This window comes from Xenopus tropicalis, chromosome 5 (genome assembly GCF_000004195.4).
Source record: "Xenopus tropicalis strain Nigerian chromosome 5, UCB_Xtro_10.0, whole genome shotgun sequence".
Classification (NCBI taxonomy): domain Eukaryota; kingdom Metazoa; phylum Chordata; class Amphibia; order Anura; family Pipidae; genus Xenopus; species Xenopus tropicalis.
The window spans coordinates 48,434,815-48,491,137 of NC_030681.2; the positions used below are offsets into that span (position 1 = coordinate 48,434,815).

Consider the following 56,323-nt stretch of genomic DNA (forward strand, 5'->3'; position numbering starts at 1 on the left):
CTTGCTTTATATTACTGTCCCTGTTGTTGCATGGATCTTCCTGGCCTTTGCTAGGCTAGGATTCGTAAATCCCTGCACTGCAATGGTACTTCCAGCCTTTGCCAGGCTTAGATATGTAACTGTCTCTAGGCTGCAATGATTTCCAGCCTTTTCTGGCTTTAGATATGTAAATGTCCCTGCACTGCAATAGTATCTTCAGCCTTTTCCTGGCTGAGATAAGTACTGTCCCTGCACTGCAATGGTATCTTCCAGCCTTTGACTAGGCTGAGATATGTAATCCTGCACTGCAATGGTATCTTCCAGCCTTTGACCAGGCTGGAATATGTAACTGTCTCCTGGCTGCAATGGTATCTTCCACCTTGCCAGTTAGTATGTACTGTCTGTAGACTGCAATGGTATCTTCCAGCTTTCCTAGGCTGAAATATGTAATGTCTTGCACTGCAATGGTATCTTCCAGCCTTTTGCCAGGCTGAGATATGTAATCCCTGCACTGCAATTGTATCTTCGCCTTGTCCGGCTGAGAATGTAACTGTCCCTGTGCTGCAATGGTATCTTCCAGCCTTTGCCTAGGCTAGATATGTAACTGTCCCTGCACTGCAATGGTATCTTCCAGCCTTTGCTCAGGCTGAGATATGTAACTGTCTTAGTAATGGTATCTTCACTTGCCAGTGGATATGTAACTCCTTGCAGCAATGGTATCTTCCAGCCTTGCTAGCTGCAGATATGTAACGTTCCCTAGACTGCAATGGTACTTTCCAGCTTGCTCAGGCTGAGATATGTAACTGTCCTTGGAATGTATCTTCCAGCCTGTCAGGCTGAGATATGTCACTCTCTCTAGACTGCAATGGTATCTTCCAGCCTTTGCTAGGCTGAGATATGAACTGTCCCTGACTGCAATGGTATTTCCGCTTTCCTAGGCTGAATAGAACTGTCCCTGCACTGCAATGGTATCTTCCAGACTTTGCCTAGGCTTTGATATGTAACTGTCCCTGTGTTGATGGTATCTTCCAGCCTTTGCCTAGGCTGAGATATGTACTTCCCTGCACTGCAATGGTATCTTCCAGCCTTTGACCAGACTGAGATATGTAACTGTCTCTAGGCTGCAATGTATCTTCACCCTTTGCCCATCTGAGATATGTAAATTCCTGCACTGCACTGGTATCTTCCAGCCTTTGCCAGGCTTGATATGTAATTGCCCTGCGCTGCAATGGTATTTCCAGCTTTGCCTAGGCTGAGATATGTAACTGTCCCATGCCACGTGGCATCGTATTTTCCAGCCTTTTCCAGGCTGAGAATTATTACTGTCCTGCACTGCAATGGTATCTTCCAGCCTTTGCCTAGGCTGAGATATGTAACTTCCCTGCACTGCAATGGTATCTTCCAGCCTTTGACCAGGCTGAGATATATAACTATCTCTAGGCTGCCAATGGTATCTTCCAGCCTTTGCCCAGGCTTAGATATGTAACTGTCTCTAGGCTGCAATGGTATCTTCCAGCCTTTGTCTAGGCTGAGATATGTAAATGTCCCTGCACTGCAATAGTATCTTCCAGCCTTTTCCTAGGCTGAGATAGGTAACTGTCCCTGCACTGCAATGGTATCTTCCAGCCTTTGCCTAGGCTGAGATATGTAACTATCCCTGCACTGCAATGGTATCTTCCAGCTTTGACCAGGCTGAGATATGTAACTGTCTCTAGGCTGCAATGGTATCTTCCAGCCATTGCCCAGGCTGAGATATGTAACTGTCTATAGACTGCAATGTATCTTTCCAGCTTTTCCCTAGGCTGAGATATGTAACTGTCTCTGCACTGCAATGGTATCTTCCAGCCTTTGCCTAGGCTGAGAATGTAACTTCCCTGCACTGCAATGGTACTTCCAAGCCCCCTTTGTCCCAGGGCTGAGATATGTAACTGTCCCTGTGCTGCAATGGTATCTTCCAGCCTTGCTTAGGCTGAGATATGTAACTGTCCTGCACTGCAATGGTATCTTCCAGCCTTTGCTCAGGCTGGATATGTAACTGTCTCTAGGCTTAAATGGTATCTTCCAGCCTTTGCCTAGGCTGAGATATTGTAACTTCCCTGCACTGCAATGTATCTTCCAGCTTTGCCTAGGCTGAGATATGTAACTGTTCCTGCGCTTGCAATGGTATCTCCAGCCTTTTGCTAGGCTGAGATATGTAACTGTCCCTGCTCTGCAATGGTATCTTCCAGCCTTTGACCAGACCGAGATATGTAACTGTCTCTAGGCTGCAATGGTATCTTCCAGCTTTGCCTAGGCTGAGATATGTTAAATGTCCCTGCACTGCAATGTATCATCCTGCCTTTGCCAGGCTGAGATATGTAACTGTCTCTAGGCTGCAATGGTATCTTCCAGCCTTTGCCTAGGCTGAGATATGTAACTGTCCCTGCTCTGCAATGGTATCTTCCAGCCTTTAACCAGACTGAGATAATGTAACTGTCTCTAGGCTGCAATGGTATCTTCCAGCCTTTGCCTAGGCTGAGATATGTAAATGTCCCTGCACTGCAATGGTATCATCCTGCCTTTGCCCAGGCTGTGATATGTAACTGTCTCTAGGCTTAAATGATATCTTCCAGCTTTGACCAGGCTGAGATATGTAACTGTCCTCTAGGCTGCAATGGTATCTTCCAGCCTTTGCCCAGTCTGAGATATGTCACTGTCCCTGCGCCTGCAATGGAATCTTCCAGCCTTTTCCCAGGCTGAGATATGTAAACTGTCTCAAGGCTGCAATGGTATCTTCCACCCTTTGCCCATCTGAGATATGTAAATGTTCCTGTGCTGCAATGGTATCTTCCAAGCCTTTGTCCAGGCTGAGATATGTAACTGTCCCTGCGCTGCAATGGTATCTTCCAGCCTTTGGCCTAAGCTGAGATATGTAACTGTCCCTGCACTGCAATGGTATCTTCCAGCCTTTTACCAGGCTTGAGATATGTTACCTGTCCCTGCACTGCAATGGTATCTTCCAGCCTTTGCCTAGGCTGAGATATGTAACTTCCCTGCACTGCAATGGTATCTTCCAGCCTTTGTCTAGGCTGAGATATGTAAATGTCCCTGCACTGCAATAGTATCTTCCAGACTTTTCCTAGGCTGAGATAGGTAACTGTCCCTGCACTGCAAAGGTATCTTCCAGCCTTTGCCTAGGCTGAGATATGTAACTATCCCTGCACTGCAATGGTATCTTCCAGCCTTTAACCAGGCTGAGATATGTAACCGTCTCTAGGCTGCAATGGTATCTTCCAGCCATTGCCCAGGCTTAGATTACGTAAATGTCCCTGCACTGCAATTGGTATCATCCTGCCTTTGCCCAGGCTGTGATATGTAACTTGTCTCTAGGCTTAAATTGATATCTTCCAGCTTTTGACCAGGCTGAGATATGTAACTGTCTAGGCTGCAATTGGTATCTTCCAGCCTTTGCCCAGTCTGAGATATGTAACTGTCCCTGTGCTGCAATGGTATCTTCCAGCCTTTGCCTAGCTGCGATATGTAATGTCCCTGCACTGCAATGGTATCTTCCAGCCTTTGCTCAGGCTGAGATATGTAACTGTCTCTAGGCTTAAATGGTATCTTCCAGCCTTTGCCCAATCTGAGATATGTAAATATTCCTGCGCTGCACTGGTATCTTCCAGCCTTTGTCCAGGCTGAGATATGTAACTGTCCCTGCACGGCAATGGTATCTTCCAGCCTTTTACCAGGCTGAGACATGTTACTGTCCCTGCACTGCAATGGTATCTTCCAGCCTTTGCCTAGGCTGAGATATGTAACTTCCCTTGCACTGCAATGGTATCTTCCAGCCTTTGACCAGGCTGAGATATATAAACTATCTCTAGGCTGCAATGGTATCTTCCAGCCTTTGCCCAGGCTTAGATATGTAACTGTCTCTAGGCTGCAATGGTATCTTCCAGCCTTTTCCTAGGCTGAGATAGGTAACTGTCCCTGCACTGCAATGGTATCTTCCAGCCTTTGCCTAGGCTGAGATATGTAACTATCCCTGCACTGCAATGGTATCTTCCAGCCTTTTACCAGGCTGAGATATGTAACTGTCTCTAGGCTGCAATGGTATCTTCCAGCCTTTTCCTAGGCTGAGATAGATAACTGTCCCTGCACTGCAATGGTATCTTCCAGCCTTTGCCTAGGCTGAGATATGTAACTGTCCCTGCACGGCAATGGTATCTTCCAGCCTTTTACCAGGCTGAGACATGTTACTGTCCCTGCACTGCAATGGTATCTTCCAGCCTTTGCCTAGGCTGAGATATGTAACTTCCCTGCACTGCAATGGTATCTTCCAGCCTTTGACCAGGCTGAGATATATAACTATCTCTAGGCTGCAATGGTATCTTCCAGCCTTTGCCCAGGCTTAGATATGTAACTGTCTCTAGGCTGCAATGGTATCTTCCAGCCTTTTCCTAGGCTGAGATAGGTAACTGTCCCTGCACTGCAATGGTATCTTCCAGCCTTTGCCTAGGCTGAGATATGTAACTATCCCTGCACTGCAATGGTATCTTCCAGCCTTTTACCAGGCTGAGATATGTAACTGTCTCTAGGCTGCAATGGTATCTTCCAGCCATTGCCCAGGCTTAGATATGTAACTGTCTATAGACTGCAATGGTATCTTCCAGCTTTTCCCTAGGCAGAGATATGTAACTGTCCCTGCACTGCAATGGTATCTTCCAGCCTTTGCCTAGGCTGAGATATGTAACTTCCCTGCACTGCAATGGTATCTTCCAGCCTTTGTCCAGGCTGAGATATGTAACTGTCCCTGTGCTGCAATGGTATCTTCCAGCCTTTGCCTAGGCTGAGATATGTAACTGTCCCTGCACTGCAATGGTATCTTCCAGCCTTTGCTCAGGCTGAGATATGTAACTGTCTCTAGGCTTAAATGGTATCTTCCAGCCTTTGCCTAGGCTGAGATATGTAACTTCCCTGCACTGCAATGGTATCTTCCAGCCTTTGCTCAGGCTGAGATATGTAACTGTCTCTAGGCTTAAATGGTATCTTCCAGCCCGTGTCAAGGCTGAGATATGTCACTCTCTCTAGACGGCAATGGTATCTTCCAGCCTTTGGCTAGGCTGAGATATGTAACTGTCCCTGCACTGCAATGGTATCTTCCAGCCTTTGCCTAGGCTTTGATATGTAACTGTCCCTGTGTTGCAATGGTATCTTCCAGCCTTTGCCTAGGCTGAGATATGTAACTGTCCCTTCACTGCAATGGTATCTTCCAGCCTTTGACCAGACTGAGATATGTAACTGTCTCTAGGCTGCAATGGTCAGGGCACAGCGGGGACAGCTGTACCGGGCCCGGGCAATTTTTACTTTTAAAGGGGGCCCGGCGGCGCTACAGTTTTCTTAGTCGCTCAGGCCCCCTTTAATAAAATCCGGGCCCTGTCATTGGCTATCTGGATGGTTGCGCCCCGTGTGTACATGTGACGTCAGTACGCACGGGGCGCAACCTTATAAAAGGGCCTGTCTTCATTCGCGTGGGGATGTAAGTGCAGAGGCGTCGCCTGTGAAGGATCGGAAGATGCCGCTCGCTGAAGATGAACTGCTGCAGGTCGCCAATGTGTTAGGGGGGGGCTGTGGGGCACACTGACCACCAATGTATATGGGGGCACTGCTGCTGGCACCAATGTATATGGGGGCATTGCTGCTGGGCATCAATGTATATGGGGCACTGCTGCTGGGCATCAATGTATATGGGGGCACTGCTGCTGGGCATCAATGTATATGGGGGCACTGCTGCTGGGCACCAATGTATATGGGGGCACTGCTGCTGGCACCAAAGTATTATGGGGGCACTGCTGCTGGCACCAATGTATATGGGGCACTGCTGCTGGGCATCAATGTATATGGGGCACTGCTGCTGGGCATCAATGTATATGGGGGCACTGCTGCTGGGCATCAATGTATATGGGGGCACTGCTGCTGGGCATCAATGTATATGGGGGCACTGCTGCTGGGCATCAATGTATATGGGGGCACTGCTGCTGGCACCAATGTATTATGGGGGCACAGCTGCTGGGCATCAATGTATATGGGGGCACTGCTGCTGGGCATCAATGTATATGGGGGCACTGCTGCTGGGCATCAATGTATATGGGGGGCACTGCTGCTGGGCATCAATGTATATGGGGGCACTGCTGCTGGGCATCAATGTATATGGGGGCACTGCTGCTGGGCATCAATGTATATGGGGGCACTGCTGCTGGGCACCAATGTATATGGGGGCACTGCTGCTGGGCACCAATGTATTATGGGGGCACTGCTGCTGAGCACCAATGTATTATGGGGGCACTGCTGCTGGGCACCAATGTATTATGGGGGCACTGCTGCTGGGCACCAATGTATATGGGGCACTGCTGCTGGGCACCAATGTATTATGGGGGCACTGCTGCTGGGCACCAATGTATTATGGGGGGCACTGCTGCTGGGCACCAATGTATTAGGGGGGCACTGCTGCTGGGCACCAATGTATTAGGGGGGCACTGCTGCTGGGCACCAATGTATTAGGGGGGCACTGCTGCTGGGCACCAATGTATTAGGGGGGCACTGCTGCTGGGCATCAATGTATTAGGGGGGCACTGCTCTTGGCACCAATGTATTAGGGAGGCCCTAGCTACCAATGTTTGTGTGTCCTTTGTACTGATGGGAGGGGTCACTGGGGGAGGGGCCATTGGGGGCAGGGCGTGGGAGGAGGAGGGCCCAGAAATTTTTGTTGTGAGGGGCCCCGTGATTTCTGATGGCGGCCCTGGCAATGGTATCTTCCACCCTTTGACCAATCTGAGATATGTAAATGTTCCTGCGCTGCACTGGTATCTTCCAGCCATTGTCCATGCTGAGATATGTAACTGTCCCTGCGCTGCAATGGTATCTTCCAGCCTTTGCCTAGGCTGAGATATGTAACTGTCCCTGCACGGCAATGGTATCTTCCAGCCTTTTACCAGGCTGAGACATGTTACTGTCCCTGCACTGCAATGGTATTTTCCAGCCTTTGCCTAGGCTGAGATATGTAACTTCCCTGCACTGCAATTGTATCTTCCAGCCTTTGACCAGGCTGAGATATATAACTATCTCTAGGCTGCAATGGTATCTTCCAGCCTTTGCCCAGGCTTAGATATGTAACTGTCTCTAGGCTGCAATGGTATCTTCCAGCCTTTGTCTAGGCTGAGATATGTAAATGTCCCTGCACTGCAATAGTATCTTCCAGCCTTTTCCTAGGCTGAGATAGGTAACTGTCCCTGCACTGCAATGGTATCTTCCAGCCTTTGCCTAGGCTGAGATATGTAACTATCCCTGCACTGCAATGGTATCTTCAAGCCTTTGACCATGCTGAGATATGTAACTGTCTCTAGGCTGCAATGGTATCTTCCAGCCATTGCCCAGGCTTAGATATGTAACTGTCTATAGACTGCAATGGTATCTTCCAGCTTTTCCCTAGGCTGAGATATGTAACTGTCCCTGCACTGCAATGGTATCTTCCAGCCTTTGTCCAGGCTGAGATATGTAACTGTCCCTGTGCTGCAATGGTATCTTCCAGCCTTTGCCTAGGCTGAGATATGTAACTGTCCCTGCACTGCAATGGTATCATCCAGACTTTGCTCAGGCTGAGATATGTAACTGTCTCTAGGCTTAAATGGTATCTTCCAGCCTTTGCCTAGGCTGAGATATGTAACTTCCCTGCACTGCAATGGTATCTTCCAGCCTTTGACCAGACTGAGATATATAACTGTCTCTAGGCTGCAATGGTATCTTCCAGCCTTTGCCTAGGCTGAGATATGTAAATGTCCCTGCACTGCAATGGTATCATCCTGCCTTTGCCCAGGCTGTGATATGTAACTGTCTCTAGGCTTAAATGGTATCTTCCAGCTTTTGACCAGGCTGAGATATGTAACTGTCTCTAGGCTGCAATGGTATATTCCAGCCTTTGCCCAGTCTGAGATATGTCACTGTCCCTGCGCTGCAATGGTATCTTCCAGCCTTTTCCCAGGCTGAGATATGTAACTGTCTCTAGGCTGAAATGGTATCTTCCAGCCTTTGCCTAGGCTTTGATATGTAACTGTCCCTGTGTTGCAATGGTATCTTCCAGCATTTGCCTATGCTGAGATATGTAACTCTCCCTGCACTGCAATGGTATCTTCAAGCCTTTGCCTAGGCTTTGATATGTAACTGTCCCTGTGTTGCAATGGTATCTTCCAGCCTTTGCCTAGGCTGAGATATGTGACTGTCCCTGCGCTGCACTGGTATCTTCCAGCCTTTTCCAAGGCTGAGATATGTAACTGTCTCTAGGCTGAAATGGTATCTTCCAGCCTTTGCCTAGGCTTTGATATGTAACTGTCCCTGTGTTGCAATGGTATCTTCCAGCCTTTGCCTAGGCTGAGATATGTAACTGTCCCTGCACTGCAATGGTATCTTCCAGCATTTGTCCAGGATGAGATATGTAACTGTCCCTGTGCTGCAATGGTATCTTCCAGCCTTTGCCTAGGCTGAGATATGTAACTGTCCCTGCACTGCAATGGTATCTTCCAGCCTTTTCCTAGGCTGAGATAGGTAACTGTCCCTGCACTCCAATGGTATCTTCCAGCCTTTGCCTAGGCTTTGATATGTAACTGTCCCTGTGTTGCAATGGTATCTTCCAGCTTTTGCCTAGGCTGAGATATGTAACTGTCCCTGCACTGCAATGGTATCTTCCAGCCTTTGACCAGACTGAGATATGTAACTGTCTCTAGGCTGCAATGGTATCTTCCACCCTTTGCCCAATCTGAGATATGTAAATGTTCCTGCGCTGCACTGGTATCTTCCAGCCTTTGTCCAGGCTGAGATATGTAACTGTCCCTGCATGGCAATGGTATCTTCCAGCCTTTGCCTAGGCTGAGATATGTAACTGTCCCTGCACCGCAATGGTATCTTCCAGCCTTTTACAAGGCTGAGACATGTTACTGTCCCTGCACTGCAATGGTATCTTCCAGCCTTTGACCAGGCTGAGATATATAACTATCTCTAAGCTGCAATGGTATCTTCCAGCCTTTGCCCAGGCTTGGATATGTAACTGTCTCTAGGCTGCAATGGTATCTTCCAGCCTTTGTCTAGGCTGAGATATGTAAATGTCCCTGCACTGCAATAGTATCTTCCAGCCTTTTCCTAGGTTGAGATAGGTAACTGTCCCTGCACTGCAATGGTATCTTCCAGCCTTTGACCAGGCTGAGATATGTAACTGTCTCTAGGCTGCAATGGTATCTTCCAGCCTTTGCCCAGTCTGAGATATGTCACTGTCCCTGCGCTGCAATAGTATCTTCCAGCCTTTTCCCAGGCTGATATATGTAACTGTCTCTAGGCTGAAATGGTATCTTCCAGCCTTTGCGTAGGCTTTGATATGTAACTGTCCCTGTGTTGCAATGGTATCTTCCAGTCTTTGCCTAGGCTGAGATATGTAACTCTCCCTACACTGCAATGGTATCTTCAAGCCTTTGCCTAGGCTTTGATATGTAACTGTCCCTGTGTTGCAATGGTATCTTCCAGCCTTTGCCTAGGCTGAGATATGTGACTGTCCCTGCGCTGCACTGGTATCTTCCAGCCTTTTCCAAGGCTGAGATATGTAACTGTCTCTAGGCTGAAATGGTATCTTCCAGCCTTTGCCTAGGCTTTGATATGTAACTGTCCCTGTGTTGCAATGGTATCTTCCAGCCTTTGCCTAGGCTGAGATATGTAACTTCCCTGCACTGCAATGGTGTCTTCCAGCTTTTGACCAGGCTGAGATATATAACTATCTCTAGGCTGCAATGGTATCTTCCAGCCTTTGCCCAGGCTTAGATATGTAACTGTCTCTAGGCTGCAATGGTATCTTCCAGCCTTTGTCTAGGCTGAGATATGTAAATGTCCCTGCACTGCAATTGTATCTTCCAGCCTTTTCCTAGGCTGAGATAGGTAACTGTCCCTGCACTGCAATGGTATCTTCCAGCCTTTGCCTAGGCTGAGATATGTAACTATCCCTGCACTGCAATGGTATCTTCCAGCCTTTGACCAGGCTGAGATATGTAACTGTCTCTAGGCTGCAATGGTATCTTCCAGCCATTGCCCAGGCTTAGATATGTAACTGTCTATAGACTGCAATGGTATCTTCCAGCTTTTCCCTAGGCTGAGATATGTAACTGTCCCTGCACTGCAATGGTATCTTCCAGCCTTTGCCTAGGCTGAGATATGTAACTTCCCTGCACTGCAATGGTATCTTCCAGCCTTTGTCCAGGCTGAGATATGTAACTGTCCCTGTGCTGCAATGGTATCTTCCAGCCTTTGCCTAGGCTGAGATATGTAACTGTCCCTGCACTGCAATGGTATCTTCCAGCCTTTGCTCAGGCTGAGATATGTAACTGTCTCTAGGCTTAAATGGTATCTTCCAGCCTTTGCATAGGCTGAGATATGTAACTTCCCTGCACTGCAATGGTATCTTCCAGCCTTTGCCTAGGCTGAGATATGTAACTGTTCCTGCGCTGCAATGGTATCTTCCAGCCTTTGCCTAGGCTGAGATATGTAACTGTCCCTGCTCTGCAATGGTATCTTCCAGCCTTTGACCAGACTGAGATATGTTACTGTCTCTAGGCTGCAATGGTATCTTCCAGCCTTTGCCTAGGCTTAGATATGTAAATGTCCCTGCACTGCAATGGTATCATACTGCCTTTGCCCAGGCTGAGATATGTAACTGTCTCTAGGCTGCAATGGCATCTTCCAGCCTTTGCCTAGGCTGAGATATGTAACTGTCCCTGCTCTGCAATGGTATCTTCCAGCCTTTAACCAGACTGAGATATGTAACTGTCTCTAGGCTGCAATTGTATCTTCCAGCCTTTGCCTAGGCTGAGATATGTAAATGTCCCTGCACTGCAATGGTATCATCCTGCCTTTGCCCAGGCTGTGATATGTAACTGTCTCTAGGCTTAAATGATATCTTCCAGCTTTTGACCAGGCTGAGATATGTAACTGTCTCTAGGCTGCAATGGTATCTTCCAGCCTTTGCCCAGTCTGAGATATGTCACTGTCCCTGCGCTGCAATGGTATCTTCCAGCCTTTTCCCAGGCTGAGATATGTAACTGTCTCAAGGCTGCAATGGTATCTTCCACCCTTTGCCCAATCTGAGATATGTAAATGTTCCTGTGCTGCAATGGTATCTTCCAGCCTTTGTCCAGGCTGAGATATGTAACTGTCCCTGCGCTGCAATGGTATCTTCCAGCCTTTGCCTAGGCTGAGATATGTAACTGTCCCTGCACTGCAATGGTATCTTCCAGCCTTTTACCAGGCTGAGATATGTTACTGTCCCTTCACTGCAATGGTATCTTCCAGCCTTTGCCTAGGCTGAGATATATAACTTCCCTGCACTGCAATGGTATCTTCCAGCCTTTGTCTAGGCTGAGATATGTAAATGTCCCTGCACTGCAATAGTATCTTCCAGCCTTTTCCTAGGCTGAGATAGGTAACTGTCCCTGCACTGCAATGGTATCTTCCAGCCTTTGCCTAGGCTGAGATATGTAACTATCCCTGCACTGCAATGGTATTTTCCAGCTTTTGACCAGGCTGAGATATGTAACCGTCTCTAGGCTGCAATGGTATCTTCCAGCCTTTGCCTAGGCTGAGATATGTAACTTCCCTGCACTGCAATGGTATCTTCCAGCCTTTGTCAAGGCTGAGATATGTAACTGTCCCTGTGCTGCAATGGTATCTTCCAGCCTTTGCCTAGGCTGCGATATGTAACTGTCCCTGCACTGCAATGGTATCTTCCAGCCTTTGCTCAGGCTGAGATATGTAACTGTCTCTAGGCTTAAATGGTATCTTCCAGCCCGTGTCAAGGCTGAGATATGTCACTCTCTCTAGTGGGCAATGGTATCTTCCAGCCTTTGGCTAGGCTGAGATATGTAACTGTCCCTGCACTGCAATGGTATCTTCCAGCCTTTTCCTAGGCTGAGATAGGTAACTGTCCCTGCACTGCAATGGTATCTTCCAGCCTTTGCCTAGGCTTTGATATGTAACTGTCCCTGTGTTGCAATGGTATCTTCCAGCCTTTGCCTCGGCTGAGATATGTAACTGTCCCTGCACTGCAATGGTATCTTCCAGCCTTTGACCAGACTGAGATATGTAACTGTCTCTAGGCTGCAATGGTATCTTCCACCCTTTGCCCAATCTGAGATATGTAAATGTTCCTGCGCTGCACTGGTATCTTCCAGCCTTTGTCCAGGCTGAGATATGTAACTGTCCCTGCGCTGCAATGGTATCTTCCAGCCTTTGCCTAGGCTGAGATATGTAACTGTCCCTGCACGGCAATGGTATCTTCCAGCCTTTTACCAGGCTGAGACATGTTACTGTCCCTGCACTGCAATGGTATCTTCCAGCCTTTGCCTAGGCTGAGATATGTAACTGTCTCTAGGCTGCAATTGTATCTTCCAGCCTTTGCCTAGGCTGAGATATGTAAATGTCCCTGCACTGCAATGGTATCATCCTGCCTTTGCCCAGGCTGTGATATGTAACTGTCTCTAGGCTTAAATGATATCTTCCAGCTTTTGACCAGGCTGAGATATGTAACTGTCTCTAGGCTGCAATGGTATCTTCCAGCCTTTGCCCAGTCTGAGATATGTCACTGTCCCTGCGCTGCAATGGTATCTTCCAGCCTTTTCCCAGGCTGAGATATGTAACTGTCTCAAGGCTGCAATGGTATCTTCCACCCTTTGCCCAATCTGAGATATGTAAATGTTCCTGTGCTGCAATGGTATCTTCCAGCCTTTGTCCAGGCTGAGATATGTAACTGTCCCTGCGCTGCAATGGTATCTTCCAGCCTTTGCCTAGGCTGAGATATGTAACTGTCCCTGCACTGCAATGGTATCTTCCAGCCTTTTACCAGGCTGAGATATGTTACTGTCCCTTCACTGCAATGGTATCTTCCAGCCTTTGCCTAGGCTGAGATATATAACTTCCCTGCACTGCAATGGTATCTTCCAGCCTTTGTCTAGGCTGAGATATGTAAATGTCCCTGCACTGCAATAGTATCTTCCAGCCTTTTCCTAGGCTGAGATAGGTAACTGTCCCTGCACTGCAATGGTATCTTCCAGCCTTTGCCTAGGCTGAGATATGTAACTATCCCTGCACTGCAATGGTATTTTCCAGCTTTTGACCAGGCTGAGATATGTAACCGTCTCTAGGCTGCAATGGTATCTTCCAGCCTTTGCCTAGGCTGAGATATGTAACTTCCCTGCACTGCAATGGTATCTTCCAGCCTTTGTCAAGGCTGAGATATGTAACTGTCCCTGTGCTGCAATGGTATCTTCCAGCCTTTGCCTAGGCTGCGATATGTAACTGTCCCTGCACTGCAATGGTATCTTCCAGCCTTTGCTCAGGCTGAGATATGTAACTGTCTCTAGGCTTAAATGGTATCTTCCAGCCCGTGTCAAGGCTGAGATATGTCACTCTCTCTAGTGGGCAATGGTATCTTCCAGCCTTTGGCTAGGCTGAGATATGTAACTGTCCCTGCACTGCAATGGTATCTTCCAGCCTTTTCCTAGGCTGAGATAGGTAACTGTCCCTGCACTGCAATGGTATCTTCCAGCCTTTGCCTAGGCTTTGATATGTAACTGTCCCTGTGTTGCAATGGTATCTTCCAGCCTTTGCCTCGGCTGAGATATGTAACTGTCCCTGCACTGCAATGGTATCTTCCAGCCTTTGACCAGACTGAGATATGTAACTGTCTCTAGGCTGCAATGGTATCTTCCACCCTTTGCCCAATCTGAGATATGTAAATGTTCCTGCGCTGCACTGGTATCTTCCAGCCTTTGTCCAGGCTGAGATATGTAACTGTCCCTGCGCTGCAATGGTATCTTCCAGCCTTTGCCTAGGCTGAGATATGTAACTGTCCCTGCACGGCAATGGTATCTTCCAGCCTTTTACCAGGCTGAGACATGTTACTGTCCCTGCACTGCAATGGTATCTTCCAGCCTTTGCCTAGGCTGAGATATGTAACTTCCCTGCACTGCAATGGTATCTTCCAGCCTTTGACCAGGCTGAGATATATAACTATCTCTAGGCTGCAATGGTATCTTCCAGCCTTTGCCCAGGCTTAGATATGTAACTGTCTCTAGGCTGCAATGGTATCTTCCAGCCTTTGTCTAGGCTGAGTTATGTAAATGTCCCTGCACTGCAATAGTATCTTCCAGCCTTTTCCTAGGCTGAGATAGGTAACTGTCCCTGCACTGCAATGGTATCTTCCAGCCTTTGCCTAGGCTGAGATATGTAACTATCCCTGCACTGCAATGGTATCTTCCAGCCTTTGACCAGGCTGAGATATGTAACTGTCTCTAGGCTGCAATGGTATCTTCCAGCCATTGCCCAGGCTTAGATATGTAACTGTCTATAGACTGCAATGGTATCTTCCAGCTTTTCCCTAGGCTGAGATATGTAACTGTCCCTGCACTGTAATGGTATCTTCCAGCCTTTGCCTAGGCTGAAATATGTAACTTCCCTGCACTGCAATGGTATCTTCCAGCCTTTGTCCAGGCTGAGATATGTAACTGTCCCTGTGCTGCAATGGTATCTTCCAGCCTTTGCCTAGGCTGAGATATGTAACTGTCCCTGCACTGCAATGGTATCTTCCAGCCTTTGCTCAGGCTGAGATATGTAACTGTCTCTAGGCTTGAATGGTATCTTCCAGCCTTTGCCTAGGCTGAGATATGTAACTTCCCTGCACTGCAATGGTATCTTCCAGCCTTTGACCAGACTGAGATATGTAACTGTCTCTAGGCTGCAATGGTATCTTCCAGCCTTTGCCTAGGCTGAGATATGTAAATGTCCCTGCACTGCAATGGTATCATCCTGCCTTTGCCCAGGCTGTGATATGTAACTGTCTCTAGGCTTAAATGGTATCTTCCAGCTTTTGACCAGGCTGAGATATGTAACTGTCTCTAGGCTGCAATGGTATATTCCAGCCTTTGCCCAGTCTGAGATATGTCACTGTCCCTGCGCTGCAATGGTATCTTCCAGCCTTTTCCCAGGCTGAGATATGTAACTGTCTCTAGGTTGAAATGGTATCTTCCAGCCTTTGCCTAGGCTTTGATATGTAACTGTCCCTGTGTTGCAATGGTATCTTCCAGCATTTGCCTATGCTGAGATATGTAACTCTCCCTGCACTGCAATGGTATCTTCAAGCCTTTGCCTAGGCTTTGATATGTAACTGTCCCTGTGTTGCAATGGTATCTTCCAGCCTTTGCCTAGGCTGAGATATGTGACTGTCCCTGCGCTGCACTGGTATCTTCCAGCCTTTTCCAAGGCTGAGATATGTTACTGTCTCTAGGCTGAAATGGTATCTTCCAGCCTTTGCCTAGGCTTTGATATGTAACTGTCCCTGTGTTGCAATGGTATCTTCCAGCTTTTCCCTAGGCTGAGATATGTAACTGTCCCTGCACTGCAATGGTATCTTCCAGCATTTGTCCAGGCTGAGATATGTAACTGTCCCTGTGCTGCAATGGTATCTTCCAGCCTTTGCCTAGGCTGAGATATGTAACTGTCCCTGCACTGCAATGGTATCTTCCAGCCTTTTCCTAGGCTGAGATAGGTAACTGTCCCTGCACTCCAATGGTATCTTCCAGCCTTTGCCTAGGCTTTGATATGTAACTGTCCCTGTGTTGCAATGGTATCTTCCAGCTTTTGCCTAGGCTGAGATATGTAACTGTCCCTGCACTGCAATGGTATCTTACAGCCTTTGACCAGACTGAGATATGTAACTGTCTCTAGGCTGCAATGGTATCTTCCACCCTTTGCCCAATCTGAGATATGTAAATGTTCCTGTGCTGCACTGGTATCTTCCAGCCTTTGTCCAGGCTGAGATATGTAACTGTCCCTGCGCTGCAATGGTATCTTCCAGCCTTTGCCTAGGCTGAGATATGTAACTGTCCCTGCACTGCAATGGTATCTTCCAGCCTTTTACAAGGCTGAGACATGTTACTGTCCCTGCACTGCAATGGTATCTTCCAGCCTTTGACCAGTCTGAGATATATAACTATCTCTAAGCTGCAATGGTATCTTCCAGCCTTTGTCTAGGCTGAGATATGTAAATGTCCCTGCACTGCAATAGTATCTTCCAGCCTTTTCCTAGGTTGAGATAGGTAACTGTCCCTGCACTGCAATGGTATCTTCCAGCCTTTGACCAGGCTGAGATATGTAACTGTCTCTAGGCTGCAATGGTATCTTCCAGCCTTTGCCCAGTCCTTCCTCTGATGAAGCACCTAATGGTGCGAAACGCGTTAGGAAGGAGAGTGGGTACCATGAGGCACTTTGTTTTCCTTTCCACTGTGGTATAGTATGGTTTATGTTTTTTTGAATTTGTGTTAAATCTTCTGAGCCAATAAATGTTTGTTCTTTTCACTAAAAAACTTATGTGTTGATTTATATTATTTAACATTCAGGACCTTTTAGTGAATTTAACTTAAGTTTTTCTGCTCAATTTATTTTTTCTTGATTACTAATGGTATCTTCCAGCCTTTGCCCAGGCTTAGATATGTAACTGTCTCTAGGCTGCAATGGTATCTTCCAGCCTTTGTCTAGGCTGAGATATGTAAATGTCCCTGCACTGCAATAGTATCTTCCAGCCTTTTCCTAGGTTGAGATAGGTAACTGTCCCTGCTCTGCAATGGTATCTTCCAGCCTTTGACCAGGCTGAGATATGTAACTGTCTCTAGGCTGCAATGGTATCTTCCAGCCTTTGCCCAGTCTGAGATATGTCACTGTCCCTGCGCTGCAATGGTATCTTCCAGCCTTTTCCCAGGCTGATATATGTAACTGTCTCTAGGCTGAAATGGTATCTTCCAGCCTTTGCCTAGGCTTTGATATGTTACTGTCCCTGTGTTGCAATGGTATCTTCCAGCCTTTGCCTAGGCTGAGATATGTAACTCTCCCTGCACTGCAATGGTATCTTCAAGCCTTTGCCTAGGCTTTGATATGTAACTGTCCCTGTGCTGCAATGGTATCTTCCAGCCTTTGCCTAGGCTGAGATATGTGACTGTCCCTGCGCTGCACTGGTATCTTCCAGCCTTTTCCAAGGCTGAGATATGTAACTGTCTCTAGGCTGAAATGGTATCTTCCAGCCTTTGCCTAGGCTTTGATATGTAACTGTCCCTGTGTTGCAATGGTATCTTCCAGCCTTTGCCTAGGCTGAGATATGTACAGTGGAGGAAATAATTATTTGACCCCTCACTGATTTTGTAAGTTTGTCCAATGACAAAGAAATGAAAAGTCTCAGAACAGTATCATTTCAATGGTAGGTTTATTTTAACAGTGGCAGATAGCACATCAAAAGGAAAATCGAAAAAATAACTTTAAATAAAAGATAGCAACTGATTTGCATTTCATTGAGTGTAATAAGTTTTTGAACCCCTACCAACCATTAAGAGTTCTGGCTCCCACAGAGTGGTTAGACACTTCTACTCAATTAGTCAACCTCATTAAGGACACCTGTCTTAACTAGTCACCTGTATAAAAGACACCTGTCCACAGAATCAATCAATCAAGCAGACTCCAAACTCTCCAACATGGGAAAGACCAAAGAGCTGTCCAAGGATGTCAGAGACAAAATTGTAGACCTGCACAAGGCTGGAATGGGCTACAAAACTATTAGCAAGAAGTTGGGAGAGAAGGTGACAACTGTTGGTGCGATTGTTCGAAAATGGAAGGAGCACAAAATGACCATCAATCGACCTCGCTCTGGGGCTCCACGCAAGATCTCACCTCGTGGGGTGTCAATGATTCTGAGAAAGGTGAAAAAGCATCCTAGAACTACACGGGAGGAGTTAGTTAATGACCTCAAATTAGCAGGGACCACAGTCACCAAGAAAACCATTGGAAACACATTACACCGCAATGGATTAAAATCCTGCAGGGCTCGCAAGGTCCCCCTGCTCAAGAAGGCACATGTGCAGGCCCGTCTGAAGTTTGCCAATGAACACCTGAATGATTCTGTGAGTGACTGGGAGAAGGCGCTGTGGTCTGATGAGACCAAAATAGAGCTCTTTGGCATTAACTCAACTCGCTGTGTTTGGAGGAAGAAAAATGCTGCCTATGACCCCCAAAACACCGTCCCCGCCGTCAAGCATGGGGGTGAAAACATTTTGCTTTGGGGGTGTTTTTCTGCTAAGGGCACAGGACAACTTATTCGCATTAACGGGAAAATGGACGGAGCCATGTATCATGAAATCCTGAACGACAACCTCCTTCCCTCTGCCAGGAAACTGAAAATGGGTCGTGGATGGGTGTTCCAGCACGACAATGACCCAAAACATACAGCAAAGGCAACAAAGGAGTGGCTCAAGAAGAAGCACATTAAGGTCATGGAGTGGCCTAGTCAGTCTCCGGACCTTAATCCAATAGAAAACCTATGGAGGGAGCTCAAGCTCAGAGTTGCACAGAGACAGCCTCGAAACCTTAGGGATTTAGAGATGATCTGCAAAGAGGAGTGGACCAACATTCCTCCTAAAATGTGCGCAAACTTGGTCATCAATTACAAGAAACGTTTGACCTCTGTGCTTGCAAACAAGGGTTTTTCCACTAAGTATTAAGTCTTTTTTTGTTAGAGGGTTCAAAAACTTATTTCACTCAATGAAATGCAAATCAGTTGCTATCTTTTATTTAAAGTTATTTTTTCGATTTTCCTTTTGATGTGCTATCTGCCACTGTTAAAATAAACCTACCATTGAAATGATACTGTTCTGAGACTTTTCATTTCTTTGTCATTGGACAAACTTACAAAATCAGTGAGGGGTCAAATAATTATTTCCTCCACTGTAACTGTCCCTGCACTGCAATGGTATCTTCCAGCCTTTGTCCAGGCTGAGATATGTAACTGTCCCTGTGCTGCAATGGTATCTTCCAGCCTTTGCCTAGGCTGAGATATGTAACTGTCCCTGCACTGCAATGGTATCTTCCAGCCTTTTCCTACGCTGAAATAGGTAACTGTCCCTGCACTGCAATGGTATCTTCCAGCCTTTGCCTAGGTTTTGATATGTAACTGTCCCTGTGTTGCAATGGTATCTTCCAGCCTTTGCCTAGGCTGAGATATGTAACTGTCCCTGCACTGCAATGGTATCTTCCAGCCTTTGACCAGACTGAGATATGTAACTGTCTCTAGGCTGCAATGGTATCTTCCAGCCTTTGACTAGGCTGAGATATGTAACTGTCTCTAGGCTGCAATGGTATCTTCCAGCCATTGCCCAGGCTTAGATATGTAACTGTCTATAGACTGCAATGGTATCTTCCAGCTTTTCCCTAGGCTGAGATATGTAACTGTCCCTGCACTGCAATGGTATCTTCCAGCTTTTGCCTAGGCTGAGATATGTAACTTCCCTGCACTGCAATGGTATCTTCCAGCCTTTGTCCAGGCTGAGATATGTAACTGTCCCTGTGCTGCAATGGTATCTTCCAGCCTTTGCCTAGGCTGAGATATGTAACTGTCCCTGCACTGCAATGGTATCTTCCAGCCTTTGCTCAGGCTGAGATATGTAACTGTCTCTAGGCTTAAATGGTATCTTCCAGCACGTGTCAAGGCTGAGATATGTCACTCTCTCTAGACTGCAATGGTATCTTCCAGCCTTTGGATAGGCTGAGATATGTAACTGTCCCTGCACTGCAATGATATCTTCCAGCCTTTTCCTAGGCTGAGATAGGTAACTGTCCCTGCACTGCAATGGTATCTTCCAGCCTTTTCCTAGGCTTTGATATGTAACTGTCCCTGTGTTGCAATGGTATCTTCCAGCCTTTGCCTAGGCTGAGATATGTAACTGTCTCTAGGTTGAAATGGTATCTTCCAGCCTTTGCCTAGGCTTTGATATGTAACTGACCCTGTGTTGCAATGGTATCTTCCAGCCTTTGCCTAGGCTGAGATATGTAACTGTCCCTGCACTGCAATGGTATCTTCCAGCCTTTGACCAGACTGAGATATGTAACTGTCTCTAGGCTGCAATGGTATCTTCCAGCCTTTGCCCAATCTGAGATATATAAATGTTCCTGCGCTGCAATGGTATCTTCCATCCTTTGTCAAGGCTGAGATATGTAACTGTCCCTGCGCTGCAATGGTATCTTCCAGCCTTTGCCTAGGCTGAGATATGTAACTGTCCCTGCACTGCAATGGTATCTTCCAGTCTTTTACCAGGCTGAGATATGTAACTGTCCCTGCACTGCAATGGTATCTTCCAGCCTTTGCCTAGGCTGAGATATGTAACTTCCCTGCACTGCAATGGTATCTTCCAGCCTTTGACCAGGCTGAGATATGTAACTATCTCTAGGCTGCAATGGTATTTTCCAGCCTTATCCCAGGCTCAGAAACAAGGTCACTACATGCTGTAACAAACATTCCAAGCAATATTTAGATATCTTTTAGAGAAATCAGTCTTCATTATTTAGACAATGGAAAATAGACATCATAGAAAATGACATTAGTTTATTATTTTGGTTCAGAAGACCATGCTGATTCTTGGCTGCTTAGAGTCAGTTTGTTTTCCTGAACTTACATACCAAAGCTCTGTGGCCATTTTTGGCGTTTTAGGGGTGGATTCCCCTCTACAACATTTAAAGGAGAATGCAAGTCAAAATTTAAAAAGTATACTGCCCAATAGTCCTCCTATTGCTTAGTAAAAACGCCACACTTTTGGCTCACCTAATCAAATATTTACTCAGTCAAACTTACTTCACATTTTCTAGAACAGGCAGCCATCTCTAAAAAGCTATTCTCCCTTCCTTTCCCTCCTTGCTTCATACTGCACGTGTTTCATTCCCTCCCCCCCCTCCCCTCTGCCAGATCTGCTTTTAATTGGCTGGTGGGCATGTGTAGCTCAGAACAGGAGACAGGATCAAGTTACACACATGCTCAGAGAATAGGATGGCTGCCGCTGGCACCTACAGGAAGGGGAGAGAGATTTCAGTGATGTCACTGTAGTCTTCACACTGCCGTAGGCTGCCAGCACCATATCTCAGAGAAGCAAGCAGGGATCTGGGAATTTAGATATGCAGTAAGTACTTAAAAATAATGCCTTTATACTTACTTTTATTTAATATTAACCTTTCATTGTCCTTTAACTTGATATTTACATGCATGGCAAAGATAATGGTGGATCCAAGTTTGTTGGGGGGAGGAGTCTCAGGTATCAAATTATATTAATTTCTAGGCCCATATTGTAGGGTGATATCAAATATGGGTAATCAAAAAGTGCTAATGATCTGTACCCAAGAGATTAAACTGGTGCCCCCTTACCACCAGCCCCATCAGATAAAATGAAAATAAACAAGGTTCACAGTCTTTTTGTGTTGGGGTTGTGGTTAACCTTTTTGATTTCAAATAAAGTATAAATTCATTTTAGAAAATTTGTCTCAGAATGTCCTGTTTTTGTGTCTTCTAGTAATCTTTAAATGCAAAGTCTTCAATTAAAGAAAACATCATTTTGCATGAAATTATGTTAGTAACACCACATTGCTATAATAAAAATACTGATATAATGATTAGTCATTGATACAGTAGAATGAGAGTTTTGGCAGTTGTGCTTTTGCTTTTATGAGGTTTCTTAGATACGGGATTACATTTCCATACCTCCCAACTGTCTCGATTTTCGCAGGACATTCCCGATTTTAACAGCTCAGCCTGCAGTCCCGGGTTCTTACTGAAAAGTCTCTCATTTCTGCTGCTGTCAACATTGTCTTTAGTAGGGTCTTTAATTTTGTTCAGAATTCATTTTAAGCATACAGTATTAACTTTGATTTATCAACATTTCCTGGCAAAGAACATGGTTTTTTAATATCATGAACATATGCCTCATAGCAATTTACATTACGTAAATTAAATTTTTCCAGTCTACCCACTGAATATAATATTGCTCATGGCCTCAGAAGAAATTACTTAAATAACACCAATCTCCCACGTGCTGTTTCAAGGAAGAACCCGACAACCTGAACACGAGTTTCTGTGGCATAGACCCCTCACTTATATAATAATTTGTGTAATCTTTTCACAGTAGAGTGAGGCAGGTCAAGGTATTCCCAAGCAATGTGCAAGTACAAAGAAGCATAGGAATGTAGCATATTATTAAGCCATTATAATATTAAACCGGAAATAACGACACATCAATGATTATACAACTAAAATACTGTTCGGGTGAGTAAGGTGATGCTTTTCAGTAAACAATCAGCTGCTTTTCAAGTGGGAGATTTCCCCACCTATTTTCTGAATACAATGACATTATATGAGATAACAAAGCTTACTCAAGTAAATGTTACACTGTATGAAAACTGATGTTCAGTGGCTATATATAAAAAACACTTATATGATCTTCTCAACAATACTTCTTTGTAGTTTATTTTTTCTGTATACACTGCTATATCTGTTCACCAACTCAGCTCTCCCAACTTCCTTTGAAAATTTCTTCATTATCATATCTTATGTCACGCCCAATTCTTTATGACAAACAGTTGACCTGCAGTGTCCATCAGTAACTCTCACTACCCTTCAAGCATCCGATTGGTTTCTGTGGATGGATGTAGGCAAACGTAATACTTCCAGTTAGAATAACGACATGTAATTAGTAATTGACAAACAAATGTAGAGATGATGACAACTTTCTGATGATAAATATATTACATCTTTTTATGTTCTCATTGTCTCTTACCTTTTCTCAAGCATCATCCACGTTAACAGAGTAATTACTAATAGTAATAATTACTTGTCTTATAGAAAATACACCAGACAAGACAGATACAAGATCAATTGCTGTTATTTCAAAGAATTTTTAACACATTGCTGGCATGCTGATATTATATCACGTAGAGCACAAAGAAAACATTTATTCTTCTGCTTCCTGGGATACAGCACAGAAAATTGCACATATATATTACATTTATAAATTCAGGGGAACATTTACATATGTTTGTGAATCTTTGTTAGAAATATTACTGCCCTTTTAAAGAAAATTATTATCATGTGCTTGAAAGTTGAATATTTTCTACCATAAATATTTCATCAGACATATTGATTTCATGTTCAGTCATTTTATAGACTACAAAGTATTTTTTTAAAACTTTTATTACAAATATTAAAAAAAAACCAGTATAATTACAATACGAAACGTCATATTTACAAATATATCAAATAATATGCTGCATAAATGATACCAAATACCAACATAGCTCATTATGAAATAAATGTTCCAATGTAGTGAAAACTTTAACATATGAATTTAGTCTATCCCAAGATTACAAAAGCTAAATCATTATTTCAGTTGTTTTTTGATGAGGGGATATTATTGCTTGTGATATCTCAATTTTATGAAGCAGGCACAATGTAGGGTGAGTCATACAGAATAGACTAAATTATTTTTTTGTAGATACTCCCCTTCAAGGGAAATATGACATTACTTATTGCACATGACAGCTTTCATATATCATGTTCTTTTAGTTTTTACTTTTTTAATATATAACACAGGGGGATACATTAAAATACAAAGATTTGTATATATCATGAATTGTACTTCTTCATTGCTACTCCAGAATTATTCAAGGTTGAATCACCAAATTAATGAAATGCAGGCCATGCTTAGTGGAGACCTGAAAGAGCTGTAATGAAAATATTTTAACAAGTATTATAAGCTAATGTTAACCAGACAGTCTACATTACTTGGCTTTTTTTAATGCTGTCAAACAGTGCAGTCAAACTGAATGCTCAGGGGCCGGATGTGATCCTCCAAGCCAAAGACTCTGCAGACTTTTTTTGTAATGCATCATCATGTTAATTCTATTAATTCAGGAATTCAGGAAGCCTCCTGAATTCACCAAACTGCCAATATTACAAATAAAAAGCAATTTTAGCAGCCTGGTTCAACAGTAATTTGGGCTTTAAAAGAATGGTTAATATCAGGGATGCAGAAAAGCCATAATCTATTCAGCCAATACTGACTCTTCCACAAGATATTTGTTCAAATACTAAACTGAACTGTAACCCTACCTAAAAAAAAGATAGGAGTTGGGAAAAAAATGTCTCAACTGAATTCTGGATATACTGCAACTATAATGTATACATTATAAAAGGGAACATAGACCTTAGCTAAAACTGGCTCTGAGTAAAGTAGACTCAAACAAAATCTCAAACATAATTACAGAGGCAAGAGGTTTGTTAAATAAAAATCATCCCTACTCATTGTTATCTAACATACTGAGATTACCATTAAATCTTTGTTTGCCAGTATGACGCTGTAGTCAGCAAATAGACTTCTGTTTAGGTGCTAAGTGCTAAAAAAATATTGTGCTTTCGATTATTATAGGGTTAAATAAAAATGAAAGTCAAGTGTATGTAGACCTGGCAGGATTGGGACAATTTGCATCAGTTGTGCCACTGGACTTTGAAGACTTGCCAAAAGATCTTGCCGTGTTGCCTTGAGAATACATCTTTTGGTGCTATCCATCTATGGTTGTATAACTACAGCTCCAGTGAGGCTTATATTGCTTTGATCCTTATTCATTATATGTTCAGAATTGTAGTCCAGTAATATTTGGATGGACGTATTAAAATATTATCCAGCATCTTTATTCTAAACGTCTCCACTTCATATCATCAGTTTAATATCGACAAATCATCATCCACTTCAATTTCCTTCATCCATGAAAGGGAAACAAAATAATTTGTAAGGCTTTGCATATTGCACTATAGTGCTGTACACAAAATATCATGATACACTGCATCTGATACTGAAAGCATTATACATTTAATATTTCCATGTACATTTCAAGAGTCTGGAAAAGCCTTTATTATGCTGTCATATGCAGGTGGTGGAGTTTGAGTTGAAGGTCCAAGTCTGAGGCTATTGTTTGACCAATGAAAATCAGGACGGCTAAGATTTACTGTGTTGTTCGCTGTTGGAGAAGTATTGTTGGAACGAGGTAGAGTAACAAGTTGGCTATCAGCTTCAACAGCTAGTGGTGGGCACTGCATGAATGGATGAAAGGTTGAGGCTCTAAAGCTTGGCTTTCTAGTAAATGGGTCTGTTTGCTCTTGAGATGTTTGTCTTTGAAAGGTCAGACTGGCCAGGCTGAGGTTACTCCGTCTTTCACAGCTACTATTTCGATAAAACCCAGACCTATTTAAGGCATGGTTATGGGAAGATGACCTAGGCCTTCGACTAGAAGATTTTGGCATTCTAGGCGAGATTGATGCACTGGCTCGACGACGAGACAAGCATGTAACAAGAGTCCATATTATACCTCCAATGACCAATCCAATCACAATGGACACAGTAAATGATAGTTTCACCCCATCTAAAGAAAAACAATATGAAACATGAGTAAACACACATTTACAAATACATAATTATAGAAATCTAGTTTGATAAAATGTTTTCTTGGTTGATAAGTAATTTAGTATTACAGACATAACCCTACTCATTGGACTGTTGGAAAAATAGTACTAAGAACAGATAGTTTTGTAGCAATTAAAAATATGACACCATTTATAAATTGAACCATCCAAAAGTACAACTGAAATCACCATTGATATTGGGCATTTAAACTGTTTTATAAACAAAAGAAATGCCATGAAATTGTACTTCACATGGCTAAATGCTCAATACAAGGGGGTAAGGTTACACAAAACAATGGACAACTATAATCATATTTGATGGATTCCATAATGTTCCAAACATTGCAGTGCTTAAACCATGCTCTATCTGAGACTGGCAGTCGGAAGCTTTGTTTAAAATTTAAACCAGATGCTTTAATAGAGAAAGTCAATAACAGCCCATTAAAGGAGATGTTGGTGTATTTTTACTGCTTATGACACTATAATAAATGAATCCATATGAATCCATAGCAAATTCCTCTTGAATGCATTGAGTATCCATATGCCTATATTTATTATATGGAATGCCTTTAAAGGCTGATGAATAAAAACATAATAAAAGTGTTACTATGGGAGAATGAACTTGAGATGAAAGGAAAAATTATCACCTCCAGTGATAGGCAGCTTTAAACTTCAGGGTGGAGATTTACAGCCACCTCTTAAACCTTAGGTTCTCATTTACAGTAAGCCATTCTTTATACCACACTTCAACAAAATATTTATTTATGATCCCATTACCTATTATATATATTAGATGTTCTTTAAATATTTACATAGGTTAGACCTGTTAAAAGGTATGGGGCGCAATGGCTATTTTTTACTACTTTTATTTTCCTTATTATCCATATTATTATACTTACAAGCAATCATTTGTATGCCTGTATTTTGATTTCATTGGCCTATCTAGGACTCAACCTAAGAAATGGAGCAGCCTATTGTTTGACATGAATTACTGCTTTTATATATGGTTAGATACAGCTAAAAAGATTTTTATATTATTTTTACACTGATCATAAAGAGAATATATATATCACTCCTAAGTCTATATTCCTGTATACAAGAGCTGTGATCTTAAAAGGACAAGTAACACATACTGCATACAGTATACAGCAAATTATTCAAACCCTTGACTAATTTTAATGAATTACTGAATAAAAAATCTTAGACTTAAATTCCTTATCTTATTCAAATTTAAAGCATTGCAACTCATTTTTTTCGGTGGCATTTTTTTTTTAAGTTAGAAAAAGATGAACATAAAAATAAAAAAGTTTGAACTATGTTGTGTGAATTGGGTCATTTGTAGAACAATACCTAGCATACCTAGTACATTTGCTCAGTCTAATTATGCTTTTGCACTAGGATTTTTAAATCCTGCCAACAATTCTCATTTGGATCGAGATCATGGTTTTAACTGGGCAATTGTAAGAACTTCACTTGTTCATTCTTGATCCACTCAAGTGTTACCATTTTGTGCCATCAATTCAACCATAGATTCTTTGAAAGTTTATCTTTTAACATAAAAATTACCCCAACACAAGGCCAAATAAACACTGAACAAAATGAAGTCAAAGCTCTGACCTCAATTCTATTGAAAATCTGTTGCACTATTTAATAAGTGAGGTGCAGAAGCATAGTAAGTTAGGTTTAAAAAAGACGTACATCCATCACTTTCAACCATAATGCCTATATATAACCTGCCTAACTACTAGTTGATCCAAAGGAAGGCAAAAAAAACCCCATATGAAGCCTCTCTAATTTGCCGCAGAGGGGAAAAAATTCCTTCCTGACTCCAAGATGGCAATCGGACCAGTCCCTGGATCACTGAAGCATTTTCTAACTAACCTGAACAACCAGGAGAAACAGTCAAGAAGAGTGGGCCAGTATTATTTTAGGTCAAAGTAATATGAATTGCATATTTTGCTTATTAGATATGATATATACAGTAATGAACATCTAGATCCCACGTGGCCTTTTTACCAAGCTCAAACACATATGTCAATCAGGCACCCTTAAAAACTACTCCATCTGGTGGCAAAAAAACAAAAATGAAAATTTAAGTCTTACATCTTGATAGTCAGGTGTATAAGGAAAAAGGTAAGTCAAAAACACATTATATGTAAAATGTTTAAATAGAAACACTGTTACAGTTTTCTTCATCCAAACTCCCCCTGGGGAAGAAATCTCTGCCTTGCACAAATTGTAAAATTATGGTTGGATGAAGTATAAAACAAGTTTAGTTAGAAAGAACGTCCTTAACAACTGTTGGTCAATCAATTGTTGGACCAAGCTTATCCTGAAAAGAGCATTTAAAAGTAAGATTTGTCTATCAATGAAACCATGTCAAGCAAAATTGTTTAGTTGGACAATGGACAAATTTCATTGCTAATGCTGGATAAAATATCGCTAGATGTGTGGTCATTTGGTGCCCACTAACCTTTTGTTGGATAGATCTGAAATTGGTAGTTAGGGAGAGAAAAATCTAAACATGTATGACCACCTTAAGTCCAGTCTTTTCAAGACCTCAGAACTTTCTTTTGCTACTGAAGAATTTCAGATTCTTTTTTACCCACAGTTGCTTCAGATTGTGCCCAACAATGAGACGCTGTTCATTGCAATGAATGACACTCTCAGGCAAAAGGAGTGATCATTGTTCTTAAGCAGACATCAATTTTGAACAGCACCACACTTTTTGTATATTTAAAATGCCTTTATTGCACACTTTAGGGTATTACAGTAACATTTTGGACCATATTAGGCCCTTTGTCAAGCTTGTCAATACAGGAAAAAGCTCGTCAATACAGGAAAAAGCTCGTCAATACAGGAAAAGCACTTCCTAGAATAGACAGTAGTATTTGGAATATGGTAAATAACTGATTCTAAAACAGTTTGTGGGTCACTATGCTGATTTCCCCCCAATAAATATGGATCATGGTTAGAAAACACTGGCTTAGTGAATACCTATATGACTTATCCTATAAGGAAATACCCAGTGTTTTAAGAGTAGTATAGCAGTATAGTTTGAATTTAGTTACGTGTTTCCTGTTGCACTATAGCTTTTGTACACTCAGGAATGATGTTTGCCTCTATTATTGCAGGAGAACAAAACATTTTTATTAAGTTTTAACTTATCGACTTTATTAACTTGGATCCACTATATCACTGATTTGTTACTTCACAAACTTGTGCCTGGTGGCTTAGTCATTTTAGAAAATAAGAGAGCAACATGATTAATCTTTTTTGACCTTCTCTGCACATGGACCAAAGGAAATTCTCAGTAAATTGTTCAGCTACTGGCAAAAAATGAACTGAATCCCATAAAATCAAAGTAAACAGGAAATGTCATAGAAGAGCTGGCTATAGAAACAGGAAATATTAGCATACTACAATTAAAGAGGAAATAGCATTTTAAAATGGAGTTTTCCATTTTGACAGTCATTTACAATTAAATGCTTTAAAGTCACATTGACATTTAAAAAACAAAAGGTTTATTTATGACCATAAGCGCAACATGCTATAAAGTACCCAAAGAGGGTACACTGACTATTCACACAAATACTTATTTGTATTCATAAATGATCCTTACCTACAAACCTGTCCTGCTGAACTGAACACAACTTGGCACAAGAAACCATGGAATTACATACTTCTCATGGGATGTCTACTACTGTGGCAATAAAACCCCTATAAAAATGTGCCTGCCAGGGTAAACAATAGGGTTGAATTAAGTTTGGCCAACCCTATATTGGTGTAAGAGGTCCATTTCTTATTTCTTCCACCTTCACTTGGCCCACATTAGAAAAGTTCGCTAAGCCTAGTGCAAAGCACTCGCCCAGCACCTAATCTAGGAACTGGCACTTATATAGTAGTGTCACCCACTGTGACCTACAGCACTTATATTTGCCTATTTGTGTCTGTTAGTTACCCTTCCATATAGATTGTAAGCTCTACGGGGCAGGGACCTCCTTCCTCTTGTGTCCTCGACTCTTAACTTATTGCTGCTGTATTTATCTGTATTTATTATTATACTTTGTATTTATCTATTATCTTATTAACACCCTGTTTGTATTAATGTATTCTACTGTACAGCGCTGCGTACATAAGTAGCGCTTTATAAATAAAGATATACATACATACATACAAAGAAAACTGGTATTTCATTACTATATCTATGCATAAAATGTTTATACCCTGTTGTAATTTAAACCAGTTGTAATTTACAGCCAAGGTCAGCAGCCATACTTGTAATCTGCCTCCAAGATATTGCTTATTGGTCATCATTTTATTATTTTGGGCTGGTTCTAGAATTATCTGCTTTTCTGCATATTTACAGCCTGAAATCTAAAATACTACCTTGCAAGGGTTAGTAATCTCAGAAACCATATTAGATACGCTAACACTATTATTATCTTATTTCCTTATACTTTATTTCTTCTGGTCTCTGTCTTTTTATTATCCAGCCTGTTATTTCTACAGATGTTCTTGTACACGGCTCAGTGACCCTAACAAACAGCAGTTCAACTTCTAGATAGGGTTGCAGAGCAAAACATGTTAACAATTCAAAAGCCTCCAAAAACATGAAAATCCACTGCATATTATTTTGAAAATACAATTTTAAAATACCTCTGTCAACATCATGCTAAAAAGATGGACTAAGATTCTAATCACTTATGCTAGAGCATGCCAGATCAAATATTGAAAACCACAATGTCTTACTTGTATCACAATCTTCTCTATATGTCTCATTTCCAGTAAACTATATTGAGAAGGGGCCGCTAGCAATTACAGGCATTTCGATTGCAGTGCCTTTCCCTTGTATTATCACAGCAATAAAAAAGTCTAATTAGTGACACAGAAAATGGAGTTTGCCTGGTTGCGTAGAAGCATTCCATAAACATCTACAATTAAAGGGATGATGTGGCAACCTTGGTCTTATATGCTATTACACTAATGCAGTATATGTATTATAGATGGTTACAACTGATTAGTACAATAACTAAGCATTGAGTGGCATTAACTTATCTAGTTGTATGTATTTCTTTAAATGCAGTTATAATTAATATAAATTCAGCTTCAACTCAGATTTCTAAAAAAGATTTGACTTTTACCAAAATAAATCTTTTGTTCAGATTGTTATTTTTCAAGGGAAACGCAATTTAAAAATAGAGTCGCGGCACTTAACAACTTTTTTCCATTCAGTGAAACAATAGGCAGTCAAATCATGATGAGGTGAGAATAAACTAAGCCAAAAAGAAAAAGGAAGGGATACTAGAACAAAGCTGGGGCACTGTAATGTCACTGGTAACTGCTTCATTGCTATATAAAGGATTCAAAAATGTGTCTTGGTTATGTTCATTTAGTATAGTTCAATTTTACTAAATACACTGTACTGTAAATCAGCCTTGCAACCCCACTGCAATGAGAACTCTCTGAAAGTGCCAGTACTTGAGGGTCTCTGATGCAAACTAGAGCATATTAGACCTGAAAACTACCAATACTCAGACATTTATATGGTTCTCATTACTGTTAATGGGATGGCAGGGGCAGTTTCTGGTGGTATATTGCCAGTTAAAGGAGAACTAAAGTCTAATTAAATAAGAAGGTTAGAAATGTTGTACATTATGTTTTGGTCTTCTGAACCAGCCCAAGGCAACTGCAGCCTTTTAGCAGGCTGGATCTGTGCCTCTGAAGATGCCCCAGTAGCTCCCCATCTTCTTTTCTGCTGATTCACTGCACATGCTCTGTGCTGCTTTTAGTTACTGAGCTTAGGGAGCAACTCACTATATACTGTATATATAGAATATAAATGTCACAATATAAGATTCACATTACATGACAGCTCTGAAACGAGTGAAATTAGCATCAGAATGTATTAATCAGCCCTGTAGCATCAGCTTCTATGACAGACAAACTCCCTTTTCTTGCTTGATAATTTGAAAAAACCCCTAAGCTTCTCAACAGCTTCTCAAAGGGCACTGAGCGTGTGAGTGTCGCAGACACTTTCTGTGACAAGTCTGAAGTTCTGGAACATTTTTGCTATTGAGATGCTGAAACTTTAGGCTGGCGCAGTAAGTCCAGTATATAAAATTTGACATTTTTAGCCATAGTAATTTTTAGGGTTTAGTTCTCCTTTAAACTGCACCCTTTTTGTATTTTTCAGGGAACTCACTATATAGTTTACATTTCAGAAAAAAATTGTTGTTAGGGAAACAATTACAGTAATAAACAACAGTCCCAGAGCTGAAATTATTTTTCACATTATGGTATTTTTGCAGAAATAGGCACAAAAAAGCAGAACAAACTCAATAGCGTACTTAACACAAATAATATTCTGTATTATTATAGTATTATTATTCAGCTATTCTTCCACAATACAGACTTTCTCTCATGCGTGAAACTATAGCGAGCCACATACTACTGACTGCTAGTACAAGTTTTCAGGCAACAGTAATGAGCTATGCACACTGCAGTCAGCAGCAAGTAACCTAAATGTATTCTTCTGAATGCCCATCGTGCCACATATGTTTGTGTATCAGACTGGGTGTGCATGTGGCAAAACAGGAGGGATTGCAGTTAAAGGGGAGGCTTTGGTGAAATGTGTAAAAAATGTTTGAGTCTCTCTCTGAAAGCTGTAAAATTATCCCCTATCAATTCCTAAATCCCAAATATAGACCCAAACATCCATGGATACAGAAACACAGATTATAAAATAGCAGGCACACACTTCAAAGGTATTTTTAGATGAGATTAATGTGTATTTTATACATTACCATTACAGGAGATGTCTTAATGTTAGTCATTATAATGATAGACGCAGAGTCTGCTGAATACATAGGACCAATGGGAGTCAGGACTAAGGAAAACTAACATATATACATGTATAATATAAAACTCTCACAAAGTTTATGAAATGGAAGTTAAAAAACATTTTTAATGATTTTAAGGTTCTCTAGTGCTTATTTCAATACTCAGGACTAAGGCAAACTACCATATATACATATAAAATATACAACCCTGGCAAAAGTTTTTGGTGTGGGATGTGAAAAGATTTTTAAAGTGACTTCTAGGTTCTCTAGTGCCTGTTCCAATATACCCTTCATTCTCCATGTACTTATTTATAGTTCTTTGCCACTTATTCTAAGGCTCCTGGTAATACCAACCACATGGAAAGCGCTGAAATGCCTAACGAAAGCGCTGAGGGACTGGGGAGCCGACCTATATAGGATTCCCTCCAGCTAACAAGGAGTTAATGAGGTCAGCCTACTGGGCGGGAAAGAAAGCAGCTTGTACTCACCCCCTCCCCTTCTGCTTGCCAGCTTTTCTCTGCAGGGGTCACACAGCAGGCACGGAGCTGCATCTCCCTCCCCCCCTCCCTGTTTAAGAGCAAATAGCTACACCCATTGGTCGGTAAATTCTGTCAATTGCATGTTTTAAATATTTTTATTTGCAGGCTCTCCTTAAAAAAAAAAAAAAAAAAAAAAAAGTTTTTCAAAAATAAAAATGTATAATTTACATTTCGGTTTGTCACAGCAAATGGCGGGGGACAGTCCATGGCCATTTAATTTCTGGTGGTGTTTGATGGTTTTCACATGCCCACTGCTTTGCAGTGGCTTGCATTCGTTATAAACAGTTATAAAAAAAATGTTGTTGCGATGTTTGGTAAAGTTCGTATTACATGGCAAGGACTGTTTTTCTATTTTCTGAAATAAAGCTGTGGCCGAACTCCACCCACAAAAAAGCCTTGGTGTCATTGTGTTTTTCTTGGTTAGGCATTGCAGGCAAAAGGGGTCAATTTTGGTGGGGAGGGAATAAGTCTCCACAGTCAGGCAAAGAAAGCACCTTGGCTCAGGCAGCAAACACTGATTACAGAGAGAGTACAGCCTACAAAAGGCTACTTGAAAAGCCAGAGTGTTTTTTACATTAAAACTGTAGCTTTTCAGCTTTTCTTGTACTAGTAATGGGGCAATTCTACCTCTGGAGTCTTAATACCTTCTGTGTATCTATTTTTCTCCCCACCCCCTATCATTATACTCTTTCCATTAATTTCTTTCTGTCATCACAGCTCATTTGTTGTAAGTGCTGGTTGTAAAAATACAGTGCCCACTAGCTCCAGTGGACTGAATGTGTGTCCCATACCTATTCTCATGGTTCTGAGGGAATTATAATGCTAGTTATTGTCTTCTTTTTTTATTATGACATGGGCAAAAACACATAATGCCACTCTGTAAAAGAGGGTGAGGTCAGTTTCAAAAATTTCCAAAGAAAGCAAAAATGCCTTTTTTGACATTGCCCTCATTATAAAAGTACAGTTGTTCAACTTTACTGCAGGCAAATTGTGCATTTGCTTAATATTTTGTTAACTACTGGAACAGCATTTTCATGGTCTTTAGAGATTAGGCAAATATGGAGGATGTAACTGAGTTCAGGGTGACTCCGTGAAACTGGCACTGCTCAAAGCCTCCTAATTTTCAGGGTGCAATGAATGCCCAGAGTGCTAAGGCACGCATATACACCCTCACAACACAAATGTTTGCCAGGAAGGTCAATCTGAGGCTGCAACTCAAATCTGTAGATTATATTGCTTTATGCCAGCCTTAATCATACCACTGGAAATGATCGGCAAGGCTGATAAAATTAGACAATTTCAAGCAGGATATGTTGGAATCTGATGAACAATGAGTATGGCTATAAATCATTGTAATGAAAAAGCATATCTGGCTGTTTTCACCTGTTACTTCCTTTTTTTCTGTTAAGGTAGTTAATGATATAAAACAGCCAGATCTGCTTTTTTTCTTTAGCTGAATTAATACATTAATTATCCTTCATTTCCTTCTGATTTATTTATGAAAATAAGATTACCAGTCAAAGTATGAGTAGGCCAAGAAGTTCAAAGTTCAGAATATCATGCTATTACTTTGTTGGTCGAGTGCATGTCAGCATGGCTGAGTGCATGTCAGCATGGCCAAGTACATGTTAGCATGGTTAAGTACGTGTTAGAGTGCTGATCACTAACTATAGTATGTGAAAGGAGAAGTCACAAGTCTTGCACTCCTGTACAACTGTCACACCAAGATTTGGCCATTTAGATCTCTTTCTGTTTTAAGAACAAGGTTCAAATGCTCCTTTGTCCTTACTTATACTCAGGCCACTGTGTTGTGCACAAACACATAAAGGCTCATGTATGTTCACCTCTACAGTTGTGGTATCTGCTCTTTCCTTGCAGTCAGAGTCGGACTGGGGCCCCGGGACACTGGGAAAATACCTGGTGGGCCCCGGCAGCCCAGACCTGACCCTATTGGTGCATCCCCTGGACGCCGATGTCCTCCCCTGATGTGTTCACATACGCGCATTCAGGACGTTGGGCCCCTGCGGGGGGGGTTTAGGGGTGCAGGGCCCCTGGGGCAGGAGCTTGACTGCTTGCAGTCAGTTGCGAGTAAAACCACTCTCACTAAAGGTACTGACATTAAAATACACTCCTTGCACTTCTGTATAGTTGCACTTGCAGCTGCTCAGTCCTTCCTGACGAATTTTCTCTGCTGCACCTTTTGGCACAGATGAACCCTGGAGCTATCAGCATTCTTGCCCTATGTCAATAGGCATAGCACACAAGCGCCTAAAGGATTTGCATAGATGTCACTTGCATGGCGAACACCTGAAATAACGCCAGGCAGAATTCTGTGCAACTGTATCCAATTTTCAAAGAAATCACACGCAGTTGTGGAAATTATGCTGAATCAGGTGCAACTGCAGAAAACACAGAAACACAATACCACCAAGCTCATCACCCCCTTGCACCTGCAATGACATTGGAATTCTGGGAAAATTCTGCATTGCGGGGAGAAAAACACGGTGATTGCACTTTGCTCATTGCACTTGAGGACATACATGTGCCCTGTGTAGAATTTTATGTTTGATATTTAGGGGCTGATTTACTAACCCACGAATCCGACCCGAATTGGAAAAGTTCCGACTTGAAAACGAACATTTTGCGACTTTTTCGTATGTTTTGCGATTTTTTCGGATTCTGTACGAATTTTTCGTTACCAATACGATTTTTGCGTAAAAACGCGAGTTTTTCGTATCCATTACGAAAGTTGCGTAAAAAGTTGCGCATTTTTCGTAGCGTTAAAACTTACGCGAAAAGTTGCGCATTTTTCGTAGCGTTAAAACTTAACGCTACGAAAAATGTGCAACTTTTCGCGTAAGTTTTAACGCTACGAAAAATGCGCAACTTTTTACGCAACTTTCGTAATGGATAGGAAAACTCGCGTTTTTACGCAAAAATCGTATTGGTAACGAAAAATTCGTAAAGAATCCGAAAAAATCGCAAAACATACGAAAAAATCGCAAAATACCGATCATTACGAAAAAAACGCAATCGGACTCCATTCGACCCGTTCGTGGGTAAGTAAATCAGCCCCTTAGTGTATGTTCTTTGGTGAAACATATTTTGTAACTGAGATCGTCAGTATGCTATGTACATAGGCAGCGTATAGCTCTGTTTCCCTAAATGTGATGCTATAAAGTGACTTTCTTTATCAGAATGCATGCCAGAGCTCACATAAACTACAATACATACAGATAACAATTTTTCTCTTGGAAATTAGACTTTCTTCCTGGAAACCCAGAAAACACGTAATAAACCAATATGATTAATGCAAACTGATCTGAGGAACAGAGCACAGGAATCCAGCAAATCACCATGAATCATGATGTATCACTGGGAAGTGCAGCACCAATAAGTTCCAATTGATTTGCAATCTGATTCAAATTTTTTTAATCACAGTGATTCATACAGAAATCAAATTTCATGGTTTGTTCAACTCTAAATTTAAACCAGTACCCCAGTTTGTACTGTAGCCACATATTGTTGTGAGTCAATTAACCTGTAATAGTCAGTATACAAAAGGGAAATATTTCAGTGTTCTAAACAATTTGTCATATAATGCCCGATGCTTCAGAACTACTGTTACAGACAGCATGGGGCTCATTTGTCAATGTTCCAGATGCCAGTGCCCAGTTGGTGAGCATAAAGCAGCCCTGTCCTTACCACCTGCCATGGTGGTGGTAGTAAGAATAGGGCATCTTTGCATTATGTGTCCACTGACACTCTCTAACTTGCATCTAAATGCTTGCCTACATGCCTCACCCGGCCCACTCCTCATGAATACATTGCTGCTGAATACAGTGCTGTAATTATCACAGAGGGACCCACATCTATGGGCACTCATGGCGCTGAAGGTGAAGTATGAAAATCTTTGCAGCCTGCCTCTTTAGTTGCTAATGAGCCCCCTGTCTTTCTCTCTGTAATTTAAAGGAGAAGGAAAGGCTAAGTCACTTGGGAGTGCCAAAATGTTAGGCTCCCTCAAATGACTTAAATCACTTACCTTGTACCCCGGGCTTGCGTGCGCACATGCGCAGTAGAGTGAGAAGCTGAACTTTAACAGCAAAGTCGACTTTTCACTCTACTGCGCATGCGCCGGCCTAGGGATTGCTCCCGGAAGGAAGAAGGAAGCGATCACTCAAGGTACCCCGGACTAGTGCTGTTTTCTCCTAACAGGGGCACCAGCCCGGGGTACAAGGTGAGCGATTAAAGTCACTTGGGAGTTCCTAACATTTTGGCTCCCCCAAGTGACTTAGGCTTTCCTTCCCCTTTAATGATAAGAATGCTCTAATTTGGCTGCATTTGTAGAAGTAGACCCAAATAAATATACAGGTAACATGTAGATGTGTTTTACATTTTGGGCTAAATATGATTAAAGGAGTTATCTAAAAAAACAGGCACTGGATATATCTGTGGCCTATATATATATATATATATATATATATATATATATATATAATGCTGTGCAACTTTCCCTTGTTTGCTATAGTTTATACAGGAGCAGTGGCCACCTCCATGTTGTTGGTCTCACCCTTCCCAGCTACAGATCCCAATGGGCCAATAAAAGGGCATTTATTTGGGTGTTTTAACCTTGAAAGCAAGCAAGTTGCAGGTAAAATTTAGTCCCTGTTAAAAATGTATAATGAAGCAGTAGAATTCTTAATGGATCCGATAAAAATGAGCATAGTAACTGGTCAGACCGGGATGAATTTGACATAGTTGGCCAGCTTGAAGTATATTGCAATATATGGACAAACAATCCCTGTTTTTCTTAAAGGGGAGGGTATTTCTTGATAGCTTAATGCACAGAATATCTGAAATATATATTGATAATGGAAGTGCAGAAGTGCAAATTACCTCTTGAATATATATATATACATTATTATAAAAGGAAAAAAACATTTGGTCCAGTTTTTTTCACAAGACAGCTGAATCATAAGAGGGTGAAGTAACCCATAGCAAACAATAATTTGCTTTAAAACAGGTGACCAGTAAATGCTACCTACTAAATGATTTGGAAAAGGTAATTAAACCTGTACCAAACTTGGCACATTTTATTACATTTCCTCTTAGGTCTTTAAATATTATTAAATTATTTGAAACCTCGGTATAGATAAGGCTCACAATATGCAATTTTAAGTATTTATTTCACATTCATATCTTTGAATTGTGGCAAAAAGATAAAATAAATCAAGCTGAATTGTAAATGGGTACCTTTTGCCTTAGGTGGTTCCTAAACAAATGTTATATTTTCTTGTTCTTAAACTCACAGTAGTAATAGAATAATCCAAGTATACAAGTGTTCCCTATATCTAGAAAGCTCCAAATTACAATTCTACCTTTCAAAAAGGAAAAAATTTGAAATGTTAAAAAATGTTTTCCTTTTTCTCTCTAGTAATAAAATGTTAACTAAGTCGCATGAATCCATATTGGAGGCAAAACAATCCTATTGGGTTTCTTAAATGTTTAATGACTTAAGGTATGTGATCCAAATTACAAAATAATCCCTTATCTAGAACCTCAGGTCTCAAGTGTTCCAGACTTTACATCCTACACCTGTATTTCCAGTAGAATAAACCACAGATAATCATAATCATTGTAAATAATTCACATTTATTTAACTGATATAGACAAAGTAAAGGTGTTACTGTAAAATCAATGTATAATTTAGGGCTGTTTCATTATCATTTGCATCATGTGATGGGTATTGTTAAAATATGAATGTTATAATTTTCAGTCTTTTTGGGGTAGCAAAATTATTCCTGAATTATTTGAGTGTATTTGAAAAATATATCTAATTGGTAGTAAAAGACTTATGTATCCAGCTGGCACTCAGATGAATTTAGTATCCAGCTGGCACTCACAGATGAATGAGGTATTCAGTTGGCATTGGGATTTCCCCAATGTGTCAGTCTATCTCACTGATGGACCTTAAGAACATTAAGAACATTATCAGCAGGTAACTCCTATCTTCTCTCTACACAATATTTACGGAAGATAAGGCACATAAAAATGCATGGTTTACAACAAATCTCGAAACATTCTAAAACACCATAACAGCCAATAAACAGAATATCACTCTTACCCCAGAAATCTTCTGTCAATGCTTGTGAGAAGCAAGTAGCGTTGTGTACGGTGACATTAGTAGCCATATGATCCAAAATAAAAGCCTTATTTCAGTCCAATGTGGTCATACAAGAGTTCCAAACTTGTGTGACTCTCCCTAGGAGTAAAACAAAGTTTCTCTACATCCCTAATTCCCATTGTATTGAAGGAAACATGAGCAGCAAACTTCCTGCTTTTATGATCACAGTTAACAAGCTGCTTCTTATCTGGGTCACCATACAGTTCCTGAGACATGGAACAGTTTCCTTCTCGTCATTTCCTGTGCTACACTGAATTGACTCCAAACAATGCATTATTCCCTTGCCTTTTTAAAATATGTTATTGCTTACATTAAGCATAATCTATAGTGAGCAAAATCAGGCTGAGGTTTCCCCCACCCAAACTATTCTTGACACATCTGAAAGGAGTTTTCCTTTTGCCTTTTTGTCGAAAGTGTGTGCTCTGAGGTTAACTACAACAAATGTGTCTGCATTGGTAGGATGCCTATATATACTTTCCTATGTCTATATCACTCAGTTCCCCAATAATTTGTCCTGTTTATATTTCCTAATAAAATATATCTTACAGAAACTTCAGGGAAAGTTGCTAACAAACAAGTCTACTATAATTTTTTTTATTACAGTGTGGTTTTAACTGTATTGACTGAGAAATGTAATTAAGGGGTTAATCTCAAATACCTTCTCGTTGGTTGTCATGGGTTCTTAAAACTGGTACAAACTTTGCAAAACAATCTAATTGGTTTTATTTAATGTTTAAAATATGGAGATCCAAATTACAGAAAGCCCCATGTCTCAGGCATTGAGGATAATAGATCTTATACCTGTTGTGTATAGCTCTATGGTTTTTAAATCCAGTTAAAGAAAAAGTCAGAATGCTCCAAAGTATGCAATGTTATCTTAAATGATAAGCACAATGTGGTGCTAAGTCAGGACAGGAGGAAAATTAATATATAGCAGCTAAGGGTACATGAACAGATCGTGAAGGGCTCTTGAAGGTCTGAATATTTGTTCGGATATCATTTTCTAGATATACTGTATATAGTAGGTGGATTTCACATTGATGCTCTAATAAGGACAAAATGATTTAGGACCCATATGGACAAAAACTAACAAACTGGCAGCCCATGCCCACAGTTTGGTTGAAAAGGGGTCTTTGAAGAAAAACAAAATATGTCAACCAAGTGTTTGTTGGGAAAAACAACAATTTTCTACTTTCTTAAACTGGCCACACACTGGCAGATTTAAGCTGCTTTTCCAACTGACCTGGCAGCTTATCCGTCTGTGTATGTGCCCTCCACAACAAATATCTGCCTGGAAATTGTACAGATATCTATCAGGCAGATTTACATAGTTGCCCATTGTGATCCAAATGTTGGGACCAAAAGATCATGTAGGTGGCCAAATCTGACAAAGATTTACTTATTTGGGAACCGCGCAATGTATGTGTTTCAAATAATATAAAAGTTGTTACCGTTCCTTCAAATATTTAGTACATTTAAGCACACACACTTAACTTGCTCATGTCTGTGTCAGTTCTCAGTAGGGAATAATAATTCCTATATGAAAATCTATGACATAACATTCTACACTTTGCACAATGAAATCAGATACATTTGTTGGCTCAGAGCTTATTATCTAAAGCTTATAATGAAAATAATAGTGGAGGGGCAAGGCTGAGCAACCTTTTTTTAAGGTTGTTATTTTTATATTTCTTTTAATAATAGTAGTCCAGGATTTCATTATTACATAACTTCATATTTACTCATCCAGTTATGTTGCTGACCTTGTGATACCATCCTGCATCCTTTCTTTCATGTGTATGCTTGTCAGTCAGTGTCACATATTGTCTTCACTCCCATGACACTGTCCTTGATGAATATAGGAAGGAAATTGGTGTAAGAAAAACATTAAAAAAAAACACCAAAAATATTTGCAAACATTCTCATTTAAAAACTAGAAACAAAAAAATATAGAGAAAATGTCTGAAGTCAATCAGGGAATCAGGGAATTCTATACCAAGAGGTGGATGATTTAAATTTAGGCAATGGGAAACATGCTGCCCGTTATCTACAATGGGAAGTTCTATGTTTGTGCAGATGGGGCAATTGGATTCCAATGAGAGGACCCCATCAACTATTTATTTATACAGTTCGAGTTGTATCCAGGCTGTAAGAACATGGGCCATTGTGCTGATCCCTTATTGAGCAATTTGGTAGATCAAACTCCGTCACACCACCTACCACTGCATAAGGACTGGCCAACATGCTGAATAATCATTTCAAGGGTGTTTCAAATGAAGGGGGGGTCACTGACCCCAGAAGCTAGAAACAATGTTATTGTAAGGCTATAATTTTATTGTTATTGTTACCTATTAATACTAATATTTGTATGCAGGCCCTCTCCTATTTATATTCCTGCTTCTTGTTCAAACCACTCCTTGGTTGCTAGGGTAAAAAAGACCATAGCATCCAGAAGTCTGCTGCAATAACAAACTGAAACATTTCTGAGCAAAAAGTTAAATGGAGACCAATTACAGATTGTATCAAAATATCAATGTCTACATTATACTGTAAGGAACTTAAAAGGCATGAACAACGGGGCATCCATCACTGCTCTGGCCCTTGTAATAAGTGACCCCTATGTTTAATCTTAGCCACTTATCCTGCTCTAATCCTGGTGTCAGCCCATACCTCCTTTTTTTGCTATTTTGTTAACTGCATTGGCCTTAACCAATCAAATTCTCAGTCTACCTTAAGCATTTGTTTAAGATATAATGGAAATAGTGTCATAATTTAAATAAATACTAATACCTGTATTAATAAAACCTCCGGCTCCCACCAATTTCTCCTCCAGTCTATTACTGAAACTACTGCCCGGTGGAGGATGTGAACCTGGGCACTCATGCTGGCCCCCTCCCCTCCAGAAGAGCCCCCAATCTTCTTTTGACCAGAGGGTAAGTAAATATATACACAGATTTGCTCACAATGAGATCCCCAGTCACATCTCGTGCAGGCCCAGGCCATATTCATCTGACTCTTCAGGGTACACTTCCCCTTTATTAGCAGCAACTGTCATGTGACTTCAAACCTAGGGGTGTGACAGTTGGTTCAGTCCGTTGGTTGGCACAGTGGATAGAGGTAAGAGCACACCCCTTCTAAGAGATTTTTTGCCAAATAACCCTCATTTTACCTAAAAAATGGAGGATGCTGTCCCCCAGACTAGCGGATGTTGTTCCATTTACTGATTTTAGTGGAAATGGAGAATTTTCCCATAAAAAGGGCTTTGGGGATACCTTTAATCTTGGTGCTGGTTGGCAGGGACGGAATTTTTTTTCTTTTATTGATTTTGCATTTCAAAAAAGGGGGGGTACAGAAAGAAGAAGAGGGAGGGGGGGCAAGGGCCGGATTTTAAATCTGGTTGGGAGACACAGACCCAGGATTTGGCAGTTACTGTATGCAGGGCTGCAGCAAATATACACCTTTTCCCACTGGAAATCCCCATAAAAAGATAACATTGGCCACTCCATAAGATACTTTGGGCCTGATTCACTAAAGTGCTTTTTTACGTTAAATAAGTCGCGATAATTAGTGCGCGATTCACCTTAGTATTATCGTGTGCGATAAGTCGCCATTTTCGCATGCGGTATTTTTCGCGCTAGTTTTACCGCATGCGTTAATTTCCACTCTGAAAAGAATACGATCGCATGATTCACTATAACTTTTGCGCACTAAATATCGCATTCGGCTATGCGAAAATTAACACCTACTACAGGCAGGCGAAAAATTATAGAAAAGTACAGTAAATGAGTTTTTGGCAATAAAATATGGACTTACAGTGTTATTTATTCAAGTATGTGTCTTTTTACTCAATTTTACTAAAGTCTTGGCATGTATGGAATTTCGCTACTAATATACAGTACTATAGCGGTGAATATAAAATAGGAGAGGACCTGCATACAAATATTTGTATTAAAAGGTAACAATAAAATTATAGCCTTACAGATAAATAGTTTCTGGCTGCTGGGGTCAGTGACCCCGCCCCCCCCCCCCCCCCCATTTGAAATGCCCTTAAAAGAAATACATTTGGGCATCACAAGCATGCATTAGGGGATCAAAAACTAATGACTGCAGCCTTCTGCTTATATTGCCCACTAGCAAGGTTGCAGCACTGGATCCACTACTAGTCAGAAATGCTCACATTGTTACCAATTAGGCCATGCAGGTGACTGGCCAAATTGTACTGAAATGATTATTCAGCATGTTGGCCAGTCCTTATGCAGTAGTAGCTGATGTGATGGAGTTTGATCTACCAAATTGCTCAATAAGGGATCAGCACAATGGCCCATGATCGTACAGCCTGGATACAAATCAAACTGTATAAAGAAGTAGTTGATGGGGTCCTCTCATTGCAATCCAAATGCCCCATCTGCACAAACACAGAAATTCCCATTGTAGATAACAGACAGCATGTTTCCCATTTACCGGAATGTACTATTGGTCTATGGCAGTGCTGTCCAACTGGCAGCCCGCACCGCCCCCCCCCTCCCGTGTGGCCCCCACCTGTCTTGCTGCTGTGACTGCTTACCTTTGTGTAAACTTTAAATGGTATCAGTACTGAGATTAACTGGCCCCCTGCATTGTTCACACCTCAGATTCAGGATGTAATCTCCCTGAATTGTTTAAACATGTAATCCCCTGTACTGTTCACACCTTTCAATCCCTATATTGTTTTCACCTCAAGATCAGACTGTAAGCCTCCACATTGTTCATCTGTTCATACCTCTGTAGGAGCAGTGCCAGCATTGTGTCACTGTATGTACTGCCTTTCTTTTGCTTCCTGTGTGTATGGTACACACAGGCAGCATAGGGCAGACAGAGGATGGCACACACAGTCAGTACTCATCTCCATGCCCCCCAAGCAAGGTACAAGCCTTGTGGTTATATTGTGATGCATGTACCACTGTACAAAACAGATGTGTAATAAATCCAGTAATTGTTTTCCTGCAGATTAATGCCCCTTCCACACATTAAATCTTTTCTGCACAATGTACAAAAGACCCAGTTGCTCATGATGACACCAGGCTTTATTGGAAAAACATGGTGAAATCCTTTATCAAACACAATACACCCCTCAAAATGAACTCCAAGGTAAGAGAATGAAGCCCACTTGTGTGCCATGAATGAGCAATATAGTGCTACTTTGAGAACTGAAGTGCTAAACCCAAGCTAAAGACCCTTTGGGGACTATGTATGCAAGGTAGTCTGTAAGGTAGTGGTTTCGAAATGATGTTATAGCCCCCATGTCAGTGCGCGGCTTAGAGCAGTGGCAGTCAGGTCTCTGAATGCCAGATAAGGTGAGATGTGAGCAAATTGCACTCCTACATACACCTGAAACCCCAGATTGTCATTAGGGCTGAGATTTAGGATGAATACTTTGCTTTTCTAGAGATTCTTGGAACTGTGGGCGGAGGACTGATACCCCAGTATTGTCCTATATCTGTCCTGTGACTTGTTATAAGCTAAGGAGGCTGCCTGACAACTGCTGGATTGTGGCAGATGGAAAATTCTTGTAATTTTCTGTTCTATACAGTGGAAAGAACCATTAAAAATTACTGGTACATAAGGATATAACTTTATACTGTATTTTTCAGTGTTCGGCAATTTACCATTCAATACCAACAGCTCGTCATGAGTTAGTATGTCAGTATGTATTGGTTGTGTGACTGCCCTCGTGCTCCGAATGATGAGCTAAGCGCTATGCAATGCTGGTTCAGCACAGTCAAGTGTCATCCCAGCCCATCCTGTATGCAAATAAAAAGATAACACAACTCTAAATATAGGAGATACATAACACAGCCACTTCAGACAGAACACAATGTACAAAAACATCCCCCAACTAAGTAAAGTCTTAGCGCTGCAATAAAAAAGGAAAACTGTAAAACCACGGAATATTTTTAAATAATGTATATCAGAAAATTCCTTATATTTTCTTTAATTAGGCAGAACTTGGGAGGTTACCAGGGGTGGCAAAAAGCCACTCCTTGTAACTAATAGAGCTGGAATTCTGATTTTTAAACTGGAATTTTAGCTCTCTGCACTAGCGATGCGGCCCCCACTCACGCCCCTCTGACGTGAAAAAGCTAAACACAGGGGGGAGCAATAGGGGCGACTTAAACCATTAGGATTGTTTTGCCACCAATATGGATTTGTGCAGCTTAGTTACCATCAAGTACAAGCTACTGTTTATTATTGCAGACGAAAGGGAAATAATATAAAACTAGAATTTTTTGGTTGCACTGTGATGCACTGTGATGGTACTTTCCTTATTGACATCAAGTGTGCGGGGAGTTGTGGGATTTGGATGATGCAGGCTGAGGAGAGTCGATTACTGTTACAAAGAAGTCAGTCAGATCAGCAGGAGAACAGGGGGACAGGCTTAGGTTACTGTTCCAAACCATATTATTACATTAAAAATCATGAAAAGGCTGCATAATTTTTAACTAGTATTTATTGCGAAGTTATTAGAAATTATGTTCACTTTTTAAAAAGTGTAAGTTGTGTTTGGGTGGAGTTCCCTTTAAAATGGACTCTATAGGAGAGATTTTTCACAAATTTCGCTGTAGCCATAGACTCTAAAGTATTGTGTTCTGAAAAAGGTGCCGCGGAAATGTTGCAGTGGATTGAAAAAAGTCACTGGGAATAAATGCTTACTGACTTTAATTGGTGCATTTTTGCTGGAACAGATTCGTCCATGCCCGGGCTTTCCATAATTTGGAGCTTTTGGGATACTGAGTTTCTGAAGGAACCAATACCTTTACAGATATTTTCCTAACTGCCTTCAGGTTGTGATGTGGTTTGTGATGGTTTTTTCTCTGTTTATGCATTTAGTTCGGTGAATGTTAATTACTTAGTTGAAAAGTTAACATTATTTATGTCTCACAAACGCTCTGTTTCTGTGTCTGATTTGTCTGTGGTGTGGCTTCCTACATGGGCCACATTCAGGAAGGAAATTCCTACCAATAAGCCTGATACCCAGAACTTTGTATTTTGCTTCCAGTGCAGGAATTTTTGCAGTGATGGGAATCTATTAGAGGGCTGTGGGTGAAAGGTCTATAGGTTTAACATGGCTGTAGAAGCAGCTACTTCTGTGGTATAATAACTGTTCCTATTTCCCTGCCACAGGGAAGTTCCATGGTTAGTGCTTGTAACAGATGTTTCACATGTTTGTGTACCTACGATATACACAAATATACATACACACAAAGCTGTGGAAGAACCCAAGCAAGATGTCATAATCAAACAAATTACCTGAAGGGTTAGGGTTACCTGTAGGGATGTCACCTGTCCAGTTTTGACCCAGACAGTCTGGTTCTTCAAGATTTTTCTGTTGATGACGGCAGAGACCCTACGCAATTTGGAGGGTTTCTGCCCAGTTTTCAGAATTTTGAAGGATTTGACCTGGGCAGCCCTTTGAAAGTCCAGGTCAAAACCTACTGCCCAGTTTTCAACATTCTGAAAACTGGGCAAAAAACTCCTCTGAACTGTGGATCTTGTGATTGTTAGCAAAGGAGCCAAGAGCATCATGGAAAACTGTGTGTATGCACACATAATGGTCTATTCTTAACTGTATATTCCAATATCAACCTAAAGGGTATTTACACAACAGTATTTTACCCAATTTCTACTTTGGGTAAATTTGTCAATTTTCTGCTTTAAGTAATGGAATATCAGATTTTTAAAATATCTAGGAATAATGATACTATATACACAAAACCTTAATAACTCAATGAAGTATATATAGAAATGTATTCATAAAACCAAAATCTCATAACAATCATTATCATTCATCAATTTCAGGGCTTAATAATTGAGTGGTGTAATAATTCAGTTTAGCTGGTTGATGCAGTCAAGCACACATTGTCAGACTGCGGTACCTGGGGCCCACCAGAGAAACTCACCTCAAGGGTCCCTTCCTATACCACCACAAACCCCTATTCCACTATCAGCAATGGCCATGCATGCATGTAATGAAGGCCATGGCTGGGAACAGGGTTTGGTGCTGCCAGTAGCAAGCAAGAGAGCCTAGGGCACAACACCACGCCATAGTGTATAGAGGATAAGTGCATCAGTCTCCTGCACCTGCTGTGCTTTTAAACTTATTTGGGATGAGGGAGGGGATTGAGGATGTCCAAGTTTCTCCCCTGGACTGCTACTTGTGAATGCAAGGCTCAGGCACAGGTCTTTGTGCTCCAATAATGGCCAAACTCAGTTCAATGAGAAAAAGTTATCTCATGGTTAATCACGTGAAAACTAATGGATGAGAGTCATGTTTTCACATGATAAACTTTGAGATACGTTTTTCTGAATTGATCTAAATTGCATCTCAAATTGAATCTCAGCCATGAGTTTATTCACATGATAGAACTTTTTCTCACAAAATTGCATCAATCCCAATGGTACTAATACACACATACAGTAGTGATTGGCACATACCATATGAAAGGTCCAGACAAGACCCACAATGCTGGAGAGAAACTGCTAAAGAAAGTAAAACACTCAATCAGTGCTAGTAACACAAATGCAGGTACCAAATGCCAAAGTAAGGTTGGATTCAAAGGGAAATGAGGCTATGTCATAAAAGACACCAGGATTGTCCAGGTTCAGTAACCCATAGCAACCAATCAACAGGTAGAATTGGTAGAATTAACTGGTCATCTTCTTAAAGCAAATATTTTATAGGATGCCATAGGTCAGGGCTGTCCAACTTCTGTGGTACCGAGGGCTGGAATTTTTCTGGCCAATAATGAAAGCCAGATTTGACCACTCCCCTTTTTTTAAACTGCACCTACTTCAAACCACACCCATGTTATCACAAGAGCTTTTAAGACCACATTAATGGTGGTAGCATACCAAAAACCCAAATAGTCAGTGCTCACTGTAGGGATATCACCTTTCATTCATATGTGATAGAATTATATTATGTCATTTTAAGACATACCCTTAAATCCATATGCCTCCCCTGTGGATAGCACAGCAACCCTAGCATATAATTGCACACCTTAGGGACCATATAATAACAATTTCCAAATACTAACAAACTCCCAGAACAAACCCCTGCCAGGTTCACCTCCCATAGGCAGCATGGGGCAGGCAGAGTATGGCACACACAGGCAGCATAGGGCAGGCAGAGTATGGCACACACAGGCAGCATAGGGCAGGTAGAGTATGGCACACACAGGCAGTGTAGGGCAGGTAGAGTATGGCACACTCAGGCAGCATAGGGCAGGCAGAATATGGCACACACAGGCAGCATATGGCAGGCAGAGTATGGGACACACAGGCTGCATAGGGCAGGCAGAGTATGGGACACACAGGCAGCATAGGACAGGCAGAGTATGGCACACACAGGCAGCATAGGGCAGGCAGAGTATGGCACACACAGGCAGCATAGGGCAGGCAGAGTATGGCACACACAGGCAGCATAGAGCAGGCAGAGTATGGCACACTCAGGCAGCATAGGGCAGGCAGAGTATGGGACACACAGGCAGCATAGGGCATTCAGTGCATCCAGTGACACAATGCTGGCACTGCTTCTACAGTATGTCTGAGGTGTGAACAGGTGGACAATGTGGGGGCTTACAGTCTGAGCCTGAGGTGTAAACAATGCAGGGGGTGAACAATGCAGATACTAAAAGGTTTAAACAATACAGGGGATTGCAGCCTGAATCTGAGGTGTATACAATGCAGGGGGCCAGTTAATCTCAGTACTGATACAATTTACACAAAGTTCACAGCAGCCAGACAGGTGGGGGGGCCACATAGAGGGGGGCCACGGGCCGGCAGTTGAACAGCACTGCCATAGGTTACTATACCTTGGCAAAATTAGGGCCTTTTATTTCTTTGTGCCTTTCAAGAGGAAGTACTGGATTTTCTCCATTAGCACATCATTATTTCAAATGAAAGTAATGGAAACTGTCTATTGCCCTAAACAGGGCATCAAGTCACAGACTCAGCTACCCTTTCAGCTGGGAAGAACTGGTGAGCATAATCAATTACAAAACAGGCTTTTGTTCTCAATATCAGTAGTAAGGGGATTTGGATTGATAAACATGCTAGTTAAAATGCAGTCTAGCAGTCGGCAGTTCATAGCCCTTTCACTGTCCCTTTAAGGAGAGAAAGAGTTACTTATTCTAAGGGAATGCAGTCATTGTAGTTTGCAGATGAATTCATCTCAGCCTTGAATTCTAGGTCTGGGCTGGAATTTCCTTTCATTGTTTAATATTTCAAGAGCTTCAGAACTGTTCTACAGTCACTCGCAGCTGTGCAGTACTTAGTCATTATTTAAAGTGACAGTCTGCCACAGAGGTTGTGTGCCTAGAGTGATGCTAGTATAATAGCAGACATAGTACAATAGCGGATTTTGTCATGTGACCAGGGGGAATGCTACCAAGAGTCAAGGAAAGAATCCTGATCATGGGGCAGCCCCCCATAAGTTACCAGTTACCAAGCTGTTCCTGGTAACTTTAAGAATACACAGTAAACAAAGGTTTTTAACAAACCTAAAATGAATAAACAAATAAACACATTGATAACTAGTGACGGTGGAGCAAAAGAGTCTGCAAAAAATCAGAGGCCACTAAAAATGTACCTAAAAAGTTCTTTGGCCCAGGTGTACAAACCCCGGGCCCGCCACCGATATGTGCACTGCCAATGAAAATAAGCAAAATTGATCTCACCAAATTCGATGTGTGGTCCGGGTGCTACCAGCCCCGAACCCGTAGCCTGGGGAGAAAATTAGAAATCCAAAGCAAAATACGGCTTCAGTCAGCACTCCGAACGACCATGGTAATTAAAACGAACCTTTATTCATTCCCTTTAAAAACAGAAAGCCTGTTTTTTTTTTTTTTTTAAAGGTTCGTTTTAATTACCATGGTCGTTCGGAGTGCTGACTGAAGCCGTATTTTGCTTTGGATTCCTGGTAAAAAAAAAGAGCCAAAATTCAATTTTTTTAATTGGAATTCCAGCTAGTGCAGAGATTGTGGCCAGGGGCCCAAAAATGCCTTTGGATGTGACTGACGTGAGAAAGGGTCTCTGGTAACTTAGCCCCATGTGAGGTAAATGGTCTAGGAGTACCCTCACCAAGAGTATAGGATCTAGGGGGAGAGAAGGACAATTAAATAAGCCAGTAATATAGCCATCCCATTAGATTCTGTATTAGAACTCAATTGAAAAATAAGTTATAATTACAATGGAAAATAAGCATGTAATATATGTTCTTATGTTATTGAAGTTCACAGTTAGATAACAATACCAAAAAATAATTGTAGATATCCGAATTATGCCTATTAAAATAAGCCTTTCTGGACGATTGGAGTCAACAGGTGTTTCTTTTTGTGCCAAACACATTGGAGTCAATGGGTGTTTTTTCTCACTTTTTGTTCTGCAACCTTTTTCCTCAACTCATATGCCTATCAGCAGAAACAAGTTGCTCATCTCTAATTATCAACAGAACCTAGTTTCCCATAGATGACAGTTCTGTGTTACCTAATTGTCAGTGGTACAGTCATCCAAACTTCCTGTTCTAGCTCTCTAAGGGTGCTTAGGAAGGTAGATTGCTTCTTTTCATACATAGGGGTCTTCAAAACTCAAAAAATAATGTTAGTGCAGGTATGGGATCCCTTATCCTGAAACCTGTTATCCAGAAAACAATGAATTATATAAAGGTCATCTCCCATAGATAATTATAAGCAAATAATTCAAGCTTTTTTAATTTTCCTTTTTTTCTCTGTAATAAGAAAACTTGGTCCCAACTAAGCTACATGAATCTGCAATGGTGGCAAAATAATCCTACTGGGCTTATTTGATGTTTTAATGTTTTTAGCGGACTTAAGGCATGGTGATCCATATTACATAGAGATCCCTTATCCAGAAAGCTCCAGATTTTAAGCATTCTGGATAATAGATACTTCACCTGTATGCCATTTACAGGGGAATATATGCTATATACTATATACCCTAATACAGGGACCTGTTATCCAAAATGCTTGGGATCTGGGGTTTCCAAATAAGAGGTCTTTCTGTCATTTTGATCACTGTGCCTTAAGTCTACTAAAAAATCAATTAAACATTGAATAAACCCAATAGGATTGTTTTGTCTGCAATAAAGATTGATTTTATCAAGGTGCTGTTTTATTATTACAGAGAAATAGAAAAACATTTTAAATAATTTGCATTTTTTGATTATAATGAAGTCTATGGGAAATGGTCTTCCTGTAATTCAGAGCTTTCTGGATATCGGTTCCCATACCTGTACTCTAAGAATAGTCTACCTTCTTTTCTGTTTTAGTAGAAATAATTATTAAATTATATTCTCCAATGTTATTCTTCACAAGCAGCCTAATTTCTAGTCTTGCTTAGGTTTATTTATGCAAGAAGCCTTTTAAGTGTGCAGGTATCAGGAATAATATGCATAGGAACGATAGAGCCCTTTTTTCTTTAGCATCAAGAGCCATTCAGCTATTTTTCTATATTCATAATTGCCAAGTCTAATGCTTTTTTATCTGCTTTCTTTCTGTTTCAACACAAGCATAAACAGGACTTGATAAAAGGATTAAATACCATTTAGTTTAATACCAGTTCATAATTAAAGAAATCATAGTGAACAAGTCATTTAATCTCCTCGAATGAGTCAAACACGATATCTACATACGTCAGGGCCATCTCAATCATCACTAGGCTTGCTACATATAAGGGTGTCACAAAGACAAATGATAAATGAAGACACAAAGACACAAAAGTATCACAAAGACAAATGAAGACACCTTCTGTAAGGTATATGACTCAAACAGCAATCTGCTAACACACTTTCATGAATTCAGAATTTTCAGAACCACTTACAAGCAATTAGAATACATTTTATTATCCGCAAATGTAGATCTAGATTTATGTGAAATTAGGGTGAATTAGCAGAATTAAACCTGCAAATAAGCATGAAAGTTTATTTAGAAACATGACAAACAAAGTGTTTATGGGATGTTTACCCATCTATGTTTATCATCTCCCAAGCTTGGATTCCCAAGTTGGCCATGTACCTTTCTAGCTGCTTGTTTGGCAAGGTCAATAAATGAGTGGATGTGTGTCTATAGTTACTACTCGCTGGTATTTCACCAGCCTAGCAGGTAAAATATCAACCAAGGCCTGGAATGTTATTATAAATATACCTCTCCTTCCTCTCCTGACCCACCCCAATTCCTCTTCAAATAAGCCTTCTCTGGCCCTTCCCACTGCACATTCCAGTCCATGTCCTGGTCAACCTTTTTAAGTCATTAGTAATGATGAGAAGCAAAATTTCACCTCCAGCATCAGCAAATATTATCACAAAATCACACCACAAAAAATGCCACCACGAAAAGACCCCAATGTATTTTACACAAAAAAAAATCGTTTCACATTATATTGGTTCATGCATGACCAAACACTGAAAGAAGCCTTCTCTTCATTCTACATGAAGGTTGAGTAAAATTGTTATTGGGAAAGTTGTTGGATCATTGACATATAATTAAAGTATATTGTCTTGATTACAAAGCCTTGAAAACAAGCCTAATTTCTATTAGCTGCTTTGGTACCTTCCCTGTATCTCTGAACTCACCATGATTGTTGCTTCTTCTTTTTCTTGCCAATGATATAAAAGGTTCCCTGAACTATTTTTTTGATTGTGATTAGGAATAGTGAAAACGACTAAATGACACTCTCCTGAGTACTGTATGTCTAGCCTGGCAGTCATCTCTGGTTCCTAGAATCAGGCAGAAGAGGTGCGTGCCTAGTTCACAGTGATGGTTCTTCTGCACCATTAGTTCGGTCACCCCCCAGTCCATTACCCCCAGTCCATTTGCAGGAAATATGCTTATTTGTTATGGTCCTTGCTTGTTAAAGTGGATCTCAACAAAAAAAAAACACAATTCTATTCTGTTTTGCAAAATACAGAAATTACAACTATTCACTGGTTCCCCCCAGGTCTGTTTATCAGCAAGCTTCTGCTACATTGTTCCAGTGGAAATTTTGAATTTATGCTGACAATAATTACATATTACCCAGGACAACTGTCAACGAAGGAAAATTTGCATCTGAATCTATGCTGCAATCACTAAGCCATTATTTTTACAAAGGTTTTTAATGTAACCAATAGGTCTACAAATAGATTGCTCTTCATTATAAAGCTGTGTAACCCAATATCAGAAGTCAAAGCTAGGACTATTAACCCATAGCAACCAACCAGCTGTTGTAATTTACTGAACCAGAGCAGTTTGTATCATGGAAGAAAACATCTTATTGGTTGCTATGGTTCTTCAACTTTGGCCCATGTTACTATAGAACCCTTCTATATTGTGCGCACAGTAAGACAGTAATGTCTTTCTATCTTCATAACAATGTGAGAAGCCACCAGATCAGAGACCTTAAAAAGTTACCTGGCTGCAAGCCGAGTTTAGGCCACTGGGCTCTGAGATGAATTGTAATATAGTTTTATTATACATTACAGAGTATTACCGTATATACTCGAGTATAAGCCGAGTTTTTCAGCACTAAAAATGTGCTCAAAAAGTAACCCTCGGCTTATACTCGAGCATACCTCTCCCCTACCTACCTCCACTTGTGTCCGTCCTGCACATAATGCACTCGAACGAGGCGATGGAGGCGAGTCCGTGCGCGCAAGGTTAAGGAACGCTTCTGTATCATGTATCTGGCACAGGTGCTTGGCCGCCGTGTATAGTGACGAGTCGCTGTGCTGATCTGCCAGCCATATAATCTGCAGCAAGTTCTTTACCTGCGGGAGCGGGAGCATTCTTCCGGTACATATCTGCCACCTCGTACGTCGCGCAGCGTGTCGCACACGGACACCGTGCACTCCGTTCACTCTCCTGCCGACTCTTGATCTGACGATGTAATGCATACGCACTCACCTCCGTGCGAGCGCGTTCATCGTCAGATCAAGAAGAATGCTCCCGCTTCCTGGTCCGGACAGTGCAGGTAAAGAACTGCCTGCAGATTATATGGCTGGCAGATCAGCACAGCGACTCGTCACTATACACGGCGGCCAAGCACCTGTGCCAAAACTGCCTGTGCCAGATACTGTACATGCTTCAGAAGAGTTCCTTAACCTGCATGCACAGACTCACCTCCATCCACGGGGGCCGCATTATGGGATATGTAGTTCTATGGAGGCGATTGGTGCACGGGGGGGCTTGTCATGAGTGGCAGTCTCTGGCCACTAACAAGGAGGGGAGTTCTTAAGGTAGTGGGGGGCAAGGGGAAGCAGGATGGGACCAGCAAGGGGCAAGTCATTGGTGAGTAGGAGTGGAAGCGTGCTTAGCCATAAAGCAGGGCTGCTGTACTGCAATCACAAGACTGATTTTCAAAATGTAAGAAAATTATTTTTGTAGTATTGTGGTGGGACTTGTACACTGGGGTCCAAGTACTTGATAATTAGTATGGCAGCTTCCTTAGCGTTCCCAAACTTGCTTTTGTCTGCTGCTGTAGCATTTTTCTTTACCTAAAGTTATCTATGTATTTATCTGTTATTTATTTGATTATTGAAACTTAGCAGTAGCGGTTGCATTTCCCACCCTAGGCTTATACTCGAGTCAATAAGTTTTTCCAGTTTTCTTAGGTAAAATTGGGTACCTCGGCTTATATTCGGATCGGCTTATACTCGAGTATATACGGTATGTTGTTTATAATAAGTTCAGTGTGTAAAATATGGCATTTCTACTCATATTTATTTGTAGGGTTTAGTTCTACTTTAATCAATAATATCAGATTCTGCTCTGCAGTGTATCATCATAACAAATCCCAGTGTTCCTTCCTATAAGAGTGCTGTCTTTTTACAGCACTTTGTGAGGCAATGAATTCCTAACGTTCTTGATTACACAGCCCTGAATGGAAGCCTAATTTCTATTAGCTGCTTTTGTTACCTTCCCTGCATCTCTGACTTTGACCTTACCTTTATTGTTGCTTCTTTTTCTTGCTGATATATTAAAAAGTTTCCTTAACTGTTTTTTTGGTTTTGATTAGAAATAGTGACAACCTTTGAATGGTTATCCATTTCCTCTCAGCAGTAACGAAATGATTTTCTTTAACACATTGTTCAGCATCACCTGGCCATTAGCCAATGCCATACCATATAGATACTTATTATAAAATAACACTCTCCTGTACTGTACTGTATGTCTAGCAATCTCTGGTTTCTAGAGTCAGGGCTAGAATATAGGGGAACCAGGAGATCCTAGCAGATCCACTTGAACCATTTGCATAAATAAAATCCTATTGGGCGAGTTTCTCAGGATTTGGCCTGCAAGACTAATAATTGACCTGAAGCTGCTTTTCATATGGAGTATGAGGTTAAAGGTCCCCATACATGGGCAGATCCGCTTGCTTGGCGATGTCGCCAAGCGAGCGGATCTTCTCCCGATATCCCCCACCCAAGGGTGGGCGACATCAGGAGAATCCAGGGTAATTCGGTCGTTTGGCCCTGGGGCCCTGGGGCATAGGCAAAGTCGATCCGGGGAACGCATCAACGAGCCGATGCAGTCCCTGATCCGACTAGATTTTCTAACCTGCCCGATCAAGATCTGGCCGATTGCAGGCCAGATATCGATCGGGCACAGGGTCGGACTGGGCCGCTGGGACACCGGGAAAAATCCCGGTGGGCCCCGGCCCTAATGGGCCCCAGCGGCCCAGTCCGACCTTTGCCGGCGCTCCCCCTACTGACTGTTCCTCCCCGACGTGCTCAATTTATACGCGCTCGGGGAGGACGTCAGGCGCGGGCCCTGCGGGGGGGGGTAGGGGGGCCCCTGGGGGGGGGTTAGGGGATGCGGCTATGGCACCTGCAGGGCTCCAGGGGTGGGAGCCCCGGTGGGCCCTGCACCCCCCAGTCAGACCCTGGTCGGGCAGGCCCGTCGGGAATGCCCATACACGGCCCGATTAGCTACTGAATCAGTCTAAGGGACCGATATCGGCAGCTAGAATCGGCCCGTGTATGGGGGACCTTTAGAGGAAGGATAAAGTCTAATGTATCATTACCTTTTAAATGTCTTTTGATGCGGACTTTTATTTTTTGCATTCACTCTCTAAACTGTTAAATAGTTTCTATGCACCCAAAAACATGTTATTTGCGAAGCTTAAGCTTTACTTTATCTAGTACAGGTATGGGATCCCTTATCCGGAAACCCGTTATCCAGAAAGCTCTGAATTATGGAAAGCCCGTCTCCTATAGACTCCATTTTAATCAAATAATTCAGAATTTTAAAATTGATTTCCTTTTTCTCTGTAGAAATAAAACAGTACCTTGTAATTGATCCCAACTAAGATATAAATAATCCTTATTGGATGCAAAACAATCCTGTTGGGCTTAATTAATGTTTTATTGATTTTT

At 41.6% G+C, this 56,323-nt stretch overlaps 1 protein-coding gene across 1 annotated transcript; it reads right to left on the reverse strand.

Moving 5' to 3' along the window:
- Nucleotides 1-23,071: 23,071 nt before the first annotated feature.
- On the reverse strand, nt 23,072-39,003 carry myct1 (MYC target 1). The gene is made up of 2 exons (NM_001079402.1): nt 38,857-39,003; nt 23,072-25,311 (listed from the first exon to the last, which is right to left on the reverse strand). Exons 1-2 carry the CDS (start codon nt 38,921-38,923, stop codon nt 24,782-24,784), a joined length of 597 nt encoding a protein of 198 aa, NP_001072870.1. The 5' UTR covers nt 38,924-39,003; the 3' UTR covers nt 23,072-24,781.
- Between the last annotated feature and the right edge of the window lie 17,320 nt (nt 39,004-56,323).

What these genes read in the sequence shown, in the direction of transcription:
- myct1 (NM_001079402.1), bottom strand. Translation starts at nt 38,923, where the DNA reads ATGGCTACTAATGTCACCGTACACAACGCTACTTGCTTCTCACAAGCA. An exon ending in ATTGACAGAAGATTTCTGGG is followed by an intron (nt 25,312 to 38,856) that starts GTAAGAGTGATA and finishes GTTTTTCTTTAG; the next exon opens with ATGGGGTGAAACTATCATTT.